Source organism: Schistocerca piceifrons, chromosome 1, assembly GCF_021461385.2.
Source record: "Schistocerca piceifrons isolate TAMUIC-IGC-003096 chromosome 1, iqSchPice1.1, whole genome shotgun sequence".
In the NCBI taxonomy this organism is placed as follows: domain Eukaryota; kingdom Metazoa; phylum Arthropoda; class Insecta; order Orthoptera; family Acrididae; genus Schistocerca; species Schistocerca piceifrons.
The window spans coordinates 249,623,720-249,695,808 of record NC_060138.1 but is presented as its reverse complement, the minus strand read 5'-3'; positions in this window follow the sequence as shown (position 1 = coordinate 249,695,808).

Here is a 72,089-nt window from a genome sequence, read left to right as displayed (position 1 = left end):
TACGTGACGTGGGTATGATAGTGAGCAGTATGCAGGTGTGTGTCGCAGAAGTATTGTGAAGCAGTTTTGTGGAGCAAAGCAATCTCCCAGCATACCACTAAAGAATAGTAGCCTCCTATTTGATTTACATACAAGTAAGCCTACAGGTTTGTTCCTCTTCTTCTTTTTTCGTTGGTTTGTGAATTTCATTTTATATAGACACTTTGTAGGATTAATCATAATGATGCGGACCGACTGATTTTACATTCACGTTACACATTCTTGATTTGCAAATATGGCTACATACTGACCATTTAAAACGTGTTTTTCTATGCAGGTGTGATTTAGGAATTCCTACGCTCCACCTTTTGCATGTTATAAATCTAGAAATTCTTCGATGTAGCAGAAGGATATGTGAAGGTGAAAGTCTTTTCATTTTTGTTTTAATATTTAACTTTGCTGTCCATTGGACACTTTATAATAAAAAATATTGGGTGGAGCATTGTGCACCCATTTTTGTGCTGAAAAGAACATTAATGTTGAGTAGTGAATGCCATTTTTTCTGCTATTGTAGTTATGTACTCAAAATGGCTCTGAGCACTATGGGACTCAACTGCTGAGGTCATTAGTCCCCTAGAACTTAGAACTAGTTAAACCTAACTAACCTAAGGACACCACAAACATCCATGCCCGAAGCAGGATTTGAACCTGCGACCGTAGCGGTCTTGCGGTTCCAGACTGCAGCGCCTGTAACCGCACGGCCACTTCGGCCGGCGTAGTTATGTACTGTATATCACTTCCTTTTCATCTGCAACGGATTATTTACAACAAACTTCATGATGGAATGAACATACCGTGAAGCAAGAATCGAAATTCATAACTCCTTAAACAGAGGTCTACAAGGGTAATCCCAGGCGAGCACCGCACATTATTCTTACGTTACGTTTTTCAGCATTGAAGGCTTTCCTTCTTAGAGACGAGTGAACATTAGTGAAAAGAAGAGAATTATGTCAGTTTAAAAATTTGTCTCTGCTCAAGATTTTCATTGTTTCTAAGTGCAAAAATAGCTGAAGTTTATTGTTTTTGGAGCTCCAAAATGTGTTTTTCCTGTTCAAATTCTCACTGATATAGACATCTGAAAGATTTTATCTTTCTGGGCTTATACCGTGTTTTCGAGGGGTTGGCGAGTTATTTCGGATTTAGTATTGCTAGTGTTAGTGGGTGGCCAGAGGCCTTCCCGAAGCCACTATTCCGCTCCCTCCTACCACCCCCCACCCCTTCCCCCTTCGACGGAATTCATGTACCTCACCTTTCTGTTGTACACGTAAGTAAATTGACAGAGCACAAGTAAGAACGTTTTAGAAATGTTTTCCAATCATGTGATTGTAGCGGACGTGGATACCAGTCCTGTATTCACATGGTCGCACGTGGGAAACTGCCTACATCTTCATCGCTATTCTGCAAATCACATTTAAGTGCCTAGCAGAGGATTCATCGAACCACCTTCACAGTTCTCTATTATTCCAAACTCTTATAGCATGCGGAAAGAACGAACACCTATATTTTTCCGTGCGAGCACTGATTTCCCTTATTTTATCATGGTGATCGTTTCTCCCTATGTATATCGATATCACCAAAATATTTAAGCATTCGGAAGAGAAAGGAGTGGAGGAGGAGATTAGTGTTTAACGTACCGCCGATAACGAGGTCTTTAGAGACGGAGCACAAGTTCTCGGAGGAGAAAGTTGGTTGTTGGAATTTCGTGAGAAGATTCCTCCGCAACGAAAACCGCCTTCGTTTTAATAATGTCCATCCCAAATCTCGTATCATTCCAGTAACACTCACCCCCCCCCCCCCCCCCATTTCGCGATAGAACAAAACGTGCTGCCCTTCTCTGAATTATTTCGATGCACTCCGTCAATACTATCTGGTAAGGATCCCACACCGCGCAGCAGTATTCTAAAAGAGGACGGATAAGCGTAGTGTACGCAGTCTCTTTAGTAGATCTGTTACATTATCTAAGTGTCCTGCCAATAATACACAGTCTTTGGTTACTCTTTCCAATAACATTTTCTACTTGTTCCTTCGAATTTAAGTTGTGCGCATTTGTAGTTCCCAGGTGTTTGGTTGAATTTACAGCCTTTAGATTTGACAGATTTATAATGTAACCGAAGTTTAACGGATTCAATTTAGCACTCATGTGGATGACCTCACACTTTTTGTTATTTAGCGTCAATTGCCTATTTTTGCACCACACAGATATCTTTTCTAAATCGTTTTGCAATTTGTTTTAAGCTTCTGAAGACGACAGCGTCATCTGCAAACAACCTACGACGGCTGCTCAGATTGTCTCCCAAATCGTTTACATAGATAAGATCAGAAAAGGTCCTATACAACTACCTTGGGGACTGGCAAAATCACTTCTGTTTTACTCTATCACTTTCCGTCAGTTACTACGAACTGTGACCACTCTGACAAGAAATCAGAAACTAGTCATAACTGACATGATATTCCATAAGTACGCAATTTCACCACAAGCCGCTTGTGTGGTACACTGTCAAAAGCCTTCTGGAATTCCAGAAATACAGAAACGATCTGAAATCCCTTGTCAATATCACTAAACACTACATCCAAGTAAAGAGCTAGTTGTGTTTCAGAAGAAAGATTTTTTCTAAACCCATGTTGACTGTGTGCCAATAGACCATTTTCTCCGAAATAATTCATAATGTTCCAACACAATATATGTTCCAAAATCCTGACCGGCTGTTGCTGCCGAGCGGTTCTAGGAGCTTCAGTCTGGAACCATGCACCTCCTACGGTCTCAGGTTCGTATCTTGTCTCGGGCATGGATGTGTGTGATGTCCTTAGGTTAGTTACGTTTAAGTAGTTTCTAAGTCTAGGGGACTGATGACCTCAGATGTTAAGTCCCATAGCGCTTAGAGCCATTTGAACCAAAATCCTGCTGCATATCGATGTTAATGATAAGGACCTGTAATTTAGTGGATTTCTCCTACGCTCGTATAGATTACGTATCGTACAGGCTCATCTTTGTTTTGGTCAGTGTAGCTCGATGTCGATTGGACAGTCAGTGAGAGGGCACCTCGATTTCCTGCTACAAACAAGGCGAGTACACCATTCGTTTGTTACACATTTTTATGACCTTGAAATAGGAGCGACTTCAGCAATGGAAAGGAAATGTGATTGCTGTGTACAGATGCGAGCTGAGTTGGTAACCCTTCGCTCACAGCTCAAGGCGGTGTTGCCTTCCGTCACACAGCTTGAGGCTGCTGCCAGGGGGCGTCACTGTGGAGAGTCAGACGCTGGGATGGGAGGGGCGTCGAGCGCGTCCCACGTGTCACCCGATCGGTCCACTACTGTGGCCGCCCTGGGTGCCGCCTGCACTGAGGTTGACCCCTCAGCCGTGGTCGAGTGGGAGATCATCCCAAAGTCTGGTAGGCAGTGAAAGACTTTCTGAGGGGCCGATAGTAGGGCCTGCCCGGTTCCTTTGACAAACACGTTTCGGGCGTTATCTTCCACAGGAAGCTTCTCGGCTCGCAAGGTCTGGGCATTCACAGAGTTTGGGATTGCTGGTCGTCGGGAGCTCCAACTTTACGGGCGTAATGGGGGCCCCTTAGGAAAATGGCTGCCAAGGAGGGGAAGGAAGCCAGTGTGCACTCCGTATGGATACCGTGGGGAGTCATTCCATATGTGGAAAGGGTGCTTCCGGATGCCATGAAGAGAACAGGGTGCAGCCAACTTCTCACGTCGGTACCAGTGACGTGTGTTGCTTTGGATCGGAGGAGATTCTCTCTGGTTTCAGGGGGCCAGCGGAAATCGTAAAGACTGTCAGTCTTACTTGCAGATGGTGAGCCCCGCCTTAATATCTCATCATCGTCGATAGAACTGACTGTGGTCCTTTGGTGCAGAGCCGAGTGGAGGATCCGAATCAGAATCTCAGGCGGTTCTGCGACCGTGTAGGTTGCAGATTCCTTGACTTGCGCCATCGGGTTTCCAGGTTCCGATTAACAGATCAGGAGTCCACTAAACACAGGAAGCGGCTGCACGGGTAGCGGGGGATGTGTCGAACGGACTGCGCGGTATTTTAGGTTAGAGGGTCCCAGGAAACCACAGAAAAGGTGTCCGTCTATAAGGGGGCAGGAAAAACACAGTACGGTAGTTGTAAAAACAATCGGTATTGTTGTTGTAATTTGTCGAAGCTGTGTTGGTAAAAACCAGAGATCCAAGCCTTAATAAAATGCACTGAACCTCAAATGTTTATAGGTACGGAAATCTGCCTAAAGCCGACAGTTTTTCAAAAGACCTAACAGTGTTCAGAAAGGATAGATTAAATACAGTTGGTGGTTGAGTATTTATTGCTATCAGAACTGTTTTATCTTGTAGTGAAACTGAAGCAAATAATTCCTACGAAATGGTACGGGTAGAGGTAATACTTGACAATCGGACTAAACTATTAATTCGATCGTTTTACCGACTCCCCCCCCCTCCCCCAACTGAGAAGAATTCAAAGAAAGTCTCATTTCAAATAGGTACCTCACGCATAGAATTATAGTCGCTGGTGACTTCAATCTACCCTCGATATGCTGGAAAAATTATGTACTGAACGCTCTCTCAGATTTATTTTTAACGATTAGTTCCACTAGAAGTGTAAATGGTTGCGGAAGCATACTTGACCTCTTAGCAACAAATAATCCTGGACAAATAGGAAGTATTATGACAGATCAGCCACATAAGGCAGTTCCTGCTAGGCTGAATAACTTAACACAACCATAAAAAAGAAACGAAAAGTACATCTTTTTATAAAAGCTGATAAAAATGTTTTAACGCCCTTTTAAGACACAGTCTCCACTACTCCTGATATGATTATGTAATCGTAGGAAAGATGTGGAATGATTTCAAAGAGATAGTATCGACGGTAATTGAGAGATATACACCACATAAATTAATAAGTGATGGCACTGATCCCCCATGGCACACAAAACGGGTCAGGTTGCTGTTGCAAGTTTGCAGAAGTTCGAAATATAGCGCATACTTCAATGCGAGATGCTTTTAATAATTTCCACAACGAAACTCTGTCTCGGAATTTGACAGCAAACCCAAAGAGATTCTGGCCACACATAAAGCTCAACAGTGGCAAGACACAATCAATACCTTCACTGCGGGATAACAGGGCTTAAGTCACTGAAGGCAATGCCACTAAAGGAGAGTTATTAAACACGGTTTTCTGAAACTCCTGCACCGAAGAAGACCAAGTAAACATTCGTGAATTCCAATCTAGAACCACTGCCAAGGTGAGAAAGAAAGAAGTAGATATCCCTCGGTGCAGCAAAGCAGCTTAAATCACTTAATGAAGGCAAGGCCTCCGGTCCAGATTGTACACCAGTCAGGTTCCTTTCAGAGTATGCTGATACAATAGCTTCATATTTAGTAATTATATACAACCGCTCGCTCATAGAAAGATCCGTACCTAAAGACCGCAAAATTGCTCAAGTCACACCATTACCGAAAAAGGGAAATAGGAGTAAACCGCTGAATTACAGGCGCTTATCACTGACGTCGATTTGCAGTGGGCTTTTGGAACATATACTGTGGTCGAACATTTGAATTACCTTGTAGGAAACGATTTATTAACACACAGTCATCACGGATTCAGAAAATATCGCTCTTGTGAAACACAACTAGCTCTTTACACTCATTAAGTAAAGAGTGCTATCGATAGGGTATGTCAAAATGATTCCATATTTTTAGACCTCCAGAAGGCTTTCGAGACCGTTCCTCACAAGCGTCTTCTAACCAAACTGCGTGCCTACGGATTATCGCCACAGTTGTGCGCCTGGATTCGTGATTTGCTGTCAGACTTCGTAGTAATAGATGGAAAGTCTTTGAGTAAAACAGAAGTAATATCCGGCGTTCCCCAAGGAAGTGTTACATACCCCCTATTGTTCCTGATCTATATTATCGACTTAGGAGACAACCTGAGTAGCCCTCATAGATTGTTTGCAGATGATGCTGTCATTTAGCGAATTGTAAAGTCATCAGATGATTAAAACGAATTGCAAAAATTTGAGGTAAGATATCTGAATGGTGCGAAAAGTGGCAGTCGACCCTGAATAAAGAAACTTTATTCACATGACTACTAAAAGAAATCCGCTAAATTTCGATTACGTGATAAATCACAGAAATATGAAGGCTGTAAATTCAACTGAATACTTAGGGATTACAATTACAAATAATCTAAACTGGAACGAACATATAGATAATGTTGTGGGTAGAGCAAACCAAAGACTGCGATTCACTGGCAGAACGCTTAAAAGGTGCAACAGGTCTAATAAAGAGACTGCTTATATCACGCTAGTCCGCCCTATCCTGGAGTATTTCTGTGCGGTGTAGGATCCGCATCAGGAGAGACTGACGGGTAACATCGAAAAAGTTCAAAGAAGGGCAGCTCGTCTTGCAATATCGTAAACTAGGGGAGATAGTGCCACAGACATGATACGTGTATTAGGGTGGCGATCATTAAAACAAAGGCATCTTTCGCTGCGAAAACATTCTGTTGGCACCCACCTACATAAGGAGAAACCATCATCACGATAAAATAAGAGAAATCAGAGCTCACGCAAAAAAATTTAAGTGCTCCTTTTCTCCGCACGCCGTTCGAGAGTGGAACGGTAGAGGGACAGCTTTAAGGTGATACACTGAACGCTCTGCCAGGCACTTTATTATGAACAGCAGAGCAATCATTAGATGTATATGTACTATCTTTCTTGAATATTGGTGTGACCTGTGCAGCTTTCCAGTCTTTGTGTACGGATCTTTCGTCGAGCGAACGGTTGTATATGATTATTAAGTATGGAGCTAATGCATCAGCGCACTCTGAAAGGAACCTAATTGGTATACAGTTTGGACCAGAAGACTCGCTTTTATTAAGTTATTTAAGTTGCTTCACTAGTCCGAGAATGTCTACTTCTACGTTACTCATGTTGGCAGCTGTTCTTGATTCGAATTCTGAAAAATTTACTTCATATTCTTTTGTGAAAGGCATTTCGCAAGGCTGTGTTTAGTAAATCTGCTTTGACAGCACTGTCTACGACAGTATCTACATTGCTATCGCGCAGAGAAGGCATCGACTTTGTCTTGCCGCATACTAGACAGTCCACCAGAATCTCACTGGATTTGCTGCCAGGTTTCGAGACAAAGTTTCGTTGCAGAAACTATTATAACCATCTCGAATTGAAGTCTGCGCTAAATTTCCAGCTTCTGTAAAAGATCGACAGCCTTGGACATTTTTCGCCTGTTTAAATCTGACATGTTTTTTAGTTGTTTCTGCCACCATGTTCTAACCCTTTTTGTGTACCATGGTGAATCGGCTCCGTCGTTTGTTAATTTATTTGGTATAAATCTCTCAACTGCTGCCGATACTATTTGTTTTAATTCAAGCCACATCTGGCCTACACTTAAGACTGTTAATTTGAAATGAGAGGAGATTGTTCTCTGGAAGGCGTCAAGTGCATTTTTGTCTTTTTTTTTGAACCGTTATATTTTTTCTTTATTTTTGAGGATTTGGGGTTTACAATACTCAATCTCGCCACGACGACTTTGTTTCCACTAATTCCTGTATCCGTTTTGGTGCTCGTTATTAGCTCAGGATTATTTGCGCTAAGAGGTCAAGTGAGTTTTCACAGCCGTTTACTATTCGCGTGGGCTGCTCGAAATTATTTTCAGAGAATGCGTTTAGTACAATTTCAGTTGTTTCTTTCATTCGTACCCTCGGAAGGAAACGTGTATTTATTCCAACATAGCGAGTATAAATTAAAGTCACCACGTGCTATAATTGTGCGAGTCGGGTACGTGTTCGAAATCAAACTCAGGTTTTCTTTGAACCTTTCAGCAATTGTATCATCTGACTTTGGAGTCGGTAAAAGGATCCAATTACTATTTTATTCCGGGTGCCAAGAACGACCTCTGCTCATACTAACTCACAGGCACTATCTACTTCAATTTTGCGACAGTATAAACTGCTTCTAACAGGAAAAAAACACGCCACCGCCAAAGCTAAAGCTTATCCTTTCGGAACACCGTTAGGTTCTTCGAAAAAATTTCGCTGAGCTTATCTCCGGCTTTAGCCAGCTTTCAGTGCCTACAACGATTTGAGCATCAGTGCTTTCCACAAGCGCTTGGAGCTCTGGCACTTTCCCAAGACAGCTACGACCATTTCCAACTGTTGTACCAATGTTTCCTTTACCTACGTTCTTCCTGAGTTCGGCCTGCACCTTTTGTGACTGAAGCCCTTTTTGTGTTTTCCCGAGACCCTCTAATCTAAAAGACCGCCCAGTCCACGCCACACAGCCCCTGCTAACCGTGTAACCGCCTCCTGCGTGTAGTTGACTCCTGTTCTATTCAGCTCACAGTGTGTTCACAAGTGAAAAGAGCGTCTTGATGCGATCGACGGTCGTACTGGAGACACTGCCCTACGCATCTGTGCTAAACTTAGTCGGGTTTTCACTGTGGTTTCCATTTCGCGACCTATCGGAAATTACTTTCTGGACAACCCTCGAACTTGACTACGAACGACGTCTGTGCGGTATCCGCAATTTACTGCAAAGAGGACAGTCGGCTTTTTAAATCGTTTCATCAGTAGCACTTGTTAATTTGGAACATGGTCCATCAAAGATGATCGTCCAACAAAACTTCGAAACATCTGTATTTAAGAGTGTCTGAGTCACACGTTGATATCGACACTTTTAATTATGTAGACATACGTCTCGGTGGAGTTTAGTCTACGAAATACTTTATCAAATTAAGTAATTAGTTTAATCTTGACATACAGACGTCTTGGAGGGGGATACATCTTACTCAAGTTGTACAGGTAATAAAAATGTTTCCCAGCACTTCATACGTTTATATTGTACGTAAACATCTATATAGACATAGCGTACAATCGGGTACGACGCTGGGCGGCGCTTGCTTCGTGCCTGTGGATTACATTTCGTTTTTGCAACTGTGTGTATTGATATAACATATTCATACGTAAAATAATATACGTGGAGCTTAGTACCCATTCTGACTTTTAACTTGGGTTTTAATCTACAGAGCATGAAATGTCCTCAGGACAGTGTGGGTAAAGATGCTGGAGTTCTAATGCAACATGTCAGAGTAAGAGAGAAAGACTACATTTAGGCTTCGTGGCCGTCGATGACGCCTCGATCGATATTCGTAGAAAATTCTCTGAATACTATAAACTCGGATTCAAATGGGATTCATTTTCTTCGAACAGACGAACGCCGAAATCCAGTGCCGGTTTGGAGGTGCAGTTAACGAGCTGCCCAAGGACCCACGCCGAGCGAAGTTCTTGAGAATAACTTCCCTACCATTGTTAGTATGAGATTCATTACGCAAATCCGTCAGACTCCGATTACAATTTCAAACTACGTATCACAAATCCATCCGAATTCTCACGAGATGAAGTCTGTGCAGCATACGTTCGTCTTATGACCTGACGACGCCCCACAGGAAGGTGAGCATTTCAAAAAAGTTTGATTTGCGTTAATTACCTCTTCTATATTCTCAGCTGTTTCTGGTAAACCATGAATTATACATGTAATATTCTTCCGTCATTTCTTAGCTACATTAATATTTCATCACCAGAGTAAACATAGCTACAAACTAGCGTGTGAAATTTTTGCATCGGAATATTTGAAAATGGATGTAGTGGTAACATCGATAACGTAAAATGAAACGTCTTAAGGAAGACAGATGTAATCCACAAAAAAGTAATTGTTATGTGATTAAAAACAAATGAAATTGTTAACCATTGTTGTCAATTAGGAACAAACTGGTATTAACTTAAAATTACACATCATACACACGGTCTCTTGGACGAAACTGGAAACATGTCAACAAGGGGCAAAAGACTGAGAACAAACTGGGGCAGGTAGATATGCATTTCACAGCTTCGTCGATCGGTAACGAGTTTGGATTCGTGTTCTCACTGTAAAATTTTGCTTAATATATGCTTGATACTAGAGCCGAAAAATAGTTTATACATTATTAAATTGTTTTAATTTCAATTATCTCAGATAGATAATCTCATCCCCATCGTTTATGCCATCATACGACGTCCACTGTTTTCATGATATATTCTATTTATTTTATTATTTAACTTTGAGGCAGCTCGACCTTCCCGCCACGACATTCGCAATTAACCTAGCGCCATCTGTCTGTAAACCGAGTAAACTTAGTTTTGTATAGTAACGCATTTTAACTGTTTTTGTTCCGTACTTTTTGTGGTGGAGATAGGGGACCGGCCAAGCATTTGCCTGATCGAACGTCGAAAACCGCAAGCGCGCTCAATCCTGTTTGTATACCAGCCAACGATTGTCAGTCCGCCTTGCTCAATTTCAGCATGGTGGCTGTATTCAAATGGGCCAGGAGCTAGAAGCGAACGTTAGCAACCAGTGTTTGTTTCACCAGAGTAAGGTATTCTTTTATGATGATTGCTCCTGCCGTCTCTTGCCATTCTTTCTTCCATTTTTCCAGAGCTGTTTTTCGTGAAATTTGTTTGACGGAAGTTTTCAACGTTTGATATAACTAACATCCTGTCGTGTTCTAGCTGCCTCTTTGACCAGCTGACATGATGCTTCACTTCCGTATATGACTGCATGAACTTCAATACAAATAACATCTGTACTCGAATTCTGCTTTTGCTACCTACTAATCTTGTTTTGTGGTTCTTCAAATAGACGTAGTGAAGGTTTGGTTCCTCAAAGAATGTAATGTTTCACTATTGGTCTGTATACTTACTTTCCTTGCAAGGTATCTAACAAGTTAACCTTTTCAAGATCCTCTAAAATGCCTTCGCAATAACGGCATCCCTCCGTCTTCCCTCTGCCACGGAGCACTGCAGATGACACCCTGGGCTTTTCTTTATGTTTTTTCGGTTCATCAGTCTTCTGAATGGTTTGGTGCGGACGACAAATAATTTCCGTTCTGGGGTATCCTCATTTGGGAGTTACACCTGCTCCTATCGTCCTGAATTATTTGTTGACTATATTCCGGTCTCTGCTGTCTCCTGTATTTCCTACCCTCTACAGCTCCCTGAAGTACGTTGAGCATTTTTGCAGAAAATATATGAAGTGGACGGTCACGTGATATTCCATGGAAGTCGCGTGACCCAACCTTCGAATCTCCTTGTTTTCATCGGTGTCAATATCTCTCTTCATTGGTGACCGCACAGTTTATCAACAGACTGAAGTAGTTACAATAGTGGTGCCGTTTCTCAGAACAGAACTCAGAAATTACAACAATGACTTAATTCTGAAAGCTGTCAGTAATTTTCAGTTCTTCATCTCGCAATGGCACAAAATATCTTCGTGAATTTCTTAGGCTTTTATGAGTCATATTTATTTACTATTCAACGATAAGAATTACACGTATCCGTTCAACCCAAATAATTATAGGAAAATAATTGTTGAGCTTCTTGCTTCTGATGATCCTACCCCTTTCTGGCTCGCTGATACTGCATGCTTTGAAGTCAACGAGGTATATTTTCCTTTGACGTTTCCATTGCGTTTCCTGGGCCTCCTGTCACTGAACTTTGCGTAAAACTGATCTTTCTGATTTCGCAGGAGGGGAAGACGGTGAGCCAGCGTGTGCACACAATTTCTTTTCATCTTCATGTCTTATCGCTGTTACATATTTCTACACGTTCGCTGAAACTTAATTCGGCCTTTCATTCCAGGTGCTACCGTTTTCACGATGGCTGCGATCGCTGGTGCGAAACGGTGACTGTCATTTATAACATTCATTGATCAGTACTACAGCTGGTCTGTCAATACTTAAACCAACCGGATATAGGGGAGCTGAAAATGTAGTGAATAAGTATATTAGTTGTTACACAATTGGCCGGCCGATGTGGCCGTGCGGTTCTAGGCGCTTCAGTCTGGAACCGCGTGATTGCTACGGTCGCAGGTTCAAATCCTGCCTCGGGCATGGATGTGTGTGATGTCCTTAGGTTAGTTAGGTTTAAGTAGTTCTAAGTTCTATGGGACTGATGACCACAGATGTTAAGTCCCATAGGGCTCAGAGCCATCTGAACCATTTTTTTTTTGTTACACAATTGTTACACAATTTTAAGCGAACCGCTAATGGCCTGCGTGCATAGACAGTTTAAACAATATAATTTCTCTTTCTTATTCAAATAAAATCTGCTCACTCGTTAGCGTGAAATATAGAACTATGTTCTTAGGAACTTTTATAGAATATATTATCTCCTCACTGTCATTGTACAAGCACCCACTCAGATTGTGGGTTCATAAGCCTTTGTCACGATCGTCATCTATCAGTAACCCCTTTCCTCTACTTGAGTGTCCTCAGTTTCATACACTGGCGTAAATTGCCTGTGAGGAAAGACTGATGAATCAGTCCCATTATGATATAATTTTGTACTCTCTGACGAACTATTAATGAATAGTTGCTACAATCTGTAAATTTTAATAAGACGGACCATTAATTGTACCACTGTGAAATAGTATCACTCTTCTTAATATCATCAAAAAATGCTTTGCTTTTTAAAACGTCGAAAGGATTTATAATGTTGCGGTGTTTCAGTTATTCCATATTTTAGGTAAGTGCATTCTACTCTCTTGAAACACTACACACTATGAACTAACTGAATCCCTCCTCTGTTTTATATGATAATCGAACGTTAAGATATTTGCTTAATGCTTGGACAATAAATAACGATCTCCGGATATGATTCGAAGCGAGTCAGTTAAAACAATTTTAGCAACATCTCGAGTGAGAAGTTTGTTAAAAGGCTGACCATTTACTAAACTGTGATCTAAGTTTACTCCTCTCTCTCTCTCTCTCTCTCTCTCTCTCTCTCACACACACACACACACACACACACACACACACACACACACACACACACACACAATTATAACATGAGGGAGTCAAACGAAAGAGAGACAGATGGGAAGAAATAAGTGAACATTTCATTATTTCAGAAGTATTCGTCGTAACTGTTGATAGATATATCCCACTGTGAGGCAAGACGGTTTCTTCATGGAAAAACGTTTGCGTTTGCGTACGGAACCATGCCTGTCACCAGGTATGCATCTCTTCGTCCGAAGCAAACCGATAGCTACTAACATTTCACTTCAGGGCTCCAAAAATATAGGAATCACCTGGTGAAAGATCATGACTGTTTGAAGGACTTGTAAGGGTTTCCCAGGGAAACTTCTGCAGCGGACTCGAAGTAACAGGCACTTCACAATGACCTTTTCCTTGACTGGAAGGACCCGCTGCTCACTGACACGGCGCCGCAATTAACGGACAGTGGTGTATGAGGTCACTTTGTAGAAGCTGAAGCGCGCCAAAATCCGAAGACCCATGAATGTTGACGAACGGCGTCATTCTTTTGCAGGGTAATACCGGCTCACATGCTGTCAAGGGTGTTCCGAGTAGGCTGTAGAAATTTCGCTGGCAAGCACTTACGAATCCTCCATACAGTCTCGATCTGTCTCAGTGCGATTTCCACATTTTTGGAGCGCTGAAGAAAAACATTCGCGGCTATCGCTTTGCTTCGGACGAAGTGGTGCACTACTGGGTGCAAACATGTTTCCGTAGTCAACTCCAAACATATTTTCGTGAAGGTCCTCACCGTTTTGACTCGCAGTGGGGTAAATGTGTTAAAAATTTTTGACGATTTCTTGTTAAATATAAAGAGTTAGTTCTTCTAGCTGTCTCGGTTTCATTTGATTGTCCCTTATACATTCATTCATAGATTATTATGTAGAGTTCTTAAGCAGATACGATTTCAGTTTATGTATCAATTTTTAGATGAATTAAAATCTTTGCGTCACTGGATAGTTTGTCAAAGATTTTTATGCCCAAGTAGTTTACTCCTTTCTATGCCACGCTGATGCTGAGTGATGGGTAGCGTTAGTCAGACCGTCTTCTACTATTATACTTACGAGTGATTCCAATAGTGGCAGAATGTTGACAATATACTTTATGAGGCAGCAGATATGCTGTGAAGCTGTTGTCAACAGCTACATTTGGTGAAGAGCCTTCATATACTTACATCTGTCGAATAAAATCTCTCAAGAAGAATAAAAAAAATTTATTTTCCTGTAGAAGTGAAGTAATGTTCATGTGCAGCTTTCTAAAGAATAAAGACTCCAAAACAAAAGCTCTTTATTGACACAACATGATCAAATAACCTTTACTAGTTGAGAAGTTATGCAGATTTATAGCTGCTTCTTCGCTGCAGGATCTCTGAAAATGGTTGCTCATGTAATAACTCCCTTAAAAAGACTGAAGTAGGTAAAAAAGTTAAAATTACAATAATATTCGTAAAGTGTGTTCAATTAATTACACTCTTATTTCAGTTCCGTTAAGTTTTAATTCAAACTCTCCATTAACAAGAACTCAATACCGTTCGTTTACTCCTCGTTTAGTTTTTAGCACATAGTCAAATTGTAGAATATTACTACTGAACAGCCGGCCACGGTGGCCGAGCGGTTCTAGGCGCTTCAGTCTGGAACCACGTGACTGCTACGGTCGCAGGTTCGAATCCTGCCTCGGGCATGGATGTGTGATGTCCTTCGGTTAGTTAAGTTTAAGTAGTTCTAAGTTCTAGGGCACTGATGACCTCAGATGTTAAGTCCCATAGTGCTCAGAGCCATTTGAACCATTTGAGTTGCTGAACAAATCTATTACCAGCTCACAGGCCGTCGTTATGACTAATTGATCTCGATGTGTAACGTGTGGGACTCTGACATCTTAACTAATCTTCAAATTTCAGTTTGTATCTTTCAAGCAGAAACTGCAGTTACACATTGTGAAGGAGCTGTTCGGAGATTCTGTTAGGTGACTGTGCTCTTCCTGATGAGTTTTCAGTAAGGATTGCGAAGTTTTAGTGTACTATCTTTGCCATTTTGTTCCCGAGGTCAGTCCATAATACACAGGGTGAACATTAATAAAACTGAGAAACTGGAGAGACGGATTTCTGATTGGAAATACACGAAAAAACGTGTATTCGGAAATGGACGGTATGTTTACGACGTCAGCAAATCGTCCCGGAACACAGTACATGGCTGCATCGCATTATGCGTTATGGAGATCGAGGAGGCCAGTTCTGGTAAAGATTGCTTCGTCGGTAAAGAGGAATGGTGATGGATAATGTTTGGTTTGTGAGGCGATCAACTGCGCGGGCATCAGCGCCCGTACAAAGTCCCAACTTTTACACACACCATGTTATTTTCACAGTCCAATCAAGTCACTCTCATAAATGATGATAATGAAATGATAAGGACAACACAAACACCCATTCCCTGGGCAGACAAAACACCATCCCGGCCGGGAATCGAACCCGTGACTCCGTGGTCCAGAGGCAGCAACGCTAGCCCCTAGACCACGAGGAATGATGACAGAAATCCCATAACTTTTATGGTCTGGTGCAAGTCCATCGACAAAATCCTTCCCGTAGAGGGAAATCCGTAACTGATTATCCTTATACTCGTTGTAGATGATACGGATAGTAGTTTGGCGTACACCGTGTTGGTGGGCCACTTGTCTGGATCTTGTACTAGGGTTGGTCTCAATATCCTGTAGAACCCGGTCCTTCAGATCTGGTGTGTGCATTGTCAGTCGCCTCACTGCACATTCGTCTGTCTGAAAGGACCCTCAAAAAGGGCTTTAAATGTGTGATATGGATGATGTATATAAGGGCAGTTAATTTGGTATTGCCGCGTTAACTCTCCATCGTTTCCATCAGCTTGACAGTACACAAACATCACCTTGGCTTGTTCCAGACATGAAAACCGGACACTGCCTCAATCACACAGCCTGTAATGCACAAGAAACACACGGCACGTGGTGATTGAAACTTTCATTCGTCAGCTCCCATATACCGCGCAACGATGCATTTCGAGACATGTTCACAGGACCCTTTTTCCTCAGTTTCTACTCAGGAAACCGTCCCAGCATTTCGCCGGTTTTATTAATTTCCACCCTGTATTCCTTTATGTCAATTAAACTGACAGCTGCGTAAGAGAAAGAGAACCTTTGCACCCTGGCAGTTGGGATGAGTGTACTGTAAGTGTTCTGATACGCGAAAACTGCCGTGGGAAAGCCGCACTCGTGACAGAGGGCGTAATCTATAATCGCTGGTTGTAACAGAAGATAGACGGACCAAAATTCAGGTGATCTATGGCCATTTCTATAACCGTAACGACAGGCCGTGAGTAGCCTTACAGTCGGGAACCACCTACCGACTATGAGGTACAGATGCTTCCATCACAAAACTTCTGGTTTTGTAAATGACAGGATTCAAGTTAGTTTTTTTTTTTTGGTCATCAGTCTACTGACTGGTTTGACGCGACCCGCCACGAATTCCTTTCCTGTGCTAATCTCTTCATTTCAGAGTAGCACTTGCAACCTACGCCCTCAATTATCTGCTTGACGTATTCCAATCTCTGTCTTCCTCTACAGTTTTTGCCCTCTACAGCTCCCTCTAGTACCATGGAAGTCATTCCCTCATGTCTTAGCAGATGTCCTATCATCCTGTCCCTTCTCCTTATCAGTGTTTTCCACATATTCCTTTCCTCTCCGATTCTGCGTAGAATCTCCTCATTCCTTACCTTATCAGTCCACCTAATTTTCAACATTCGTCTATAGCACCACATCTCAAATGCTTCGATTCTCTTCTGTTCCGATTTTCCCACAGTCCATGTTTCACTATCATACAATGCTGTACTCCAGACTTAATCCTCAGAAATTTCTTCCTCAAATTAAGGCCGGTATTTGATATTAGTAGACTTCTCTTGGCCAGAAATGCCTTTTCTGCCATAGCGAGTCTGCTTTTGATGTCCTCCTTGCTCCGTCCGTCATTGGTTATTTTACTGCCTAGGTAGCACAATTCCTTAACTTCATTGACTTCGTGACCATCAATCCTGATGTTAAGTTTCTCGCTGTTCTCATTTCTACTGCTTCTCATTACCTTCGTCTTTCTCCGATTTACTCTCAAACCATACTGTGTACTCATTGGACTGTTCATTCCATTCAGCAGATCATTTAATTCTTCTTCACTTTCACTCAAGATAGCAATGTCATCAGCGAATCGTATCATTGATATCCTTTCAACTTGTATTTTAATTCCACTCCTGAACCTTTCTTTTATTTCCATCATTGCTTCCTCGATGTACAGATTGAAGAGTAGGGGCGAAAAGCTACAGCCTTGTCTTACACCCTTCTTAATACGAGCACTTCGTTCTTGATCGTCCACTCTTATTATTCCCTCTTGGTTGTTGTACATATTGTATATGACCCGTCTCTCCCTCTAGCTTACCCCTACTTTTTTCAGAATCTCGAACAGTTTGCACCATTTTATATTGTCGAACGCTTTTTCCAGGTCGACAGATCCTATGAAAGTGTCTTGATGTTTCTTTAGCCTTGCTTCCATTATTAGCCGTAACGTCAGAATTGCCTCTCTCGTCTCTTTACTTTTCCTAAAGCCAAGCTGATCGTCACCTAGCGCATTCTCAATTTTCTTTTCCATTCTTCTGTGTATTATTCTTGTAAGCAGCTTCGATGCATGAGCTGTTAAGCTGATTGTGCGATAATTATCGCACTTGTCAGCTCTTGCCGTCTTCGGAATTGTGTGGATGATGCTTTTCCGAAAGTCAGATGGTATGTCGCCAGACTCATATATTCTACACACCAACGTGAATAGTCGTTTTGTTGCCACTTCCCCCAATGATTTTAGAAATTCTGATGGAATGTTATCTATCCCTTCTGCCTTATTTGACCGTAAGTCCTCCAAAGCTCTTTTAAATTCCGATTCTAATACTGGATCCCCTATCTCTTCTAAGTCGACTCCTGTTTCTTCTTCTATCACATCAGACGAATCTTCACCCTCATAGAGGCTTTCAATGTATTCTTTCCACCTATCTGCTCTCCTCTGCATTTAACAGTGGAATTCCCGTTGCTCTCTTAATGTTATCGCCGTTGCTTTTAATGTCACCAAAGGTTGTTCTGACTTTCCTGTATGCTGAGTCTGTCCTTCCCACAATCATATCTTTTTCGATGTCTTCACATTTTTCCTGCAGCCATTTCGTCTTAGCTTCCCTGCACTTGCTATTTATTTCATTCTTCAGCGTCTTGTATTTCTGTATTCCTGATTTCTCGGAACATGTTTGTATTCCTCCTTTCATCAATCAACTGAAGTATTTCTTCTGTTACCCATGGTTTCTTCGCAGCTACCTTCTTTGTACCTATGTTTTCCTTCCCAACTTCTGTGATGGCCCTTTTTAGAGATGTCCATTCCTCTTAAACTGTACTGCCTACTGCGCTATTTCTTATTGCTGCATCTATAGCGTTAGAGAACTTCAAACGTATCTCGTCATTCCTTAGTACTTCCGTATCCCACTTCTTTGCGTATTGATTCTTCCTGACTAGTGTCTTGAACTTCAGCCTACTCTTCATCACTACTATATTTTGATCTGGGTACGCCTTACAATCCAGTACCTGATTTCGGAATCTCTGTCTGACCACGATGTAATCTAATTGAAATCTTCCCGTATTTCCCGGCCTTTTCCAAGTATACCTCCTCCTCTTGTGACTCTTGAACAGGGTATTCGCTATTACTAACTGAAACTTGTTACAGAACTCAACTAGTCTTTCTCCTCTTACATTCCTCGTCCCAACCCCATATTCTCCTGTAACATTTCCTTCTACTCCTTCCCCTACAACTGCATTCCAGTCGCCCATTACTATTAGATTTTCGTCCCCTTTACATACTGCATTACCATTTCAATATCCTCATACACTTTCTCTATCTGTTCATCTTCAGCTTGCGACGTCGGCATGTATACCTGAACTATCGTTGTCGGTGTTAGTCTGCTGTCGATTCTGATTAGAACAACCCGGTCACTGAACTGTTCACAGTAACACACCCTCTGACCTACCTTCCTATTCATAACGAATCCTACATCTGTTATACCATTTTCTGCTGCTGTTGATATTACCCGATACTCATCTGACCAGAAATCCTTGTCTTCCTTCCACTTCACTTCACTGACCCCTACTATATCTAGATTGAGCCTTTGCATTTCCCTTTTCAGATTTTCTAGTTTCCCTACCACGTTCAAGCTTCTGACATTCCACGCCCCGACTCGTAGAACGTTATCCTTTCGTTGATTATTCAATCTTTTTCTCATGGTAACCTCCCCCTTGGCAGTCCCCTCCCGGAGATCCGAATGGGGGACTATTCCGGAATCTTTTGCCAATGGAGAGATCATCATGACACTTCTTCAATTACAGGCCACATGTCCTGTGGATACACGTTACGTGTCTTTAATGCAGTGGTTTCCATTGGCTTCTGCATCCTCATGTCATTGCTGATTCTTCCGCCTTTAGGGGCAATTTCCCACCCCTAGGACAAGAGAGTGCCCTGAACCTCTACCCGCTCCTCCGCCGTCTTTGACAAGGCCGTTGACAGAATGAGGCTGACTTCTTATGCCGGAAGTCTTCGGCCGCCGATGCTGATAATTTATCAAAATTTAGTTAGTGGCGGGGATCGAACCCGGGACCGAAGACGTTTTGATTATGAATCAAAGACGCTACCCCTAGACCACGGGTACAATTTCAGGTCACTATCAGCACAGAAACAATGTTATCGAAAAAATGTCACCTGGACTCATGAGTCATAGTTCACGGTGCTGACTGGATGCGAATAAGGTAAAAACTCACTTCCCAGCAAGATGATGCTCAGGCAATGATAGACGTAATCTTGAGTGAGGGACATTTACAAGTGGTGAAACGAAGTTGTCGATCCTACAACCTTTTGTCACTATAGAAGGTACCGGAACCTGCTGCCAGTTATTTTCACTTTCCATTGTCATTAATCTTCTAATTGGCTTCATGTGATCCACCACGACTTCCTGCCCTTTGCCAGTCTCGTCATCTCAGCGTGACACTTATATCGAACGTCTTCAGTTGTTTGATAAACTGCATTCGCTGCAACAGTTTTTGCCCCCTATAGCTCTTTGTGTGCCATGGAATTTATTCTCTGATGTCTTAACATGTGTCCTATCACTATTTACTTTCTTGGTGTAACATTTTTATCATGTTGCTATCTTGTCTGTCTGTATGATCGTTACAAATTGAGCAACTGATTTTAAATTAAATTCCCAGTGAGCTAGAGATCTGAAGTTTTAAACATAGCTCAGAATTAGATGACAATGAAAAAGTGACGCACTTTCTTGTTGATCTGTTCGATATGGGTTGGGGTTGACGTGGGGCTGGAAAATGTTGGTAATGGCTAGCCTCTCGGCTGCCCTGCAGGACCAGTATGTTGTGAGGGTAGTATCAGAATGTGCCCCAGGCGATATGTGAACTGATGGGCAAAACGGAGCAGACGGAGAAGTGGAAGGGCAGATGAATATGGAGATGGGCAGAAGGCGATGCGTGGAAAATGTGTGACACACGTGCACATGGCGAAGTTGTGGGTGGAGAGCTAGCATATATGTAAGTAATTATTTACAAAAATAATATAATCTCGTCAAAATGTTTAAAGTCTGTTGAGCAATTTCACACGCAAGGCTGAAAAGCAGAAAATAGTTATTTAGGTCAAAACCAATTTTTAATTTTTTTTAGTAATTTTTCGTAGATACCTATAGATTCCTAACCCTATACAGGTAGTATTGAAAATTATTGCTTTTGAATTTTTAATAGCTATGATCAGCAAATCGTAGGACACCTGAAATAGATAATAGTTAATAGGAGAACTATTCAGGCATCGATTATTACACGTATCCTACGTTTTCGTTATAGATATTCCAAGTATTTATCTACATTTACACTCCGCAAGCCACCCAACTGCGTGTGGCGGAGGGCACTTTACGTGCCACTGTCATTACCTCCCTTTCCTGTTCCAGTCGCGTATGGTTCTCGGGGAGAACGACTGCCGGAAATCCTCCGTGCGCCCTCGAATCTCCTCGGGAGGTGTAAGTAGAGGGAAACAATATATTCGATACCTCATCGAGAAACGCTCCCTCTCGAAACCTGGACAGCCAGCTACACCGCGATGCAGAGCGCCTCTCTTGCAGAGTCTGCCAGTTGAGTTTGCTAAACATCTCCGTAACGCTATCACGCTTACAAAATACGCCGCTCTTCTTTGGATCTTCTCTATCTCCTCCGTCACCCCGACCCGGTACGGATCCCACACTGATGAGCAATACTCAAGTATAGGTCGAAGAAGTGTTTTGTAAGCCACCTCCTTTGTTAATGGACTACATTTTCTAAGGACTCTCCCAATGAATCTCAACCTGGCACCCGCCTTACCAACAATTAATTTTATATGATCATTTCACTTCAAATCGTTACGTACGCATATTCCCAGATATTTTACTGAAGTAACTGCTACCAGTGTTTGTTCCGCTATCATATAAACATACAATAAAGGATCCTTCTTTCTACGTATTCGCAAAACATTACATTTGTCTATGTTAAGGGTAAGTTGCAACTCCCTGCACCAAGTGCCTATCCGCTGCAGATCTTCCTGCATTTCGGTGCAACTTTCTAATGCTGCAACTTCTCTGTATACTCCATCATCATCCGCGAAAAGCCGCATGGAGCGTATTGGCGTAGCCATTAAAAATTCACAAACACATTCTGGACGATCTAAATGGGATTACGAGTCTGTGTAAGGCTAGGAGAAATTATTTGATTCGCTTTAGTCTGATTTGGCGAACGGCCTTGCCGCAGTGCTAACACCATTTCCCGTCAGATCACCGAAGTTAAGCGCTGTAGGGCTGGGCTAGCACTTGGATGAGTGACCATCCGGTCTGCCGAGTGCTGTTGATAAGCGGGGTGCACTCAGCACTTGTCAGGCAAACTGAGGAGCTACTTGATGAGAAGCATACGGCCGGGAGAGGGGTGTGCTGACCATCAGCCCCTCCATATCCGTATCCAGTGCCGCATGTGGGCTGAGGATGACACGACGGCCGTCGGTACGATTGGGTCTTCCAAGGCCTGTTTGGACGGAGTTTTTTAGTCTGATTTAAAAAGATGTTATTTTAAAAATTTATTTTTATCCAAATAATTATGGGTGGTTGCGTAATTTGCGGATGGTATTAACATAAACCCCGACGACGTATCCAAAAATGGTTCAAATGGCTCTGAGCACTATGGGACTTTACTGCTGTGGTCATCAGTCCCATAGAACTACTTAAACCTAACTAACCTAAGGACATCATACACATCCATGCCCGAGACAGGACTCGAACCTGCGACCGTAGCTGTCGCGCGGTACCAGACTGAAGCGCCTCGAACCGCTAGGCCACCCCGGCCGGCTAGAAGGATGGAGGTCATTTGACTTGGCAACATATCTAACATATCTAACTACTGGTAATTGTTTAACGTCAAATATCTAACACATGCCTACACAACGGACCTCTTACCCTGTGAAATAGCGCAAAGATACGGTATTATGTCCCAAGTAGAACTCATCAACTTTTAAGGACAAAGAGCGCTGCTGTTTGTCATAGTAAAGAGCTGTTATTATCTCAGAAGTACGATAAAAGTGTACATAGGTATTACTTGTGTGGAGCAATGGAGATTCCAGTATTGTGGGGAAATAGAAAGCTGCCCTACTGGTAAAGAACACATCAAAGAAAGGAACAAAACAAAGATGCATTCCAATTGGAGATGTAGTTGCTTTAGTCAGAGACATGGCCAGAAGCGTATGGAACAAGGAGTGGCTAACTGAAGATCTTCATAAGAATCATAACGTCACTGGTTACAGAGATCCATCAACAGAAATTTATTTCTAAAAGTAAGTCCTTTATTAATAGTAACAGGATACCTTAACAATCAGTTACTCCTGTGCCCACCTACCTCCTTGGTTCTTCCGTCATTTCTTTCCTTCCAAGGTATCCGAATTTTTTCAACTTCATGTATTATGTGGTCCTCAATTTTTATTTTATACTGATCGCTAATTTCATTTCTCCTACTCCTCATTATTTTCGCGTTACTTGAGTTTACTCTGTCCATATTCTGTGCTGATTGGAATGCAGTCCAACAGGTCCTATAAGCCTTCTTCAGCTTCTCAAAATCTCATCCTCGGATACTATCGGTGATATTCTTTCATCCGGTTCAAATGGCTCTGAGCACTATGGGACTTAACATCTGAGGTCATCAGTACCCTAGACCTTAGAACTACTTAAACCTAACTAACCTAAGGACGTCACACACCCCACTGGCCAAGGTAGGATTCGAACCTGCGACCGTAGCAGTCGCGCGGTTCGGGACTGAAGCGCCTAGAACCGCTCGGCCACCGTGGCCGGCCTTTCATCCGGAAAATTGATCCAAACTTCCAGAATCTTTCCGTTATTTCCAGCTTTACGTCTTCTATGCACGGAATGAACAGTACGCATTACATTTTTTTTATTGTTTGTCTTCTTATTGTTTGTTTGCGCTGTATATTATCCGCCTATACCTGCATCTTATAGCAGTAGTGTGTTTGCATTTGAACATATACAACACCCCGCAGTTGATATCTTCAGAAAGGCAATGTACCATCTCATCGCTCCCGAATTGCTCCAGAACTCTTGGAGGATCACTATTATGATGCTCTTTTGCCAAGTCAAATGACCTCAATCCTTCTAGCCGGCCGGGGTGACCGAGCGGTTCTAGACGTTACAGTCTGGAGCCGCGGAGACCGCTACGGTCGCAGGTTCGAATCCTGCCTCGGGCATGGATGTGTGTGATGTCCTTAGGTTAGTTAGGTTTAAGTAGTTCTAAATTATAGGGGACTGGTGACCTCAGAAATTAAGTCCCACAGTGCTCAGAGCCATTTGAACCTCCATCCTTCTATCTCGTGTGCTTTCTGACGATTCTGTCTTGAGCAGAAGTGTAATAATTTGCAGGATTTACCAACGCGCGACTGTTATTGTCATCAGTCCGTGCAGTGCGCGAAATAATCAGCACGGCGAGCTAGCACACAGAATGCCGTGGAAGTTTCACTCAACACTGTGGGCTTTTAACGGGTGCCATTAGCATCTGAGCACCAACAACTGCGTGTGGAATGTTCCATTACCATTGAGGCTTGGACTTTCGCCTGGCGTCGTGGCAACTAGTTACTACACTACGCTACCGCATAAGCATTTTCCTGTACGCGTACTGCAGTAGTCTAAGGAAAGTGCTCTACTTTCCTTGCGACGACATCCGAGTGCAATTAGAACTACTTAAGAAGACAACGTTAGTCAACAGGCAGCACAAGCACGTATGGAGATGCTGGATCATGTCGAGATATTCAATAAAATGTCTCAGAGTGTGATCGAGTGGTCATGTTTCGGCGACGGCTGCTAATTGCCTTCATGGGTGAAGTGTGCGTAAACGTCGGTTTGTGGGACAACATTAACGACTTGACCATACCCGAGAAGTTACTCACGTTCACACAAGTTGCGATACTCGCTTAGGCGGTATGTTTCGTCTCTACGATGTCCCTTTCAAAAGAATTAAGTTCTGTCGTTCCAATGTACGTCAACAGCATCCGGAGAAGCTGCGTCTAGCTGTAATAAAGCGAATTGTCTAGATACCTGAGAAGAGGCAACGTCTGAGAGAGTCTCTTTCCACATACATAAAAGAACAAAACATGCTTTATCTTTCTTCTCATCAGATCTTGCGCGCGCACGTGTGTGTTTGTGTGTTTGTGCGTGTGTGTGTGTGTGTGTGTGTGTGTGTGTGTGTGTGTGTGTGCGCGCGTGTGTGTGTGTGTGCGCGCGGAGTAAGGGCACCCATGTGTAAATTAAACCCCTTTGTTCGACACAGGAAACTTGGTAGCCAAAAGAATTGTTAATTAGCACAGGTCAGCTGGAACCGTTCAAAATTCACTCAATAAGAACTTATCAATGACGAAGATGCAATCATATTACCCTAACTGAAGTAGGGTGAAAACACGAAATTCACGTTGGTATAAAAAAAAGTTACGTGGAAAGTGGCGGGTTGCTGTCTTTCTTCGAGTGAATTATATCGAAAATCGTCGTTTTCTTCTGTGAACTAACCTCTGTTACCACTTCATGTTACTTAAGGAACTTACGAATGACTTAAGTCAGAAGCTAAGTCCAGAATTCGAATTTGTTACTCAGGTACTGCATGCGCGTAGCAAGCGCTGACCAACTTGGGTAATATGTAAGCAAGCGCTGTACCACTCCGTTTTCCACGCGTTTTTCACAGTAAGCGATAAATGCGCTTTGTGGAAAGGACTTTGATATACGCTTATTTAAGATGATATTTTGCATGAATATTGACATGTACATCGCGGCAGGTCGGTGAGCTTAATCTAGTTACGAACTGTACGATCACTAACTGTTGTTTGTCGTGAAAAATTTTCAGTTACCTTGCTTTATAGCCCTGGACACGAGAACCGTAACAATAGAATAAACCTCAGTACAACATCTTCTGGTGCTATATCGTTCATTTTGATCATTCCATCCTAGAAGTTCGCTGATACGGAAAAGTAGAACGAACGGGAACAAATGCAAGCTAATAATGTAGGAGAAAATGGTGAGAGATTAAGTTTTAATGTCCCCTTGACAACGATGTCATTAGGCAGGTTCAAATGGTTCAAATGGCTCTGAGCACTATGGGACTTAACTACTGAGGTCATCAGTCGCCTAGAACTTAGAACTACTTAAACCTAACTAACCTAAGGACATCACACACATCCATGCCCGAGGCAGGATTCGAACCTGCGACCGTAGCGGTCACGCGGTTCCAAACTGACGCGCTTAGAACCGCACGGCCACACCGGCCGGCCATTAGGCAGGGAGCTCAAATCCAGGTGGTGGTGGGTGGGTGGGCTAGAACAGGTCTTCGCTTCTGATTGTTTCTTGTTGTGAAACACAATGGAATACTTAAATTCTCACGGTAAATGAAACTCAAATTCCCTTTGATCTTCAAATCTTCTGTTGGGATAGCGTAATGCTCTTTAAATGCAACAAAATACCTCATGGGCGTATTGGAAGACAAATCCTCCTGGCTCTGCCGTTCTTGGAAAAACATACCTTGTTGAACGCTAAACGTTCGTCATGAAATTTTCTGAAAAATATTCTGAAAAACGGAAATTCTTCTGGAGACGAAGAGGTTGACTAAAGGCGTAAAGGTTAACTGAAATCTCCCTTAATGCTTACACACATACTGGCAGGGTACGTGAATCCTCTTAACAAAATTCCTCGTTACGGAAACGTTGATATCGCACAACCATTACGTCCCTTTTTAACTCAGTTTTCGTAAACTGTGAGATCGCCCACGGCTCGTGGTCTTGCGGTAGCGTTCTCGCTTCCCGCGCACGGGGTCCCGGGTTAAATTCCCGGCGGGTTCAGGGATTTTCTCTGCCTCGAGATGACTGGGTGTTGTGTGTCTTTCATCATCATTTTATCCTCATTCACTCGCAAGTCGCCGTAGTGGCGTTAAAGAACTTGTGGAGCGGCGGCCGAACCGCCCCGCGAGGGGTCTCCCGGCCACCAATGCCATACGCTCATTATTATTATTATTATCATCTGTGACATCTACTTTACACGATTTACTTATAAATGCTGTTTATGTATTGTCAGAAACTTTTAACATTAACACCTGTGGAAACATAATCAGCTCAAATCACCATCGTTTTGCTGTTTTCTCTCATGCCTGTGCAAGTTCAACGTCTGCGTGTAACAATTTTCTCTTCAGTAGTCATTACCGCGTATAGGATTAATTTCCGTAAGGGTGTAACTTTGATTCCCTTAGCCCATGCATTTTAGTTAGCTCTTTCCTGTATTATACCCGAATTCCACTAATATGAGGGTATAGTACCGAAAGTTTTGGAACTCAGCCACACATCGTAATATGGCTTGCGGAGTATAGATGTAGGCGTAAAATTTTTCCTGTACTTCTTTCCGAACCTGTTAGAAATTACGCAGTAAATGTAGTGAACCCATTCACTTGAAGCTGAGATTCTTATGTTTGGGATAAAGCCTACGGTTTGCCAATGAATCCAAGCACCTACATTGTTTCCCACCATCGGGAAATGCTTTCAGTTCGGTATTAAGATTCTTAAGCTTCGATCTCTGTACCTGGAACTAATCCCGGCAGGTAAAAAGGATGAGCCGTTGAAAGTACCAACTGACATTCATCCCCGGTTGCTAGTAATGTTGTCAGATATGGAATGTAAATGGATGAGAGAAGCCTGAGGGGTTAGTGTTCCTCGCAATATGAAAGAAAATTCTTTTGCTGGCGTTGGGGATATTTCTCTTACGTGATGAATGCCGACGGCACTCAGCGCCGGAAGCGGTCGCAGGCGTGCGAGGGTACGTGAGGAGAACCTTTACTGGCCTCCGAGGAACTCGATTCAAGAGCGGCGGGGTCACTGGCGCGTTATATAACGGCGGAACTGGTCCTAAATGGGAAAGTAACAGGCCACCCGGAGGCCGTTTACGTAACGGAAAGCCACGCATCTCATCAGACTGCTAATAAAGATCATACGTGGGTTATAGCCGTAGCTGAGGACGCATGGAAAAGCAGACACAGCCTTAAACTTGAGACCAGTTTTCTTGTTGTGTAAGACGGCAGTAATATCGCAGGAGGTAATCAAGAAAATTCCCTGTTAAAAGCTTGACTGTCCCTATGCAGAGCCATATGGCTGCACAAATGCTACTGTTGCATTCTTATCCGCCGAACAGCAACGTAAATGTGTGTGGCATAGGTACGACACTTACAGAACCTGTAACTCTTCTGTAGCAAGAATAAAGGAAACGAAGGTGCAACATACTTAGAAATAGGCAACTGAGGACAGTTCATACCACCAAGAACAAGGAATGTATGTGACACACACAGTGGTTACGGTTACTACAAGCCACACCACAAGTTGGGTTCAAATGGCTCTGAGCACTATGGGACTCAACTGCTGAGGTCATTAGTCCCCCAGAACCTAGAACTAGTTAAACCTAACTAACCTAAGGACATCACACACATCCATGCCCGAGGCAGGATTCGAACCTGCGACCGTAGCGGCCTCGCGGCTCCAGACTGCAGCGCCAGAACCGCGCGGCCACTTCGGCCGGCCCACAAGTTGGGAAACGGGGCCAAATTTCTAGTAGTTTACTGTCGAGTTGAGATTTTCACAAATATTTTATTCATATCTTACAGAAACTAGCAGTACGGCAACAAACAGCCTTCTAAACACCCCGCTAACGGCAATCAAGTAATTTATAGCAATACAACAATTAAAAAACTTTTTTTTAAACACAGAAGCTAGCAGTACGGCAATAAACAACCTTTTAAAACACACCGCTAACGGCAATCAAAGTAATTTATAGTAATACAACAATTTAAAAAAAATTAAAGAACATTAGTAAACGGGCTACTAAAGTAAACACAGAACTTTGTTAATAAAGTACAGTGAGGTAGTGAAGCAACCAACACCGCCATTAAAAAAAATTAAACAGGTCTCAGCAAACACACGATTAATGGCAATAAAAAGAATTTACAAACTTGGAGGAATTTAAAAAAAAATTTAAACAAAAGTGTCCTGGAATACCATTAGAACATAACAGATATGACGGACCCGTGTAAGGTGGCCGCAAATCACTCACTCAGGGATGCTCACCCTAGACCGAATACTGATCAATTTAAATACGCCCGTTAACACAATTGCCACTCTCAGGCTGGTCACTGCACCGACTTTCAGCCAGCGAAAACTTGTTATAAGATTGCTTAACTTGCAGACAGATTTAGAGCTAACCTCGTGCAAGGAAACATTACACCACATGGTCCTGAATGATCGACCACATGATCAACCAGCAAGAAGCATGAATTTACTCATAACCCACTACAGAATAGCAGAACAACTAAACTTCCAAACCTACACATCCCATCGGACAGTAACGAGAGGAGGAGGAAAGATCACGGTCTTCAATTACACCGGTGCCAGGGATAGGAAACGCGGTCGCCGGAGGCCACAAAGCAGAAGAGACGCTGGTTACACAACATTATTACTTAATGATTAAACCTTCCACTAACTTAACTTGCAATTATGCTCGAACAGGCAGTACACGACATCCGATGGCAAGGATCCACACATCCGACCGCGCACGCGTCGCCAGCGTACCCAAAACGCCACGGTCACGCGACAACACATTCTGTCACCGGAGTTCACGTCTTCTCTGCAACGTTGACGGGTAGTGACCGCTCCTTCATGTTGGGTGACTCCTTTTAAACTCCAGTGTTGAAACGGAGGATTTAAAGAAGCTTGTTAACGCCCCACCAAGGCGAAATGAACAGCAACTACTCGTGGGGCGATTCTGTATACAACCAACACACGGGGAGCTCTTCCGCCAACTCGACCCGCTCGTTACACATAACCGACATACATCACGTGGCGACTCGGTACAACCGACCACGCCTGCTTCGCGCTAGAGAGCCACACTGCCCTCCCGTGTCCTCCATCTCTGTGCGCAACGCTCCTTCTTCCACGCCACCACACGAGGTTACAACCGGTCAAAGTTCTCACTTCCTCCAAAGCAGTTCCCCGGAAGCAAAAACGCAGATATCGATAGCAGAGCGAAAAGACAACCAAGCAGCCACTTAATAGCAGACAACATATCAAACAAACATGTCAGGGGAAGAAAAGGAAAACCAATGCAATCTAAACACAAGGTGTAGCACGAGTCGATACACGGCTCAGTATGTACATTGAAAATTCCGAGATAACGGAAATTAGAGCTCGTAATGAGGCGTTCAGACAGTCCTTTTTCCCTCGCTCGATCCGCGAGTGGGACAGAGGGCTGGGGGGGGGGGGGGGGGGGATATGACTTTGGCGCGAATTGTGAGCTCCGCCACACACCGCTTGGTGACTAGCGGAGTATAGATGTAGATGTAGAAAATAGAGTATTATTACACGCATAGGAAGCCTCATTTTATACTACACTGACACATATGAAAGAAGCCAGTTCTCACATCTAAAGACTTTCTTCTCAAGATAGATCAATGCTGGGCGTTTATCGACCAGGGATGGTGTCCTTTACCTGCAACATGAATCACCAATATCGATCAGCTCACTGACAATGGACGACCAGTTTATTAAATTTATGTTCTTGCACTTCGCAGGTAAATCAAGTGTACGAGTGCGAGATGCGACGCAAATGGAGCGCGACTCGTGTTGCAGCTTTGTACACTCGACCATCTGGCTCACGGGACAATTACTGAACTCCTCATTGGAAGAACATACTGGTTGCTGCGGAAAGTTCCGAATGCGTAGAACTGATACCACGTCGTCGTGTCGCTCTCCACCATGGACGTTAGTCACGGCAGTGAAGACGCGTCAGTTCTGCGGAATCAGCGCAGTACGACGGTTCGACGTAACGCAATGGTAGAAAGAAAGTTTCATGTTTTGAAGTGCCCATGACCACGCCCTGAATGATGTTGCTCGATTTGTTGGTGTATCAACATGGCCCGTCCAATGTGTACCAGTCGGAACCATGTAACATTGGTCTTATGAAAGATCCCATCGACAGCCTTGTCAACAATCAGTATCAAACCCGACAGGGACTGCGATTGTGAATGATAATGCACGACCATCTCGACCAGTTTCCTAGACAACGTTGCGTAGGGAGAGGGTTACAATAAGCAATTATATTTGGGTACCTCGCTGAACGCCATTGCTTACAGTGCCAGTTAAAGCTGCACTTCTTCAGTGAGTGAAACAACACAGAAACTAATGAGCGGAAGAGCGTAGTGTGGTCAGGCGCTCAGTAGTTTTGCCCGCTTCAAATGATCCAAGGCGTCGAGTGCACCGTAGGCCCAACGAGGCATTTGAATCATAGTGTTTGGAAGTGGTTCTGTAAGATTTTGGAGGTGTTTTCCGCATGGTGAATTGGGCCCAGGTCTTCAGATCAATGCGAATGTGAACCCTGATGTTTAATTCAACGTTCTCGGAAACCAGGTATTCTCATTTCTTGTACTTCTTATAATTAATCACCCTACTCTAGCATTACTTTTTTTGTAGAGGTAACCGATACCATGTATACTATCTGTTCTTGCATAGGTCAAGATTATTATATGTACTAACAGTTAAAAATACTCCTCTTTTAAACATTTTTGAACTTATGAAATTTCTATTATACTTAAAATTAATGTTATTAATTGTACAATCTCACTCTAATTAGTAAATTTATTTCTGGATATATTTATAAAATAACGGTATAATTTGGTGAAGATTTTTCTTTGGTAAAGAATGTTTGTAAACTCTTTTGCTTTGTAAACTCTTTGGAATAATGTGAGTATCGCAGAATGTAAGTAGTGGTTGGCATGCCTCTGCTGGAAGCAGACGTTTTCTAAGTTTGACACCAACAATGCAATTACTGGATATTTTTAATGTGGAAAAAGTAAAAACGGTGTGATGTTGAAAGATGTGACAAAGAACAAAATTCAAGGATAATACAGACAAATCTTCATTAGTTAGTTATTCATAAAGAACCTGTAAAATAGAAATTTCAGCTAAAAGAATATTCTCCTAGACAAGACTTTGGGCCACCGATAACAACAACGAGATAATGAAGATAAGTAAAACGTTATTCTTTTGTATATATGACGCCTCTCCAAGCTTTCAAAATTTGTCCAAAGATAGAGAATTTTAATAGTGATGTGTTGGAGGGTACGATTACAATCTTCAAGATGTGGACAGTCTTGTCTCCCAAGATGGCAACAGCGATGCTCCCACTGAGAGTTGCCGATTTCAATCAGTTTTCCTGGCAGGGTCGCCGAATGAATGCCTATTATTAACGAATATGTGGAGAGGAACGGAATGTACAGCCGTTGCCGTCGATTCTGCTAATGGTTAGCACAAGAGCCACCAGATGCCTGAGCATTAATGATTAATACAAAAATAATGTAACGTATCCTACGGCCTTTAAGTTGATCAGGATCAATCTGATTTAATGGAATTTTTTCACTATGGGATTGCCATCAGAAATAACATCCCTCACGTATAGGTACGGCTGGTGGCCTTAGTTAATCTATACTGAAGTGACATGTTAACTATTTACTGAAATGATATCCAGAGGAATTCGATTATAACTCATTTAGGAGTATTTTAACGGGATCTACGTACATGAAAAAAAAACGGAACATGACCAACGTCTTCGTTCAGAAATAACATGATGCACGTGAAATATTAAAATGTCTCAGTTGCAAGTAGTGCATGTATGGTGGTAACTGACTCGACATTAAATGATGTGGCAGAAGTAATTGAGTTACCCATGATGTTAAGGAGAGGTTAGACAATCCCCAGAATTGAAATGTGCGCTGGCTGAGGTAGCGAGGAAGATAATGGTGAGTCAAGTTGTACAACACAGATACAAACCATTATGAAAGTCAGACATAAAACAGAGGTAAAGGCACACCGTAAAATATTAGTTTTACCATTACTTTATGTCTGACTTTTATGTATTGGCTTTATACTTGACTGCACGGTTTTATTCATGTTGTACTTTCCTATCTTGCCATGTCATACTAAGTGTCTTTAAATTTATCTATGATTCTATTTCTTAATGTTCTGAAAATTTTCTGTTACTAAGTCTGTCGAGGTGTTTAATCGATTTTGCATGTGTGGCACTGGCATGACGACGTACAGATGCCTTTTTTGCTTCCATCACACATTGTAACCTGAATATTTTCCTGTAAAGATTTCTGCTTGTATTTGGAATATGTATTTTGCTATACTTCGTATCGCATTTGCAGTGAACCACTTTTTTATGTGACAATATCTGCTCCTATACAGCGCAGTTCCATTAAGCATCCCCTAGCCTAGCCTTCCTAATATTTACCACACTCTGGTCTCATTTCAGAGAAGTTCGGAGGCGATGTTCCGGCTTTGTACTGCTGTATACTAGAATAAAGTTACAAGTCACGTAATACCTTCCAATATCTTATCTGACTTCCTTTGGCCATGTTTAGCGCAGCATGGACTCAACAAGTCGCTGGAAGGCCCCTGAAGAAATATACCCTTCCATAATTGCTCAACTGTTGTCGGTGCAGGCTTTTGTGCACGAAACCTCTCGATTATGTCCCATGAATGTTCGATGGGTGGAGAAATCATTCGCTCGAAATGTCCAGAATGTTCTTCAAACAAATCGCAAACAGCTGTGGGCTGGTGACATGATGCATTGTCATTCATAAAAATTCCACTTTTGTTTGGGAACGTGAAGTTATTAAATAGCGGTAAATGGTCTCTAATTAGTCGAATATAACCATTTCAAGTCAATGATCGGTTCAGTTAGACCAGAGGACCCTGTCCATTCCACGTAAACATGAGCACACCATTATAGAGCGACCACCTGCTTTCTGCTCGCACAATGCCCTGCTGAAAATTTGGGTTCATGGTATCGTGGGGTCTGCGGCACGATGGAACCCTACCATCATCGAGACTCATCTGACCAGGCCAAGATATTCCCATCATCTAGGTCCAACCAATTTGAGCACCAGCCCAGGAGAGACCATCACGTCGGTAATCCGCTGCCACACCCATTGACGCCAAATTTCGCAGCACTGTTCTAACGGATGCGTTCGTCGTATGCTTCACATTGATTTCTGTGGATATTTTGCACAGTGTTGCTTCTCTGTTGGCGCTGAAAACTCTAGGCAAATGCCGCTGCTCTCGGTAGTCAACAGAAGGCAGTCGGCCACTGCGTTTTGGTGAGAGGTAATGCCTGAAATATGGTATTCTCGGCACACTCTTGACGCTATGGATCACGGAATATTTAATTCCCTTACATTTTCGGAAATGGAAAGTCGAATGCATCTAGCGACACCAATTGTTCTGCGTTCAAAGTCTTAATTTCCATAATGCGGCCATAATCACGTCCGACCCTTTTTCACGTGACTAACCAGAGTAAAAAAGACAACTGCGCCATTGCACTACTCTTTTATACCTTGTGTACACGATGCCTCCGCATATCGCTATTCAAAGGTGTGTTTAACTACAGTGAACGTTCATGTAGCTGCCTTGATGTATACTACTGCAAAGCTTATTGGTAAACGGGGTGAGGCATTTAAAACTGTTTGTCGGAACATTTGGTGAAACACACATAGGATTTAAAAAAGCGGTAATAAAACATTGTTCACCTCGTAGACAGTTCGACCCCCTGCACGACCCCCGGGGGCAGGAGGGGGGGGGGCTAACTTTAAAAACTTAAATAGAAACCATTTCTTTATTGAAGATTTGGATTCTCCGCGAAAAAATATGTAACTTTTGTATGAAACATTTCTTTTGTTTCATGTAGATGGCGCTGTAATCGTCACAAATGAATTTGGGGTGGCAGTTTTTGCAAAAGATTAATATCTCAGAAAAATACACATCCAATTAGGAAAATCAAAGTACATCATTTGATATTTGATATTTGAGAAAATTTTATCGTGTGACACCGTCTACCCTCCCGCAATGCTTTCTCAGGCTACATTTAGCGTTGCGCAGGAAAAACGACGTGGATGCTTGGTTTTGGTGAGTCCCCTTGCCTCTCACTACCTCGGGATGCTTGATTACTTTCAGTCTCCTTGCCTCTCACAAATGTTTCAGTGCAGCAGATATTCGAAATGTTGTCCGTTGTTTCCAATGCACATTGCAACTCTGTGTCCGAACGACAATCCCACATGTATTAGTGTCTCATTGCAAATGCACAGTCATTGCGAATTCGCTGCCGCATATATTCGAGGGTTGCTAGTACATCCATGTAAACACTCTCTTTTAGCCATCCCCACAGAAAAAGATCAGCAGAAGCCAAATTGGGTGAACGTGTGGACCACGTTTGAGGACCTCCTCGTCCGATCCAGCGACCCGAATAGTTTCGATTGAAAACTTCTGCAGCTAGTCGTGAATAATGCGCTGGGCATCCATCGTGTTGAAAACACACATCCAGTCTCGTTTGAAGTGGAGCAGCATTCATTAGTATGGGTAAAACAGTATGCACAGTGTTATTGTACATTTGGCGAGTCAGATTACCTTCCATGAAGTATGGCCCAGTTACCTGCACCAAACGTTATCATTCCGTGGGCGGTTATGTTGAACTTGCCTTAACCAATGGGAATTCTCCACTGACCAGTAATGACCTTTGACGAGCTTCGTCAAGATTTCTATGAGCCTCGAAGTACGCGGCAATGATATCGACCCTCTCTGCATTCGTTAACATCGTGGAACAATTACGTCGAGATGTGTACAGCCCGAATCATTGAATTAAGATGCACAATCTGACCGCGGACTGAGTGCATCATCACGGTCTGTGCTTCATTCGATTGTGGATGTTGTCACATGATAGCATTATCAAAAATATCAAAAAAGCAGTTCGATTGTCTTAATCGGATGTGTATTTGTTTGAGATAGTAATGTTTTGCAGCGTTGGTCGCCTCATTTCCATGTTTGCCAATTACAGCGTCATCTATCATGAAAGGAAAGTAACGTTTCATACAAGAGTTACAAACTTTTTCACGGGTAATCCAAATCTGCAATAAAAAATAGGGGTTCCTATTTAAGATTTCGAAGTCCCCCCCCCGAGAGTGGTTCATGGTTCAGGAGGGTCGAACATTATGTTAATGGATGCCCCTCTTCGGGGTGAACAATCTTTAATACTACAATTTTTTAATCCGATGTGTGTTTCACCAAGTATTCCGACAACCAGTTTTAAATGCCTCACTCTGTATTCTAATTATCGTCAGTCATCTTTCTAGTATGGCACTGTTCTGCACTGTACAAAATTCTCACTATTTTGTTTCTGCTTTTACGATGATTTGATGATGAGCTTACGCTCGAAACTAGTCATCAAGTAATAAAGGAAACTAATATTGCAATTTTGGAGGATCTGTGTAGTTTGTTGCTTGGTTTGGAGAACGTAGCATGACGAACCCCTGTCCCGCCTGTAAAACCACAGTCCTGGGCGGTGTCTCTTCTGAATGCGTCACGCGAAGGTGCTGCATTATCTGAGCGACACGAAGACCGTTGCCCTGCAATAGAGGAACACTACTGCCGTGTGAAATCCAGCCTGTTAAAAGGAGTAAAAATGGTCTATCTAAATTCTGTTAAAAGGAGCTAATTACGAGGGTGTCCGCAATTGTTCCAGCCGTGTTCACACTAAAATTACTGGGGAAATCAATCTCAGCTGCCCTTTAATTGTAACAGGCGGATGCTTCGGTCAAAGTGCAAGAAATGAGACACACGCCGGCATCTTCCCATGCTCCTTTTTTTTACCTGCATCTCTGTCGTCTTTTCACTTAAGTTGTATTAAGAAGACAATAAGGAGTGCGGACCAATATTATCATTTAACAACAAGTAAACCTAAAGAAAACAATGGTGCACTTGTTTCTTAGAGGTTGGTTATGTTCACAAACATTTATAAAGTTGCAAAAGCCAATTGACAGTGGAGAAAAGCAAAAAGATATGAGAGGAATGACAGAACTCTCTCAGCAACACTGCATGCATGCATTCCTGGTCTGACATACACTCGAGCTCTTTACTGTACCCATATTGACTCGCTAAATTACCCAATTTTAATGCTGTTAGGAGCGTGTGGACTATTTGGGACAGTGTTTGAAACTTTGCAATTAAGAATCCCGAAATTTTGAAACTCGGCAGCATCATGCCGTTAGCGAATGGTGTCAACCAGGTATGGCTCAGAACGTTGACCTCCCCATTCACCGAAATGAGCTCATTATCGAGGCTAGCGGTGATGTTACGTGATATTGTCGAGAAATCTGCTAGTGCTGATTAATTTACGTCAGGTGAGCCTAAGCCCAGTACTGGTGGTTAGCTTTACAGCAAAGCCCTTTGGTTCGTTCTGTGTACCCTTCAAAATATTTCTTTTCCTATTTCCTTGTAAGCCAACTTACAAGTTCTGCTGCTTTCACACTCTGGCGTTGTTCAATACCACATTCTATAGAAAGCCACTACACAGACTTATACCGCTCCTAGATGTGTTAGGCATACTAATTATTCTATAAATGTAGTACTGCTAATGATATCCCTTCTTACGTGTTGGGTATATTATATATTCATCCCGTCTCGTTGCAGATAGCTACTCATACGTTTACAGACACTCACCAAACTCTGAACATTATTCGTGAACACATGCTTCGCATTTTAGATTGTCAGTATCTGGCAACTTTAGTGTGTGTGGTTTTAGTGGCGTCTCCTAGATTTCACAACGAACAATACCTTTAATTTCAGATTGATCTTCCTTAACATTCAACAGAGGTTTCAAAAAGATTCGCCTTTGAACCCGGCCCATGAGAGACTTTTCATGATCTTCATAGCTTTAATGTTCCGTTTCTAATTAAATAGACATCGACGTGACATTTAAATTTAACCTGACTTCCAGTTAGAAAAAAATTAGAACGCTCTGCCACACCGTTCGTTGGATATGACTCACCAGAATCTCTTTGTCTTCGCAATAGGCAGCCTGACAGGTTTTGGTATTTATTTGATTGCTGAAAGCGCCCCTACGTAGATGACATACGAGAATCGTGATATAGTTTGTAGAAAGATTTTGCAAAGTAGCCACACATCGAAAGGTCTAAATGCGACAGGAACGAGAAGTAATTGTCACTTCTACGAAAAGTATTTGTTTGATTGTGGGCCGGCCGGAGTGGCCGAGCGGTTCTAGGCGCTACAGTCTGGAACCGCGCGACTGCTTCGGTCGCAGGTTCGAATCCTGCCTCGGACATGGATGTGTGTGATGTCCTTAGGTTAGTTACGTTTAAGTAGTTCTAAGTTCTAGGGGACTGATGACCTCAGCAGTTAAGTCCCGTAGTGCTCAGAGCCATTTGAACCATTTTTTTTAATTGTGGGGAATTTGTCAAGCTGCAGTAGCTAACTAAAACGTTTTATTCGTATCAAACAGCTAGATACTGCAGACGGACTTGCAGCTGAGAGACTTCAACTCCAGTTACGTCGATACGTGCTGCTTCAGTTCCCATTTGCCAAAGTTAAATTATCGTCCCTGCGGCGAATTACAGCTACAAATGAGCCAGCACCGAGCTCACTGCCAGTTACAGTGAGTCGTTCGGTAACCACTGGGAGATAGCAAGCAACGGGAAGCAGATTCCAACGTGTCCCCAATACTGCAAAAATTTCGTCTTCTACGCTTTATCCATACCCTAATTGATTAATGGATGATACTTGTACGTGGATAATGACCACCTCAAGAAGTATAAAATGATTGCACAATGAACCGTTTCTTCCGGATCTCTGGAATGACAGTGTTGCGCATCCACGTAGTTACGTAAGTCATTATGCTGGCCAAATTGATGTGAGACAAACGAATCTGCTTTATATTCTATTTAATGAGCTTATGCTACTTAGCTCTTTGTAAAGCTAGTTGCATCTGAACCTTGCCTATTAGAATCATCGACTGTTACTGAAAAAGAAGTTTGATGATTTCCGCTTATGAGTCAGACTTTCTTCCTATATCATTAAGTGCTAATGTCTACTGCAGCAACAGATCAGCACAATCAGCTGGTCATTAAGTAGAACATAGAGCAGATTCGCTTATCTCACATCCGTTTGGCCAGGATAATGACTTACGTAACATCGCAGACGCGTAACGTGTCGTTGCAGAGATCCGCAAAACGAGAATGAAAAGTAGTGATCACGTCGAAAACATATTGTTTGCGTTTGTAAATAATTTCTTTTTTATTTGTTTATTTTTTATTTTTTCAAGACAGGACCCGCACTCCAGGCACACACTGAAATCCCCAGCAGCAAAGTACCACAGCACGCCGCGAAAGGACCAAACAAAAGGGCGCACCTCGTTGATAAATTGAATATCGGCTGCGCTACTTTGTTTGGCTGCTCCAGCGTCGTGCTGCGATACTGTGGCGCGGAACTTCCTGTATATGCGAGGACTGCAGACATGTATCTGGAAAAAAAAACTAATAACGTAGCTTTAATTTTCGAGGAGATAATTAAAGCTCTTTGGCTATTCAGCATGCAGTATCAGTGACTGTACACCGAGTTGACAAAAAGTCATGCATTACCGATATCAACAAATGGCGCTAGTATCGCGTACGCAAGGTATAGAAGGGCAGTACATTGGTGGAAGTGTCATGTGCACTCAGATGATTCATCTGAAAACGTTTCCGACTTGATTCTGGACCTAAGACGTAAATTAACAGACTTTGAATCAATGGCAGATGGGGGCTAGACGCATGAGACATTCTGTTTCTGAAACTGTTAGGGAATCCTGTACTCTGATTCCACAGTATCAAGCGCGTGTCAAGAATGCCAAATTTCAGGTGTTACCTCTCACCACAAACGACGCACTTGCCGAAAGCCTTCAGTTAACGACCGAGAGCAGCGGCGTATGCGTGGCGTTGTCAGTGCTAACTGACAACCACAACTCGTAAAATATCCGTACTAATCAATGTGCGACGTACGACGAACTTATCTGTTAGGACACTGCGGTAAAATTTGGCGTTAGTGGGCTACGGCAGCAGCCGATATATGCTAATGCATCTGCTAAGAACACGACATCGCCTGCAGCGCCTCTGCTGCGCTTTTGACAAAATCCGTTGGGCTCTAGACGAATGGCCGGTCGAAGTGGCCGTGCGGTTAAAGGCGCTGCAGTCTGGAACCGCAAGACCGCTACGGCCGCAGGTTCGAATCCTGCCTCGGCCATGGATGTTTGTGATGTCCTTAGGTTAGTTAGGTTTAGCTAGTTCTAAGTTCTAGGGGACTAATGACCTCAGCAGTTGAGTCCCATAGTGCTCAGAGCCATTTGAACCATCTAGACGAATGGAAAACCTTGGCCTGGTCAGATAAGCCCCGATTTCAATTGATAAGAGTTGATATCAGTGTTGAAGAGCGACCAGGCATCATCAAGCCATGGGCTCAGGATGTCAACCAAGGCACTGTGCAAGCTGGTGGTGATTGCATAATGGCATGGGCTGTGTTTACATGGAATGGACAGGATTCTTAGGTCCTACTGACCTGATCATTCACTGGAAACGATTACTGCAAGAAAATGAAGCGCCTACAGCCATCCTTGTGGTCTTATTTATTGTGTAGCTTCCAGTTTCAGCGCTTCAATGCGCTATCTTCAGGTCGTAGTTGATGCTGAAGGGATAACCAACCATATACAGGCTGGTCCATTGATAGTGACCGGGCCAAATATATCACGAAATAAGCATCAAACGAAAAAACTACGAACACCGAAACTCGTCTAGCTTGAAGGAGGAAACCAGATGGCGCTGTGGTTAGCCCGCTAGGTGGCGCTGCCATAGGTCAAACGGATATGAACTGAGTTTTTTAAAATAGGAATCCCCTTTTGTTATTACATATTCGTGTAGCACATAAAGAAATATGAATGTTTTAGTTGGACCATTTTTTTCGCTTTGTGATAGATGGCGCTCTAATAGTCACAAACGTATAAGTATGTGGTATCACGTAACATGCCGCCAGTGCGGACGGTATTTGCTTCGTGATACATTACCCGTGTTAAAATGGACCATTTACCAATTGCGAAAAAGGTCGATATCGTGTTGATATATGGCCAACGGACGTGTGCTATGTATGCTGCTCGGTATCTTGGAAGACATCATTCAAGCGTCGGGTACGTTCACCGGATAGTTACGTTATTTAAGGAAACAGGAAGGGTTCAGCCACATGTGAAATGTCAACCACGACCTGCAACAAATGATGATGCCCAAGTAGGTGTTTTAGCTGCTGTCGCGGCTAATCCGCACATCAGTAGCAGAAAAATTGCGCGAGAATCGGAAATCTCAAAAACGTCGGTGTTGAGAATGCTACATCAACATCGATTGCTCCCGTACCATACTTCTATGCACCAGGAATTGCATGGCGACGACTTTGAACGTTGTGTACAGTTCTGCGACTGGGCACAAGAGAAATTACGGGACGGTGACAGTTTTTTAGCACGCATTCTATTTAGCGACGAAGCGTCATTCTCCAACAGCGGTAACGTAAACCGGCATAATATGCACTATTGGGCAACGGAAAATCCACGATGGCTGCGACAAGTGGAACATCAGCGACCTTGGCGGGTTAATGTATGGTGCGGCATTATGGGAGGAAGGATAACTGGCCCCCATTTTATCGATGGCAATCTAAATGGTGCAATGTATGCTGACTTCCTAAGTAATGATCTACCGATGTTACTACAAGATGTTTCACTGCATGACAGAATGGCGATGTAATTCCAACATGATGGATGTCCGGCACATAGCTCGCGCGCGGTTGAAGCGGTATTGAATAGCATGTTTCATGACAGGTGGATTGGTCGTCGAAGCACCATACCATGGCCCGCACGTTCACCGGATCTGACGTCACCGGATTTCTTTCTATGGGGAAAGTTGAAGGATATTTGCTATCGTGATCCACCGACAACGCCTGACAACATGCGTCAGCGCATTGTCAATGCATGTGCGAACATTACGGAAGGCGAACTACTCGCTGTTGAAAGGAATGCCGTTACACGTATTGCCAAATGCATTGAGGTTGACGGACATCATTTTGAGCATTTATTCCATTAATGTGGTATTTACAGGTAATCACGTTTAACAGCATGCGTTCTCAGAAATGATAAGTTCACAAAGGTACATGTATCACATTGCAACAACCGAAATGAAATTTTCAAACGTACCTACGTTCTGTATTTTAATTTAAAAAACATATCTGTTATCAACTGTTCGTCTAAAATTGTGAGCCACATGTTTGTGACTATTACACAGCCATCTATCACAAAGCGGAAAAAGTGGTCCAACTAAAACATTCATATTTCTTTACGTACTACACGAATATGTAATAAAAAATGGGGGTTCTTCTTTAAAAAAAAACGCAATTGATATCCGTTTGACCTATGGCAGCGCCATCTAGCCGGTCAACCATAGCGCCATCTGGTTTCCCCCTTCAAGCTAGACGAGTTTCGTTCTTTGTAGTTTTTTCGTTTGAGACTTATTTCGTGAGATATTTGGCCCGGTCACGATCAATGGACCACCCTGTATACATCTCTTCAGTGGCCGACACAACTGGTTTACTCAGACTATCTAAAAACTTTGTTGTCAGCTGTCGAATCATCACTGAAGCGCTGAAACTGGTAGCTACACAATGAATAACTTCGTACGGGCTGCTGCAGGTGTTTCAGTTTCTTACAATAGTGAATGGCCGTGCTCTCGAAGACCTCGAGTCAAAAGGATGGACATACAAAAATTTGGAATTAGTTATGTACTACTAGTAGAAGACCTTAAAGTTTTGAACATGGCTGCGTTTTCAGCGACCGTTTCCAAAGTGAAATTAAAGTATTAAAGGCTTCGGTCGCAAAATGAAGTCTTTTGATCTAGGTGTCAGCAACTACTAGGAGTGTACTCATCAGAAGTAGAACGCTCAAACTGGCTTATAACGTAACTGCAAAATTTTTAGGAAAAATTTTTTTTAGTGTAAGTACCGACTAGCACTATAAAAAAGAAAAACAGTACTTACATGTCACGTGTAAAATAAATATCAAGCGATAAAGCCTTAGCCATAAAATTTTAAAATAGAAAACAGAAACCAAGCCACAATGGGCTGCTCACGGATTTCGAGCTACGGTAGCATCAGACAGACGCCCGCGTTTGCAATTCCGGGCAGGTGGCCAAAATGAGGTCCGACACAATATTAGGAGGAATCTCATGAATTTTTTTCAACCTCAGTGTATGAGAAAAGATCGTTAAGGGTTTTTTCTTTAAATAACTTATCATGAAGTAAGATTGTGTGTTGCTCCTATCGATCTACGCAAATTTGTTGATGCTTATTAAAAAATTCCACTTTTCGCTACTGTCTTTGATTATCAGAGCTATATAAAGCGCTACACGATTCACACGAACAGTGGAGCCCTGGTCTGTCTTTGCCGATTAGTGATTACTATAACACGAGAAGTCATATAAACGATTAACTCAATTAAGGACTTAATCTTTCGCCGCTTCTGCTTTTTCTGTAAGGGCGATCAAAAAGGCTCCGTGTAATGACGTTTCTGCATCGTATATCCAATGTAGCGCGACTCCGACGAAGATATAAGCACCGACGTGCACGCAAGGTATTAATGTAGCATTCATCTGTTTCCGACGTACGTGGGTAATTGCGTCAACGTAGACTATGGCGATGTTATTACCAAATGCGTCGAAACATGTCAACGTGCTGTTGATCGTTTCTTGTCTGGCGAAGGACAAGCACCGGCAGAAATCCATCGGAGAGTGAAGAATGTGTATGAGGCAACACGTCTATCGAAACCCATCGTTGTGGAATGCAAACTACGGCAAGGGTGTGCTGCTGATTCATGATAACGCATGTCTCCGTATCGTAAACGTATTAACCCAGATGTTGGGCCAGCTTAAGTGGGAGACACTCGAGTACCCGGCCTTTAGTCCTGATCTGACCCGATGCGATTTCCCGCCTTCGGTGCCATAAAAAAGTCATTGAAGCGTCGACTATTCCCTTCGGACGAATATGTACAGCTGGAAGTTACCTACTTTTTCGTGCAGTGGGATACGCTGCTTTACCAAACGGTTATTTCAACGTGTTGTGTCGGTGAGATGACCGCGCTCAAAGTTCGTTACGACTTTGCCTGATTGTCATACCGATTCTGAACGGCATAGCTTTCGAAAGGAAACTTTTTGATAGCTCTTTATAATTTCCGTTAGTTACCTTAAAATTTGACTGTACGTGAGGTTCAGTACTTTAAATTCTGAATTTCCAGTCTCGACAGAGGCTCTTCCATTGCCCAACAATCCGCAGTGGTTGAACATCGCTCTGTTTCTCCTGTTCTTAACACTCGCAAATGTATGTTTTGTAATGTGAACGTTCTGAAGAGTGCAAGTGGTGTTTTACGTAAACGCTGTCTGATGAAAAGAGTCGTCAAACCTCTCTGAAATTGTGTAACCGTATTTGTTAGCTTTTACTGATATAATTACAAAACTTAAAGCTAAAGAAACCATCCAGTGAAGTTCTGTATTGTTCAGTGCAAAGAACATTGTGTGACGTCACAATACGGTCCTGGAATACTAACACATAGAACTAACAGAGTAAAAATCTTGTATAAAATTCCACGTAGAACTTGGACAGAATACAAGGCCAAAATGTTTCTGTTAAAATCCTCTGCAAATGTACGTACCCAAACTAAGTAAACTCCTGAACATTAAATGACCCAGTAATATTGCAGTACGGGGTGTTCAGAAAGTCTCTCCGCAGTGCCGTATCATTGTTCGCCTGCCTGGGTTACTTACCTTCAAGTGGACTGTCCGAACATTTCATGTTTCGTTTATCTCAGTAAGAAGGAATATTCAGTAAATTAATAACTTGTATTTCACTGAGTTTCATTTCGGTACAATCACTGCGGCATACGGCACGCGCGGCTAACAATCATACGGCACTGCGGAGAGACTTTTTTGAACACGCCGTATAAGAGTAAGGTTGTCTGACAACAGAAATGAGATCTGAGCCAATCTTTAATTCAACTGAACACGAGGATAAATTCAAATGCAATGCTTAACTGTGAATGATCTTACTGAGTCCTAACAGTGATGTTAAATTGCCTCTAATAAACTTTTGTATCTTACCGTGTGGCAACAGAAACTCGGTACTGTTCGAAAGTAATGAATGTTAAAATACAGCGCAGTAGCAAAGCAGTTAAAGAAATAATCCAAGGAAAAGCAACCATGCTAATTACGTCGTATTTTAAGTTTCGAGAAACCGTTTTTCGCCAAGTACAGTGCGGTGACGCACGATTACAAAGTCAAACTTTAGTGAGGGGGCTGTGAAAGGGATTGAACTTACTGAATAACACGAAGAGATGAGCTTTCGAGAACTATATTACGAAACCGACTTCATCCATTACAACAGTCTTTGCAAAATTCACTTCATATAAAAAATTATAACTTTGGCTTGTAACTTATTAATGAAATGGGAAACGAGCGGTAGATCTATAGCTCTGAGCCCAAGCCATGTAAGCAGATAATTTTGTTTAACTTCGTTTCGAGAAACCAACTAACCGACTTTAATCAATAAAGAAAAATCATACTGAAACTTTGCCTTTCAAAACTCATCAAATATTACGCGTTAACCAGCAAGGCAGCGACATAATTATCTGAATATCTTCACATTTCTAAAATCAATCCTTAGAAAACCGTATTTTCAAAAATTGACGTCCTCTGCGTTTGCATCTCTGCGTCCTGCTTGTTATTCACAGACGGCTCACTGCCTTAATACTCTCGAATGCTACACTGACAATGACAATACTACCGACAACCACACTACCTGTTCTCAGAGCCCCTGTAGCGAAACACATCCACTGTCTGAAAGAATATGTGGTGTACAAGTACGAAGTACGACTCATCCAAAGAAAAGAGAACTTACATTGCTCCCATCGAATACCTAAAATAACCAAGAGACCTTACAATTGCATTTACACTGGCCATTCCATAGATTAGGTACTGTGCGCAGCCTCATCTGTTGCGAAGGAAAATTACACGCTAAGAAAGAATGGGAAAGGATATCGGCCGTGCCCTTTCAAAGCAACCACCAGAGCATTTGTCTGGAGCGATTTGGATAAATTGGCCAAAACACGAATCTGGTTGCTCGGATGGGGATTTGAACTGTCATCGTATTGGGATTCAGTGGCCAACGAAGCTATGAGTACAATTAGCAGGCAATCTGCTCAACTGAGACGAGGTTCGACAAATCATGGAAAACCACTCATTTCATGTCTGGCCTCACAGAGGAATTATTGTTATGAGACTTCGCTGTCTGGAATTCCAACAAATTGCACCACTTCAGTAATTAAGTACATAAGTCAAAGCACTGTGAATTTACTGACTTGGCGTTTGTAAGGTTTCATTTTTAGACTTATTAAGTATGAGAGACTGTTGTGTTTCTGATGAACGTGCTTTTCCTCCACAGTAAACAGCGTCCCCCACGAGGAATGAGAAGCAAAAAGTAAATTAAATAAACGCTCTAAAATGCGTAGATTACGAGCTATAAGCACTGCTTCGTCTTCGATACTGAGATTCTGCGAGATGGTAATATGAACCACAACAAGAAATGTATGTTGAGTAAACATAGGCTCTAAAGCCCATCCTTAGGAGCTATAGTCATTCGTTAATCTTCACTACTGTGAAACACATCTCAACTACTGAACAAGTGCTCTTAGTCCTTAAGGTATCAATTTTAGAGCACATGTTTGTATTGTATTGTGTTGTATGTTAACCGGGGACCTAGAAACGACGGAGAGGCTCCGTTCTCGCCGCAGCCGCAGTGGTCCACAACCCCACGACGACTACCGCAGTCCACTTCACCCCTCCGTCGCCCCACACCGAACCCAGGGTTATTTGCGGTTCGGTCTCCGGTGGACCCCCCAGGGAACGTCTCACACCAGACGAGTGTAACCCCTATGTTTGCGTGGTAGAGTAATGGTGGTGTACGCGTACGTGGAAAACTTGTTTGCGCAGCAATCGCCGCCATAGTGTAACTGAGGCGGAATAAGGGGAACCAGCCCGCCTTCGCCGAGGCAGATGGAAAACCGCCTAAAAACCATCCACAGACTGGGCGGTTCACCGGACCGCGACACAAATCCGCCGGGCGGATTCGTGCTGGGGAGCAGGCGCTCCTTCCCGCTCGGAAAACCGTGCGTTCGACCGCACGGCCAACCGGGCCGGCTGAGCACATGTTTACTAGAGGTTTTTGCTTTGAAAATCTCTGGATATTGAGTGTCCCTCCTGGGACAGCCTGCATGATCGCTACAATTGGTTTTAATTCAGTAATCGACTCAGTTTCAAAATGGCTGTGCACCTCTGACCCGTAACTTCGAAAGAATGTTGCCTTCACGGCTGCAGGCTGAGAGCGTGATGGATTAGATTTTGGCAACGTTGCTTCGAAATTCTGATTGTAACAAGGAGAGAAATGTTATCTACGATAGTTACAGGAACCAGACTGCAGTTATAACAATCGAATGGCATGAGAGACAAACGGTAGTTGGAAAGGGAATGATACACGGTTGTAGCCTACGGTTACTGCGTCTATTCACTGAGCTAGAGAACCAAAGAGAAATTTGGAAAGAGAGTTAAACTTCAGGGGCAAGGAAAAAAGTCTAAGGATTAAATGATAATTTAACTCTGTCAGAGCCGGCAAATAATTTGCTAGGGCAGTCGAAAGGAATGCTTAGGTCTAGAAAAAGGGTTACGAGATGATTATCAACAAAAGTTATATTGGTAACTGAATGCAGTCGAATATAGTTGAATTAAATCAGATAATGAAACTGGTAGATGATTTTTCGCCTTTTGATCAGTAAATAACTGACTGTGGCTGAGGTAGAGAGGATGTAAAAGGAAGCATAGCGTTTCTGAAAAAAGTGGCATTTGTTAATAATGAGTAGACATTTATGCGTTCAGAAGCCTATGTGACTGTACAAGATTGTTATAATTAAAGTTTCGCTACTTGAGCCGGTCACAGGGAAAACTATTTACCGTATGGGTGCCTAATCTTGCAGAAATGATTTTCAGACTGTACACTGCAGGACCTGCGTTGTTAGCAGTGTTGGTGTGATCAACGACCTTTAGGTCCAGGTACTGGTACGGCGACGTAGTTTTTAAACACAAGTATGAGTGTGCATTACAGCTACAGACAGTCAGCATAGGTCTACACGACATGAGAAGGGCTTTACTCGTAAGGCTTTTTATCAAACATAAGAATTCAGCGGGTGAACATCCGCAAATGAGGAACATATTTATAGAATAAAAATCCGGCTGCGTTACCAGTAATTTTCTTAATTTATTCCACCACAGCGCCAGTCTGGACAGCACACGTCGTGGAAATGACTAGTGCTGATCCTACAGTCCCATGCGTGTATTTGAAATGAGTGTGGTCCTCCATGTCTGACTGGCCCGACCGCCACACATTTACACTACTGGCCACTAAAACTGCTACACCAAGAAGAAATGCAGATATAAACGGGTATTCATTGGACAAATATATTATACTAGAACTGACATGTGATTACATTTTCAGGCAATTTGGGTGCATACATCCTGAGAAATTACTACCCAGAACAACCACGAACACACCTTGGAGGTTTAAGACGAGCTTAGCTAGGGTGGCAGTCAACATCCCACCAGAGTTGTTTCGGGCAGCAGCAGAGAAATCCCTATCACCACTCCATACTGTCGTGGAAGCAGAAGGTCGTGACGCTGAGCAACGTTCGTAACATGGAACGTAAACATGGTACGCAGTTAAAAAGCGTCACCCTCTCATGTGGAATTTAAAATGTGTTTCTTTCAATGGTTTCGTTATTTCTCAAAAATGGCTCAAATGGCTCTGAACACTATGGGACTTAACATCTGAGGTCATCAGTCCCCTAGAACTTGGAACTACTTAAACCTAACAAACCTAAGGACATCACACACACCCATGCCCGAGGCAGGATTCGAACCTGCGACCGTAGCGGTCGCGCGGATCCAGACTGAAGCGCCTAGAACCGCTCGGCCACATCGGCCTGCCGTTATTTCTCTTCCGCATGTCCTTACAAATGTCTTCCCAAAGTTTCATTGCCCCACGATCACTCAATTTTATAGGGGTTTTCGCAAGTAGTGAAAGTTTCATCATAACTACCCTTTATTTGTGAGGAGTTTAGCCTAGTACGGAAGCGAAACGTGCACAATGAAGTGTTCAGAGAAGAAGAGGATACAAACTTTTGAAATGTTGTGCTATAGAAGAATGCTGATGGTTAGAAGGTTAGCTAGACTAACTAATGAGAGGGTGCAGAAGCGAATTTTGGAGGAAAGTAACTTATGGCACAACTTGCTTAAAATAAAGTGTCGGTTTATAGGTTACATCTTCATTCATCAGTTGGGTAATATGGGGCTAAAAAGATGTAGGCCAAGACCAAGGCTTAAATGCAGTAAAAAGGCTGAAATGGCTGTAGTTTCAGTAGTTACGCAGAGATAGTGCCACTTGAATGTAACAAACCGGTATGGAGAGTTGCGTGAAGCCAGTCTTGAAGACAACAGCACGGGCGTAGTGTTGTGGCTGCAGTTCGACGTTTGCAACCACTTCTTTGTGCGCTCCCTCACAACGAAGCGCGGGCGGCTTTGTGTCGACTCGCTACGAGTGTTGGGCGTGCATTGCCAGTGCGTCCGTCTGCTGTCAGCGGAGGAAGCGTCGCGCGCCTCTGGGACAGCCAATGGAGGCGGGCGACAACGGCTGCGTTATCGCCGACCCACACGCCCGCTAGGTGGCAGTGCAGGGGCGTCGCTTCGTGCAGGGGCGTCGCTTCCCGCACGGCCGTTCTCGCCCCCGCCAAGTCTCGCAGAAAATTCGTGGTGTACTTCGAGCTATCAGTGTACCCCACCGCTGCTGGAAAACAACTTACACCATTCTTCAATCGTCACCAAATACTACGCCATCGCTATTCGACAACCTGTATCACTGCTGGCATTTAGAGCTGCGGCACCTTTTGTTTATTCTTGTCTAAAACGTCATACAATAGGTACAATCAAATTATTAGGTAAAACTACAGTTTACAACAGTAAAACAAACGCCGTTAACATAACCGGATCATCACATTAATAACATACTGAATAATGCTACAGTGTCCATTCCGTCCCAGTGGCTGTATCCAGCATATCAAGGACCCTTTACCACAGCTTGCCTCAAGAGAGGATACAGCGGCTTTATAGGACCCTGCCCAAACGAATCAGTGCGCACATCGATGCGAGAGAGGTGAGTGAGTTCAAGATCTTTGTAAATTTGGATCGGTACTGTAATCACCGTAATGACACGAGACATCCTCTCAACCAGTGAGCCTTCCTTTTGTTAATTTCTCCACTTCTGAGTGCCCCAGTCAGACACCGTATCAAACAAGGATTTTAACGACTCCTTACTGTCACGTTAACAGTTCGCTCGCTCCTGCTACACTACTGGCCATTAAAATTGCTACAACACGAAGACGACGTGCTACAGACGCGAAATTTAACCGAAAGGAAGAAGATGCTGCGATATGTAAATGATTAGCTTTTCAGAGCATTCACACAAGGTTGGCCCCGGTGGCGACACCTACAACGTGCTGACATGAGGAACGTTTCCAACCGATTTCTCGTACACAAACAGCAGTTGACCGGCGTTGCCTGGTGAAACGATGTTGTGATGCCTCGTGTAAAGAGGAGAAATGCGTACCATCACGTTTCCGACTTTGATAAGGGCCGGATTCTAGCCTATCGCGATTACGGTTTATCGTATCGCGACATTGCTGCTCGCGTTGGTCGAGATCCAATGACTTTTAGCAGAATATGGAATCGGTGGGTTCAGGAGGGTAATACGGAACGCCGTGCTGGATCCCAACGGCTTCGTATCACTAGCAGTCGAGATGACAGGCATCTTATCCGAATGGCTGTAACAGATCGTGCAGCCACGTCTCGATCCCTGAGTCAACAGATGGGGACGTTTGCAAGACAACAACAGTCTGCACGAACAGTTCGACGACGTTTGCAGCAGCATGGACTATCAGCTCGGAGACCAAGGTCACGGTTACCCTTGACGCTGCATCACAGACTGGGGCGTCTGCGATGGTGTACTCAACGACGAATCTGGGTGCACGAATGGCAAAACGTCATTTTTTCGGATGGATCCAAGTTCTGTTTACAGCATCATGATGGTCGCATCCGTATTTGGCGACATCGCGGTGAAGGCACATAGGAAGCGTGTATTCGTCATCGCCGTACTGGCTTATCACCCAGCGTGATGGTATGGGGTGCCATTGGTTATACGTCTCGATCACCTCTTGTCCGCATTGACAGCACTGTGAACAATGGACGCTACATTTCAGATGTGTTACGACCCGTGGCTCTACCCTTCATTCGATCCCTGCGAAACCCTACATTTCAGCAGGATAATGCAACGACCGCATGTTACAGGTCCTGTACGGGTCGTTCTGGATACAGAAAATGTCCGACTGCTGCCCTGGCCACCACATTCTCCAGATCTCTCACCAATTGAAAACGTCTGGTCAATGGTGGTGGAGCAACTGGCTCGTTACAATACAATTCCCAGGCGTACCAAGGCCGTTTTTACGGCCAGAGGTGATTTGTTGTGGGTACTGATTTCTCAGGATCTATGCACGCAAATTGCGTGATAATGTAATCACATGTCAGTTCTAGTATAATACTTCTGTCCAATGAATACCCGTTTATCATCTACGTTTATTCTTGGTGTAGCATTTTTAATGGCCAGTAGTGTAGAACACTGCCCAAACGAATCAGTGCGTACGTCGATGCGAGAAAGGTGAGTGAGTTTAAGATCTTTGTAAGTTTGGATCCTTTCTGTAATCACTGTACTGACACTAGACGTCCTCTCAACCAGTGAGATTTCATTTTGTTAATTTTTCCACTTCTGAGTGCTCCGACCAGGCAGTGTATCAAACAAGGATTTTAACGACTCCTCACTGGCACGTAAACAGTTCGCTCGCTGCTGCTAAATCGTGGAAGTGCAAGAAAACGGGAGGGAATGTAAAGATGAAGCAGAAGTTTGACAAAGAAGCACAGTAAAGATGTGTAACAGTAGCACTGCTGAGACTCCAGTGTTTCAGCACTGCTCCGAAATCATCCCTCACTGCCAGAGCAAACAGTGGCACACGTTTTAAAATGCAAGAGGGGTGCGCCTGCAGAGAACCGTCAGAACCTGCCGGAGAGATAAGCAGAGATACAGTTGGGACTAGCGGGTGGTGGGAGCCGCTCGCCGGCTTTGCTCTGCAAGCGAATAAATCAGGAGTGCGCGTCAAATCACAGAGTGGCAAAAACCTCTCTACAGCTTTCCTTTTTGTAGTCCTGACGCTCGTTTTAAAATTTGTTTGCTCTCTGAGACGGCAATTTCGGAGCGGTACGCATTGTTAGTAATGGTGATTGCAGGCGAAGTAAGTAGATAGCAACATTTCATTACACATTGAGCACCATTATCCCTGACACTGTAGTTTGTCTCATGCGACTACTCTGAAGACCCATTTGGTAATATCTGCTTTTCAAAGTTGTTTAAATGGCGGAAAATATTTTGCCATACACAGGAGTGCAGAAAAGGGGCCCCGCAAATATTCTCCAAAAGTCATGTCATTAGCGTTATTGTATTTATCTTTAAAGTAGTTTGTTGCAACAAATAATACGCGCAATAATGTTTAAGGGGAGGGTGGTTATGCAACAGTGACCAGTAGCTGTAACTAAAAGCGATAATCAATTTGAAGCACAGACGAGCATTAAAGCTGCACATTTTACCTTAACTTCGACATATTTCACGTTTTCACCGGTTGGTGTGTAGTCCTCTCCTGCTAACATTTATTATAATGTTAAACAGATAATGGGCATAGAAATGTGTTCCCATATATCACACGTACCACAAAACTGCATTCTGGAGGAAAAAAATTGTCTAATTTTCACTCGGTCCTTAAATCTGAATACATTAATATGATGGAACTATTGGGAGTCAATATTTATTTTTAGAAAAAGAGGAAAGGAGGTGGGGCGCGAGAAAAGAAAAACTCTTAATTTAAAGAAAAAATATAGGTTTTGATATCTAGACAATTTTAATATGTTATTATAATGACACCAAAGAACTATATTAATGTACTCACATTGTCAAAGATGCCTTTACACATACAGTAGTATATGTTGATCTTGTAAGTAGACAGTTACGGAATAATTAATCGCTTGTAAATTGCTGAATCTGCGATGTACGTCTTGTCTCCATAAACTTAGTTAGCCGAATAGCGAAAAAGCAAGTGGCAGCAGTGAAGCAGAGGTGCAGTCTTACTAGATCACACAGCAGTCATTTGTTGCCAGTACCAAACCCTTCCAACACTACCACAACCTACGATAAAAACCCTTATTATGGGCAGCTGTGTGTCATTACTTTACAGGAAAGGGAGTTGATACGCAATTTCTGCTTGTGGTGAGAAAAACGAAAGGTTCTGTCATACCTTGAGTCACAATTTCGTTCACTTCAGTTCTGAAGCCAAATGTGTTTTGACATGCAACATTTTGTTAATATACTGTCATGAGATTAATATGACAGATTTATATGAAAAACAGAGTTGGTTATAATTAAACTGATGGTGTTTCGAGAGCAGCAGTGCGAGATGTATACATCACAGGACGCCAAAACATTGTAGGTATGTTCATTAATGGTTGTGCTTGTAGAGCATACGGAGAAATATGGTAGTTCCATTTTCTGCCGCCAGATGAAAATATGGCGCTGGAAGCGGATGGAATGTGGTGTACGTGCAGGAAAAAAGGCAGAAACGATCATACACACGGTAGCGGTGGTTCTTGAACATTTATTCGGAAATGGCCACAAGTTACAACATGCCATCAGTACGGTCCTCAGAGTCATCAATGTGCTGCAATCGTAGCACGACATGGTGAACAGTTGCTTGCAGCATATGTCGTCGTATGCTACCCTTCAGATGAGAAAAAGTCCGCACATATTCCTCATAGACACGACGTTTCAGTTCAGTGGACCTAAGAGGCCACATATCTTCCAGTTGCCTGGACGTGACGCCATCGTTACCGAAGGTTTCTCGAAGCAAATCCATCATCTGGCAAGTGATATATGGCGTCGCCCATCTCGTATAAAAATAGTGGTGTGGACACAGCTGCGCTCATGCAAAGCGGAAATCGCATGTTGCACAACGAGGTCCTTATAACGTGCAGATGACACTGTACACCTAACAAGACCGCGAGAGATCTCGAAGCAAAACGGACAGCGAATGCAGGAGCTTTTGAAACTACATCAGACAGTCACATAATCTGAGGCCAGTGGACATTCCTGCACAACAAGCGGCGGAGTAGAACGCCATATGCGACAGTTCCATGCATTCGCAACACCGTGCAGAGTAAAAAGTGCCTCGTCCGTCCAAATAATATTCCCCCGTCACACGTCATACAATTCTATGCATGCCAAAAATACAAAGGCAAAGTCACGACTTTGTACCCTATCTTGGAGCTTCATTGAATGCACATCCTGAGCCTTGTAGGGATACCAGTGTAAAATGTGCCGCAAAATCGTTTGAACTGTTGACCAGTTGAGGGAATTCCCGTGATACAGCTCGAGCACTGGCTGCAGAATTTGAGACATTTGCTGCAGGGTCGACTATAGCTACAGCAACTACATCAACAACTGCCATTGGAATGGGCGGTCTACATGTTCCTGCTGCACCAGTTAATTGACCTATTTCTTCAAATTTGTTGATTATATTCCCTAGCTCATCTATTGACATGGAGTCTCTTCGCAGCTGTTTCTGTCAGCGATATTCTCGCAATGGAGCGCTGGTATTTCTACCGTTCCGACAAAAATAAATAAACTTTACGAGCAGTGCACCGCCTTCCTTCTGAATAGCCATTGCGTTTCGTATGGAAAACTTCAACCCTCGTAACCCTTTACACCAACAGTCACTTCACAAATATCAACACGCGTCGCCAATCGCCAAAAAGCATATACTAACGTCAAACAAGTAAACATCTTACATTGTAGGTGCTTTCAATGCCATATTTTCAGCTGCTGGTAGAAAGTGAAACTACTGTTTTTTAAGCCTACTCCGTGAGCGCAGCGATTATTGGACACACCTGCAGTGTTTCAGCATCCTGCGATGTATGCAGCCCGCACTGCAGCAAAGGGAACACCGTCAGTTTGGTTAGAACCACCCAGTATTACTGTGTATCAAAGTTTTCATCCACTTGTATAAATGATAAAGTGGAAACTGAGGGTACGTAATTAGTACGACCCTTGGCAACAGTTGGAATTTTCCTGTAGACGGTAGCGTCTGTTTTAGAGCCCTCATACCGCAATATCGGCGTGGTATTTCTAGCGTTCCTAGCAGACCAATTACAGGCCACTGGATGCTAATTAAAGAATCAGTGATATACGGTGATTGGTTCCGCTATTGGTGCAATATTCACGCGAAATATCAGTGTCACACAAGGCGACCGACATGGCCAAATCCCCATAACGAGGATTAGCTGAAATGTTTTGTGAAGTGCGCTTTTTGGAGACATCATAACTATTCCAATGGTGTTTCAAAAATTACTTTCACAAGGGTGAAATATACTTCTGCCTGACTGATATTAAATATTACCTCGCTATGCATCTGGAACGAGAGAACCCTCTTAAAATACTACTTTTCATAAAAAAAGGGTCATTTATTGTTTTTCCGCTGAGACTTCGATATTTTGTCTGGGTAGTGGTGTGTTAAAAGAAAGATTCTGTCTCTTCATACCTGCTGTACATCCTGAGTCACTGCTGCAAGTACCAGTCTCTTAAGTCGCGTTCAGTTTTTCATACTTACTGCTCCCCTCTTGCTACTAGACTTACGACGTGTCACCATGGACCTTTTCTTCTGGCTAGGTTTTTTCCACATTCTTTGTTCGCTGTTTGTAGAAGTCCTTCACTCTTTATAGAAGTCCTTTATTCCGCTCCTTCAACCTACATGTATTTCTTTACTTGTTTCTGTCTGAATTGCTCCCACACCCGACCCAAATTTATTTTTTCCGGTGTTCCCACTGTTTACGTTTTTTTATTACAAACTACTTCATCACGAGACTAGTAGTTGCTGCCGGGCAGTTTCTTTTGTTGAAGAAAATGTGTGTTTCATATGAAGTGTTTATTTCCCTCAACATTGGATGACATACCTTCTTAGATGCAAGTACTTGGAAACCTTTAATTCTTCTGTTGTGTGTTTCCCAAATCCGATATATAGCTAGGAGTTATCCTGATTGGGGTGTTTCTCACCGATTTCCCTCCCACTAACTTCAAGTACGGCACGAAAAGACTTTGCATTACGTTCAGTAATACTTCTAAGTAGTTCTTTATTTTAACGAGTAGGACAATATTTTCCGAGGCACTTATTTCATGGCGACCATTTCTCTCACTTGCTTTTTCTTCTGCCTCGAAGGTAAAATTAACGAGAAGTATAAAGGAATTACACTTATCTCCTTGAACTATCCAGTATTACCTTTTTCTTTTTCCGTTGCTACTTTGATGTCTTCATTTTGTTTATATTGGCATCTGAAAATTTACTATCCAATTTCATAAATTTTTCATATACCTTTTTACACAGAATTGTGCACACTTTATTTCCTAGTTGCAGCTAATGATGCGATCTTACGTTATTCCTATACGGCTGAAGATAAATATCAGCATCGAGATAGATGACTCGAATACAGCTGTTGAAAAATTAATTGAAACGCCAGACTGTTTTCTATTATATTTCCCAACTTATGTACAGCGTGTTCGGAAATTCCCGTTACAAACTTCAAGGACTCGTAGAGGGGAATGAGTACATAGTATTTTTGAATGAGAACGCCCTTTTAAAACTTGTTTGCAAGGTAGATGTGCAGCAGGATAGTCCCGGTGGGGTTGCTACTTCGGATCGGCTGTGTCATTTGACGTCTATCGAACCCATCTGATCTGGTTCGAGCGTCATTCGCGCGTCTGTTAGAGCAACATAGTTGAGTACACGTTTGCAGAATACGCCGAAACGATCCTTTTCAATGCCGAAGCATTGAAGAGCTGCTCGTCACCTTTATGAAGATTGTTCTCCGTAACCGCCGACTCCATCACATAGCCTTTTCGCCACAATAACGCAATGGCTTCGAGAAAGGTACCTTCACCGTCAGCAGGCGTGAGTGGCGCTCCAAGAAGACGCCGTACACCATAATTGGAAGAAGCCGTAATTCATCTCGTTCAAGAGAACTCGTTTGCAAGATCAGGAGCAATTTCTTCAGCTGTTCATGATTGGAATTGTAAAACAAGTGATACACTGGGTCACGCCTAATCAATTATTTCCAAAAGTGGTCGTTTCTTGACACGGGTTCCAGTTCAAAATGTTATCTACTTACTCCTCTCCTTTAGGACTAGAAGTTTATAACGGGAATTTCCAAATACGCTGTATATTACGATTGTTGCATGTCTATTTTTCACGAGAAATGTATCTGCGTCCGCTAAACAACTTCCGCATAGTCTCTACCGCGTCTGTTATGGCAGTTTCTATGCCTAAGATCTTTGTGGCGAGAGTAACCTCAGCCAATGAGAAGTGAGAGCGCTGAGACGCTGCACGTGGTTTGCGAGTTTCGGACGGGAACAGTGCCTTCTTGTTCCTTTACGTTCTGTTAGAGGCTGTTCTTGAGCGAAGGTGTGGAAAAAGAGAAAGTGCTCGTACGTACGAAAGTTGCCGTGGGTTTCTATTGGTAAAGTTATAATCAGAATAACACACAGATCTTTTCCGTGCATATACTCTGGCATACAAGGTAGTCTTTTCCTACAACTGCATGCTCGACGAGCCATATTGGAATAGTGAGATTTCTTAGGCACTGTTGTTGAATCAAAAGCTGAATGACACTCATGGTTACGGTTAATATGGGTGGATTTCATTCCGTTCATGTGCTGTACTTGCTTCGTACATCAGGCTTAGCAGACTGGTATTTCATTCACGAAAAGGTTTTCATAAATTACATGTTCTTCAAGTCTACGTTATGGAACAAATCCTTGTACGACTTGGACAAAGAGGAGTGACGTAACGTTAATCTTATTGTTCTTTATAAAGCCTACGTATTCTTGCAATCCAATAATACTTGCAAGATCAAAGAGAATCTCGTATATTTATTTACGTTTCACTCCCTAATCAAATAATGAGTTACGTTTATATTGGTGCTGATATGATGTCGTACCTTTAATTCAATCAACAACTTCTCATTCCATACGAATTATTCAGGTAAAGAGAATTTTTTCTCTTTATTAAATTATGTTGAGATGACGAACTTCATGGTAGCAGCTGCTTCTTGTTCATCCTGGTAGTACGTTTTGTGATAACGTTACATTACCAGCCCACGATAAGCACATGTTACAGATTAGTGTCTGAATGCTCGATTTTCGTGTACGTCCTGCAGATTAAGGGAAATGAAAATGTTGTTTATGGGGTCCAAACTTAGGTTCAGTACTGAGAAAGTTATTCAGTGATCAATAGCAAATCATTTCACATGCCAAAAAATATCCGTTGTGCAAAGTATGTATGTGTCGAATCATACCTGAGGGCAGTCAGATAACCTAATAAAATTATTTCCCACGGGGCTTTATTCACTTTATAAATAGTTCAAATGGCTCTGAGCACTACGGGACTTAACATCAGTGGTCATCAGTCCCCTAGAACTTAGAACTACTGAAACCTAACTAACCTAAGGACATCACACACATCCATGCCCGAGGCAGGATTCGAACCTGCGACCGTAGTAGACGCGCGGTTCAGGACTGAGCGCCTGAACCGCTAGACCACCGCGGCCGGCAATTCACTTTATACTAAGGGCGTCTGTGATCATGGCAATTTTAAGTGGAGCTTCTACTTCAGGTAGAGGCTTTCACATTTTCACTTTCGTTTATTTCGAACCGGGCGCTATCGTAATAGGGGAATAAAAATTATCGCTATGGATAGAAACATACATAAAACTGGGCCGCTCAAGTCACAGTAGAATTTCAAAAGATGGTTATGGATCTTGTAAGACAACATTCATGAGTAAGCTTCCTTCAACGCATCAGTTAAACGCACAACGGAAGAAGGTAGTGTGCAGGATATGGAAACTAAAAGAATTTGAACCGACTGTTCAATTCTTTCAATGCAGTATGCTATGCATTACTGCGGTCTTCAACTTTCTACGGTTTGCATTGTTCACTCATGGAGCCTCTGATAATTGTAACGGTGTTTTCACTATCCACAACAGCAATTTTTAAAAATTATGAAAATACAGGGTTACTCATAATCACCTCCAGGATTTCAAGAGATACCTGTGCATGAAGTACAAGACATGCAGGCAACAGGCCCATCTTAGTGGATAGAGCAGATCTGTAAGTTTCGATTCGCAAGATGCTGCATTTCGATGTGACACTAGGGGATGGCTTGTCAGAATACCTGAAGAAATCATCCGCCGCGTATTGTCGCATAGAGCCTATACATTGGGTTGCCTATCGGCAGATGCGAACTGATTTCCAAAGTCGGATGATGTCGTGTCTTCTCAGTCAATTCATTGCGACAACTTCAGTGACGTATTGAAGTTTCCACTCCGCAAACAGTGCCCATAGAAATTATCTGTAATATGAGTTAAAAACTTTGAGACATGTTCTATGCACTCACATGTGTCTGTTGTCTAATGTCTTATAGTTCCACGCCGTTGTCGTCTGAAATCACATGTATTTAAGAATAATCCTGTACGTAAGGAAATATGCATAAATAACTAATAAGGTTTGTTCTGGAAACTGACATTCCACAGCTACATGATTTGCGTTTCCTTTATTTATTTTTCATTCTTTGCTACTAGCGTTACAGTCGCAGCCCCATTTTCTAGCAATCCACACCCCGCTAGCCAAGCTGTCATATAGGAACCTGACTTCACCACTGTGGGACGCTTCCTCCCTGCCTCTCAGTGAGGTTTTTCAACGGACAGTTTCTCAAATGGTTCAAATGGCTCCGAGCACTATCGGCCTTAACATCTGAGGTCATCAGTCCCCTAGAACTTAGAACTACTTAAACAAACTAGCCTAAGAACATCACACACATCCATGCCCGAGGCAGGATTCGAATCTGCGACCGTAGCGGTCGCGCGGTTCCAGACTGAAGCGCCTAGAACTGCTCGGCCACACTGGCCGGCGACAGTTTCTCAATGGGGCGACGTAAACCACCAGTTCATAATGGTGGTGGTGGTTGTTGGGATGTTTAAGGGGGACTAAACAAGTTCATAATGTAAATGATCTTTACACACGTCAATAGCTGCAACATGTAAGTAACCCATACTGATGACTAATGTTTAATTCACAGGAATTTCTGTTACACTTACTTAAACGTAAACTCCATCATTTCTCTCACAATAGGAGCTGCATGGTATCCTTGAATCCTTGAATAAGCTGGCAGACATCATTGATCGAATCCAAATAATTCTCGCAATTAAACGTAATGTATAACAAGGGGAATTATTGGATAAAATATCTCACGGAGGGAGTTGCAGTTCTACCTTCCGACAGAGAAGCGGTTAACCAAAGAAGGCGAATAGTGTTCGGTAATTGCCCCTCAAACGATCACCCACCAGCCTCCTGTTTGCTAACTGAAGGATATTAAAAACAGAATTCAAATTATATGTATTATACGTTGACAGGTTGGTTGTTCTCTTTAAATGAAGAACTCGACAAATTATAGTGAAATAGGTAACTATTAAACCAGGAAATTTCAATGGATCCTACCTTAACATGCTAACAGCACGAGCTCTCTCGAACGAAAGACAAGGCGGTAGCCGGATGACAAATGTTTTCAGCCATTATCGTTTTCATCAGTGACATTACTTTTAACATTCTGTAGTCCGCAGCTCGTTGTCTAGTGATCGGCACCGCCGAATCGCTGATTCAAGTCAATGGCCGAGTGGCGGGACCAGTGACGATCCGGCGTTCCATAAAGCAAGGTTGCCCACTTTAGACCCTACTCTATGCCATGAACCTGGAGCCACTCATCGGGAGCCTGACGAGCCACCTTTCTGGTCTCACTTTGCGACAGCACAGTTTTTGATGTCGTGCTTATGCGGACGACCTCCTCCTGTTGGTCCTCTCGCGGAATGAAACACAAAAGGTGTTTGATTTGATATCAAAGCACGGAACTGCGGCGGGAAGTAACATGAATATGGCTAAATCCACGGCGATGTCCACTGGACGCAGCCTGTCACACGACGACTTAGCACCTGTCCCGTGTGTACAGGAACTACGATACCTTGTTATCATTTTCACCTCCACCATCCACCGCTCCGCTACCATCAGTTTTCGGTGCGAGCTCCAGATTATCATCACGGCGGTGCGACAAAATGTCCTTCGCCGACTCGATTCCTTAAAACGTGCGCAATACCTCAGTCAACGCGTGGCGTCCAGAATGGTCCACATCGCACAGGTACTCCCGCTGCCATCAACTATTGGACGCAGCCTCTCGGTTGCTTTCGGATACCTCCTTACGGCCGGTATGCTCTTTAAGGTCCGTTACAAAACGCTCACCCTCCCCCCGCGAGCGTGAGGCCTCGGCCTTGTCAGTGTGCAGCTCCGAGAGGCGTCCTTGTACACGTCCACCGTGCAAAAGCAGTGGCCCATAACGCCACCAGTACCAGACGGACACATCAAGCACCATCTGACGCACATTTCTGATTTCTTCGTCGACTTCAGTTATGGTCACACACACTTACCGAACACGCTTTCTCCTCGACCTAAAAATTTTTACATCCCATTGCTTCGTTACATATCCAGCAATGTCATCGAACTGAGCCATCCATCGACGCGGTGGTCCACAGTCTGGCGTCATGTCCATCAGCTTTTCCTTCCCTACAACTTCCGGGCAACACGGTACCACGTCGCACGTAGAAAATTCACCAGAAATCAACGTTTTCACGCCATCGGACTAACGGACTCTCCGCTTTGTTCAATTTGCCACATTATGGATGACAATGTCCACCAACTGACTTGTGCTGCCACCAGTGACGTCTGGAAACTTGATCGACAGTTCGTTGCCTGTTACCTCCGCGTTCCGCCGGATTCGATTGGCCCATGGACTTTTATATATCCTGCGGATACTTATTTTCCCGCCACCAAAAATCATGCGATTGTATGAGTCAAGGGGTGGACGATCACCTACGTGTATGATGATGGCGACAAATCACGCCTTGACTCCTGGCAGTACTTACAAACCGCCCACAGTGAAGTCGAACACCGACCGCGCTACCGAGCCTTCTTCGCCAATTACCTACACGCGATCTTTACTTCACGCCACACGCTGACGAAGACACCCAAGCTCGCCCCCCCCCCCCCCCCCTCCCGCTCTGTTGACATCTGATGAGACTCTCCGCGCTACTCTCTATATCGTAACCTATAGTGGAGTAGGCACATGGACACGCGCCTCCTTTGTCTTATGCATTATACCGGAGCACGCTGGCCATTCCTCTTACTCTACTGTTCTACTGTCCCCTCCTCTATCCTCCTTTCAGGCGCTTCTTCCCTGTAGTGGTGCCGGGGACACAGTGGCCAGGCCTCGCGTGTTGACCCCTGCCCACTTTGCCTCCCCGCTCCATCTGCCGGGCAGTTCCCTGCAAGTCTTATCGTCTGATCATACTCCCACACCTTCTTCCCTTTTCGTCTATTGCCTCACACCTCTTAGCTTACTTCAGTATTATTCTTATTTTTTCCCGTCACATTGTTAATAAAGAATTTTGCTCGCTTTGTTCGAGTGTAATGTCTCATGTTGATCCTGCCGGGAGGATGGCATTTCTATTGCATTTAAGCTTGTACAAATAAAGATATTTTATGTATTTACCGTGCCCCGAAAAAAAAAAAAAAAAAAAAAAAAGCACTAGAAGGGAGTGATTCAGTGATGGGAAGGGGGAGACATCGTGGCCGGGCCTCGGGTTTCGATCCCTGCCCACCGTGTCTCCACGAGCTCAGAACTGACCATTCTACTCTTCACCATTTAAATTTAAAAAAAGTGGCTAACGTTGCTGCCTCCTGATCACGGGGTCCCTGGTTCGATTCCCAGCCGGGTTGGAATTTTCTCTGCCTGGGGACTGGGTGTTTGTGTTTACATTTCATCATCATCATCATCATCATCATCATCATCATCATCATAGTCATTACCACCACCACCACCACCATTCGTGACGGTGCTCCATTGGACTGTGAAAACAAATCGGAATGTGCAAAAATTGGGACCTTGTACGGGCGCTGATAACCGCGCAGTTATCAACATCATTTAACATTTTGTACCTCCCTCTGACAGCTTCGACGCATTTAGTAAAATTGTGAAGTATCTATCTGCTCATTGAGAAGTAATAACTTAGATCACAAAATTCTGTGTGAATAAATTATACTCTTAGCAAGTACCACTATGAACATCAGTTAAGTGAGAAACTAAAGAAAAACTAAAAGGAAGTACTTTAACTAGTCACAGCCAATCTCAGAATACTTTATTTGTCACCATCGTGTTTAAATGGTTCACACTATCTGGTGATGCCTCAGTAAACACATTCTGCTCTTTTCTTGAATGCGAGTGGACGTGATTTGCACGCTATGGTGCACCATTCCGTCTCGATAATAATGTCGTCAAGTAATACCCTAATAGTTTGTAAGGTGTCTTGTTCCACGACTTCAATCCTACAGCGTTACATGGAGTCATTGGTATTTGAAATTGAACAGGTGTTTCGTAGTGTTCTAGTTGCCTACCTCAGCCAACAACAGGGATATTTGAGGCCAAGATGCGAAGCTGTATGTGTGAAAAGGCAGCTCTTCCTCCGTGCATATTGTTTCCATCCTTGAGTATATATGTGACTTGTACGTGTATGTGTAGCTTGTGGGTGAATGTAATGGATACGTATATAGTGTGGTGTTGTATTTGTGTTGTATAATAGTGATGAGAGGAGGGTGAAACCCTGTCAGAAAAAGCTTCCTTTTCCTTCACCCCCCCCCCCCCCCTCCCACTCAAACAGCACCAAAGGCGGCTGCCGATTTTAAGGTTCCCATCCGACGGACGGCTCACCATGACCTCATCTCAGTATACACTGTAGAAAGATTTGGAGTTTAAACCATGACACTGGGGCAAATATTGGTGGTCATAAAATTCACACTACCTCTCTCCTATTTGCTAATCAAATACTGTCCATGAAAATTTCACCCAAAACCAGGATTCGAACTGACTAACCTCTCGATCATGTGCCACTGCACAGGCGTGCATTAGCGACCCTGTCTGTGAAAGAGGGTATGCCTTGTATAAACGGTCAATGCCAATAAAAAACTAAATATACATTCGTGTGAATTAGTTCCTTACCTCAAAGTGACGGGTGCGTACAGAGCAACACTAGATAAGTGCTGAGCAACTTCCCGGTCTCCACATCTGTAAATATCTGGTGGTTATACAGTAATTAAAGTGCAGCTCCTCGTGGAAGTCCAGTGCAGGCTGCAATTACGTTATGGCAGCAGAACTTCGTGAACATTCCGATGCTTTAGTATGGAGCAGATCTACGCTGGAAAAAAAATTCCAAATTTAAGCCACCAGGTGCAAATCTGGGCCCACGCTGTCATTTTACAAGCCGTAATGTGAGTGAGCAGTATGGATATCGGGTAGAGAGACCGTGCACTTCGAGTGAAACTGCTTTATGTGAACTGCAGCAATTACAGTGCTGCACTGAGTGAGTATCCCTGACTGAAAGGGTTGAGAAGAGGCTCGATGTCATTAAACTGCTTAGAATAGATGATAATGAAATTCGAAAATACGAGTGAACTTGGTGGGGAATCTGGAAGAGGAAGGCCTCCTATCCCAAGGGAAGTTCTTGACGAGGTTTCTTTTGCTGTAACCTACCGTGCAGTACGTGCCCCGTGCTCGCACAGTGTCACGAGAATTGTCCATCCCACGGTCAACAGTACGGAATGTTCTGCCGTCTCTTTTACGCTGGTACTCGCACAAGACAGGCGTATACCATATTTGCAGGACAGTATTCTATGGGATACTGAGACGAAACTTAGTACAAGCTGCGGGCAAGTGGCCCGTCAACATGATGTAAGTAAACTAAGATTATGTGTATCCTGCATGACAACCTCTACTACCCCTATCAGCTGCAACGAGCGCAAGGATTATCAGCAGCGGATTGCACTATACACAAAGAATTTCTTCGATGATTTTTGTACCAGATTATCACAGTTATAGAATTTCTGTCATCAGTCCTCTTCACCGACAAAGCAGCCTTTACCAGAAGTGAGATCGAGAGTATGTATAGTCGTCATCTGTGGCTTACAGACACGGCACGTGGGCAGAGGAACTTTCATTAATCAGCGCCATCTACAGTGCCTACGATGCATTTCCGGACAGATATTCATAGGACCTTTTCCCCTCCATTTGCAGTCAGTAATCCGTCCCTGCGGCTTGTCGGTTTTATTAATGTTCACTTTCTATATAGCAAGAACAGGAGTGATCCAAGTACATAGCCCTGTAGGAAAGCTAAATGAGCTGTGTACCATGACCCTTTGCTTTTTATCAGGTGTATGAAGGGGACCTCTTACAATGGGAGCCATACATGGAATACCACGATACGATAGCTACTGTGTCATCTTTGAAGGAGAAATAATTGGGATAAAAGTACTGAAGTAAGCTCAAATTAACAAAGAGAAAGTTTAATCACCGAGCCATCTGATTCCTGTTGGATAGTTGCTTGAGGATTATTACTGCAGACTTGTCGCGAAGTTAAACCAACGGAGGATATCTGGTCAAGCTTTGCGCTGAAGTGTTGTCTAGTATCTCTGTCGCATCATGTCGAATCTTTCAGTTCTGAAAGCAAAGTGCGCACATAAAGAAGCCTAGAAATTGTCGTCATCCACCAAGTGTGAAAACGCCTGATTTCATGAAGCACACATAATGTAACTATCATGAGTTTCCATCTTGATGACAATTTTCGGTCGCATTTTAAACGCTTTTGGGACAAGGAAGATGCCCTACACCGTTCGCAATGGGAAGTGTTTGATCACCCACCACACGGCCAGGACATGGCTACATCTGATTTTCCTCTTTTCGCTCGCATGAATCGCTGCTGTCCCCCACCCCTCTTCCCTCCATACCTTACGACGACAACATTTTGGCACAGACAACGAGCCGCGGATCAGTGCAGGGAATGGGCGGAAATAACTTCCAGGTGCTTTCTATGACACAGACATCGGAAAGGTAGTACCATACCACAACAAGTGTACCAGTCAGAGAATTTGCTACGTAGCTAAATGCAAATAAAATTTTTTTGATTATTTTCACTGTGCTTCCCAATTCGAGAACGACCTGAAGTTGAAAAAATAGAAATAGCCCTCGTACCGGGTGGATGTAATTAAAATGACAGAGTTCCGAGTAATGCTGTGCGGGCTGTATACATCCACAGGGTGCTGGAACATCGTAGGTATCTTCATTAATCGGCGCATTCACGGATTATGCTGAAGAAATAATGGTTCTACTTTCTGGGACCAAGTGAAAATATGGCGCTATAATCAGTCGGAATGTGGTGTACTGTGTAATCAGAGCAATACGTCGTCGTATCCTACCCCTCAGATCGGCAAGATACCTGATACATCCCTAATAGATATGGTGCTTCAATATCACCACAACAGGAAGTCACATGGATATCGGTTGGAGAATCTGGAAGTCAACACATCTTGATACGGCTTAGAGATGATGCGGTCGTTACAAAAGGTATTTGGAAGCCAACCTTTCACCTGGAAAACGTCATGTGGTTTCACCACATCTTTTATTGAAACAGTATTACGCAAGGAGATCCTAATAGTGTGCAGATGTCACAGTACATTTGACAGCCCCACAAGGTGTCTTCAAGAAAAATGGGCCGAGAATGAAAGAAACCACACTACACAGTCATGTAAGATGAGTGCAGTGGATGGTCCTGCAAAACATGTGGCGGAATACAACCGTATATGTGACAGTTCTGTGAATTCATAGCACTGTGTAGAGTAAAATGTACTTCGTCCATCCAAACATTACTCCCTGCCACGTGATATCAATCTCCATGCGCGGCGAAAAACGATGGGCAAATCACGGCGTTGCAGCTTATTTGTGGCTTCATTTGCGAGTTCGTTCAAATGTTTCTGAGCACTATGGGACTTAACTTCTGAGGTCATCAGTCCCCTAGAACTTAGAACTACTTAAACCTAACCAACCTAAGGACATCACACACATCCATGCCCGAGGCAGGATTCGAACCTGCGAGCGTAGCGGTCGTGCGGCCCCAGACTGCAGCGCCTAGAACCGCTCGGCCACTCCGGCCGGCTTCATTTGCTGCACAGTGAGAATCTGGGAAGAATACCATTGTAAAATACGCCGAAAAATAACCAGGGAGAGCCAGTTCCCCTGACGGGTTTTGTGCACTGGCTGCGGAATTTGGAGAATGTGCTGCGCGGTCGGCTACAGCTACAGCACCTTTATCAACAAGTGCCATGTAAATGGACTGACTTCCTCTTGCTGCTGCACCACCGAACTCAGTTGCCTCTTCATATTAGTTAACCCATTTATTGGCGTAGGGCGTCTTCGCAAATATTTCTGTTGGCGACATTCCTGCAATGGAGTGTTGCTACCGCCGCTCCGTTGAAACAACATTACCAGCAGCGCTCGGTCTTTCTTCTCAAAAGCCACTGCATTCCGTATGGAAAACTCTAACCTCATTAACACCACCTCTCGCTTCTCAAAAGCAATGAATACTCATCACCAAGCTACAAACAGCATACTGATGTCAAGAGAGGAAACCTTTCACGTTCTGACTGCTAACAGCGCCATATTTTCATCTGGTGGCACGAAGATGAACTATGATTTTTCGAAGCATACTGCGCAAGCGCACCATGTTTCAGCGTCCTGCGCTGTATACAGCTCGCACTGCGGAACTCTGAACACCGTCAGTTTAATTAGAACCACCCGATACATGTAACTGTTCTCCTCAGAACCTCCCAGACGGTGATAACTAGGTTAAGGCGTGCGGAAACACTGTACACTGAGATCGTCTTACCAATGGAGAACACGCCGCTGTGGAGCGCTTGGACAGCTGGTCTCCTGCAGACAATGGGGCGCTCCGGTATCGGAAACGGGATTAGCGCTCTCAGCTGCGCCGTCTCTCATCTCCTTGCGTCCCCTGCTGTGGCCTTGCCGCAATTCTGAAGGCCGCAGACACGCTTTGCGGAGCTCATAGCAGATCCTACAGGTTTGAGACTGATTTCTGATCGAGTTCCAAAACCTGTTACTTTGAATATCAAGCAGCTCCTTGGCTTATGAGCAGATCAGAACACAGCAATAACTTGCGATGGGCACCTCGATGGAATCTTTAGAAACGCGGGCATAATAGATGGGTTTCAAGTCAGAAAAGTATCACCATGGAAGCCGTTTGTATTCTACCACTGAAGACAATGGCGAGAACTTGCCCTCCTCTCCAGCAAAAGAACTTTTCGTTCTCCTGCTCTCTGATTATATTGGTAATTTTTCGTGTCGTGCTATTGTTCGTGCTGCTAACTTCTCAGTTCGAGGTGAAATGGAAGGACAATGGTGTATAGGCGTCATTTCGTGGCTTTGGGGAAGCTTTCAGAAGCGGTCTGTTAGTATTGCTCAATGCATATCGTGTTAGTTACCCAGACATGGAGGTGAGCCAGACACGATCGAACCACTGCGGCGGGTTTACGGCCGTTGATCTGTTTACTCTACTGTTCAGGTCGGTGTGAACTGAGCTCATTCTTCATCGGTTGACTGCCTTGTCTGATGTTTCACCTAGAGCTCAAAGGAATACAACCAATACTTATAAATCTCACGGCGTCTGTCCTTGTACAAAATGGTTCAAATGGCTCTGAGCACTATGGGACTTAACATCTATGGTCATCAGCCCCCTAGAACTTAGAACTACTTAAACAGAACTAACCTAAGGACATCACACAACACCCAATCATCACGAGGCAGAGAAAATCCCTGACCCCGCCGGGTGTCCTTGTACACTAACAGAGCTTAGATGCCTATTGGATTTCGGAAGTCAAGAACCTGTCTATACAGCAATTACTACTCTTCTTAGAAATTTACTTTCAAAGATGATTTTCACCGTGTAAGCTGCAGGTAGTTCCCAAGTTTCCAATACACATGTGCCGATTAGCACACACGAATCATATCCGTACATGAACTTCGTACTTAGTGTTCACTGAAATGGAACTCGGAAGTACCTTTTATTCCTTTAAACCAATTTCGTTATATTGTGTTAGTTTACAATTTACAGTCCTAAGTTACTTTCCTTCCTATGGCCGACCGCTGTGGCCGGGCGGTTCTAGGCGCTTCAGTCCGGAACCGCGCTGCTGCTGCGGTCGCAGGTTCGAATCCTGCCTCGGGCATGGATGTGTGTGATGTCCTTAGGTTTCAGTAGTTCCAAGTCTCTCAGTGCTCAAAGCCATTTTTTTTCTCCTTCCTATGGACAGTTAACATAAAAATCTCAGTTACTAAAAATTACATGTGTCCCGTTAACAGTGTAAGAGTCCTTTTTTCTATGTACCTATTAACACATACCTCTCCTCTGATATCTCAGACAGAAGTAGTTTATTACCTTTATTAATTCCGCGACTGGTAGCGGAAACGCATATTCACGCGCGCGGCACCGGCTATTAGCGTTCGCACTCGCTGTAGAATGTAACCGTCCTTTTACACAATTTTACCACGAACCAGCAGTTTCGGTTAGTAACCTGTCTTTTCCTCTCCCACGGCATGCAAACTCCCTTTCACATGAAGCCTCACGAAGCATTACATCTGGGACATTGTCCCTTCCATTACGGACTTTCAGGTTGTTTTTCCCGCTCATTTCGGCAAATGCTGGGCTCGTCCCGGACACTGCCTCAGAAAATATGATATAGGACAACTTAAAAAACAATGACACATTGAATAAGGTTTAGACGATTAAGTAACAGATGATGCACACTATTTCTCTCCCTTAACTGAGGGCTGTGGTGATAGAAAGAGCCCCCAACGACTTACAAAGGGATGAATGTTAAGAAAGGCAGAGATGACGATCCCAGGGGTCGGGAATGGGCGGACAGAGACTGTTAACTTTCTGCCTTCCGACACCATCAGCTACAACTTTATCCCACGATAGGTTTTTTGATGTAAGTGCTCCACGGCATCTAATCAGGATATGATCTGGTTTCTTGCCACACCCCATGTTAAATATAGCCGGATAAGCTCTCCACCTGCCCCCCCCCCCCCCCCTACACATACTTTTAGTTCCATAACACACGAAAGTCCTGCACGAGCGAGTAATCAAGTTGACTTTCACGATACACTCAATGAAGCCAATCAATCATTCCACTTTTAATGACCGAAGCAGAGACTATATAAAACTGTAGACTGGCAGTAGCAAGAAAAGGTTTTTCGAAAATCAATAACCTGCTAACGTCGGCTGCAAATTTGAATGTTAGGTGCTCTTTTCTGAATGCATTTACAGGCTGACAGCTATTGAACGATATGAAATACAATCGTCATAGCTTCTGAACGGTTTGCGTTAAGATGTTAAAATTGCTCGGTTGGCCTAGGGACATGATAGGAAATAGTATGCACTGTATGGTTTTGTTTGACGACGAAGCCCACTTCCGTTTCGATGGGTTCGTCAATAAGCAACACTGGCGCCTTTGGCGGACTGTGACTCCGCATTTCGTGATGGAGAAGTCTCTTCGTCCTCAACGAATGACTGTGTGGTGTGCAATGTCCAATCACGGAATAATCGGTGTGATGTTCCTTGATGGCGCGGTGACTACTGAATGCTACATGCATGTTTTGGAAGATGATTTCATCTCCACCATCCAAAATGACCCCGATTTTGACAATACGTGGATCATGAAAGACGGAGCCTGACCCCATAGAAACAGGAGAGAGTGATGTCCTGGAGGAGAGCTTTGGGGACCGTATTCTGGCTCTGTGGTATCCACAGGCCACTGGCATGGGTCTCGATTGGCCGCCATATTCTCCGGATGTGAACACACGCGACTCCATTTCGTGGGGCTTTACTACAGATAAGGTGCATAGCAATAATCCCAAAATCATTGCTGAGCTGAAAATAGCCGTTCAGGAAGTCATCGACAGCACCGATCACGGTGTCCCGGGTTCGATTCCCGGCGAGTTGGGAATTTTTCTCTGCCTGGGGACTGGGTATTTGTGTTGTCCTCATCATTTCAGTAACATCATTTGTGAGAGTGACTAAATTGGATTGTGAAAAGAAAACGGACTGTGTAGAAATTGGGACTTTGTACGGGCGCTAATGACCGTGCAGTTGAACGCCCCACAAACCAATCATCATCATCATCAGCAGCAGCAGCAGCAGCAGCATCGATTTTCCGACACTTCAGCGAGTCATGCAGAATTTCCATAATCGTCTGCGCCACATCATCGCCAATGATGGTACGCATATCGAACATGTCATAACCTAAATCCGAATATCTGTAGTGACGTTTAAATTTTAAGTTAAGTGGGTGCAAGCCGCTGTTAACTAATTTACGTTTGTTTTTTCATATGGTTCAATAACTGCCTCTCTGTATCTGGGGTTGGATAGATTTGGGGAGGAGACCGGACTGCGAGGTCATCGGTCTCATCGGATTCGGGGAGGAGGTCGGCCTTGCCCTTTCAGAGGAACCATCCGGGCATTGTCCTGAAGCGATTTAGGGAAATCATGGAAAACCTAAGTCAGGGTGACTGGACGTCCTCCCGAATAAGAGTCCAGTGTGCTAACCACTGCGCCATTTCTCTCGGTCCCTGTATCTTGGGTATGGTCATGTATAGAAGTGAAATGGGAATGATAAACTATTCGCACAAAAAGAGAAGAAATGCTTTTGAAATGATGTGTACAGAAATCGCTGACTATTCAATGGGGAGGTAGAATACGGAATAAGGACGCACTGAACCAAACGGTCGAAAATAAAAATGTATGGCGCAATCTGATTGCAAACAAGGGGTTGATTTGTAGGCACGTCTGATCCATCAGTGAATCGTCAGTTTGGTAATGGAGGAAATGTGGGGTGGAAAAATCTTAAAGGGAGATTATGGCTCGAGTACAGTAAGTAGGTTCAAATGGATGTAGCTTGTAGAAGTTACGCAGAGATGAGGAGGCTTCTGTAGGCTAAACTAGCGTGGAGAGCTGCATCAAACCTGTCTATGAATTGAAGCGCACAACACCAGCAAGGGTCTAGTGTGGGAGCAGACGTAGAGCGCTGGCGTGGCTTGTTGGAATGTCTGTTCGAATTCTACTTATGGGTTTTCTGATCGGCTCACAGTAACTATTTCGGTAGAAGTGGCGAGTTCCTGGATGTGTGTATATGCAGGATATGTGATTTGCCATGACTGAAAATCTGTGCCGGCCAGAGTGGCCGAGCGGTTCTAGGCGCTACGGTCTGGAACCGCGCGACCGCTACGGTTGCAAGTTCGATTCCTGCCTCGGGCATGGATGTGTGTGAGGTC